Here is a 71,783-nt window from a genome sequence, read left to right on the forward strand (position 1 = left end):
GGTCAAGAACCCCTTTGATCTCAAGAAGATCATTGCTGACATCGACCGAGAAAGGTTGTCCATCGTCAATCTTCACAGCAAATCCGTTGAGACCTTGTTGTATCAGTGCTCGCGTTTTCATCAACTGCACGAACGAAACCAAATTGCGGGTGAGTGCCGGCACATAGAGTGCGTCTTTAAGCGTAAGAGTCCCTCTGTTGGCGAGAGGAAGGGTGGCGTCTCCCCGAGCTGTCGCAACTAGAGTTCCCGGACCACTACCCGTTAAAATGTCAATCTTCGCAAGGCTGGTCTGCTTGAAGTAGCCAAGAGCGTTCAGCATGTGGTTGCTGGCCCCAGAATCGAGAATGGTGGTTTGCCGCTGAGCGCTCTTTGATTCTGATAGATAGCTGAAAGAAGGCCTGATGTTGTCGTCCGGCAGTGTTTCACTTTGTTGAGGCATGGTGTGGTACAACAACCCACTTGCTGCTTTCTCCGCTTTTCTCTTTTCAAGAGCTTCCTGGTACTTCTTTGAGTGGAGAGCCCAACAGTTTTCTTTGGTATGATTCAAGGCTGGATTGTGCTTCTTGTTATAGCATTTGATTGGGTTGTAGGGCTTCTTCTTCTTGCTGGTGGTGTTGGCCACAAGTGCAGTTGTAGCTCCATTTGCCACGCTCGAGTCGGGTGCTTTTCGTTTATTAGAGTTTTTGAATCTACCCACTTCTCTGAGCTGGTTGATCACAAATTTGGGTTTTCCTAGTGCATTCAAGTCGCCGAAGAGACTTTGCATGAGAAATGGCCTCTTTTTAGTTATGCGGCTGATAATGCTGCAGCAGACAACGAAGTCAGGAACAACCATGGAGAGTGAATCGAATTTTGCTGGACATTCTTTGATACCAGCAATGTATGCACCCATATCGTCATTAAACTGAGTATCCTCCCACTGAGCCCAGACTTCGTAGCTGGCCAAAATGGAATCTGAGGTGTATACCGATTTGAACATCTGCCAAAGTTCATAGGGATTCTTCGAGTTATTTTTCTTGACGATTGTGTTGAAGACGCCGTCAGTGAGATTTGAGCACAGTAGGTTTGCGGCTCTTTGAGCTTTTGCCTTAGTTCTGGTGTTCATGTCCGGCAATGGAGGCTCGTCAATGAAACGTTCGAGATTGAACTCCGCCAAGGCCGTGCAAATCTTTTTCTCCCATATTTCGAAGTTTTCGCCCGTGAACTTAGGCACTTTCATAGTCGGTTTTCCTCCGAGGCTAGAATCGCTCAATTCATCATTTGAATTAGCCATTTTACCGTCCTGCTCCTAGTTTGCTCGGAGTTGATTGGTTCTGAGGTAGCGTTTGAGTACCAAGACTGTAAATCTGAAAATTTTCAAGCAACTAAGAGCAGGCAATAGGCCGCTCTCTACTGAGAATAATGAGAAATGAGAAAAGTAAAATGTGCTGATATCGACTTGAGTCAGAGTTACACCCTTTTGCCTTTTTGGCCTTAGGGTCCCTGCGATTATCCACTAGCGAAGCGGCGGAGGTTTTGTTTGGCTTTTTCTGCGACTGTTTTCCTTTCTCTTTGAGAGGAGTCGGTTTGAGCGGTTTTTTTCCTGAGAGTCTAAGCCTTTTGTGTTAGCTGATATTCTTGCTCTTAAAGACTGGGAGCCGGGATTTTCCACAAGCCAGAGTCTGCTGATTGTTGGAGTTGAATCTGCAAAACATCAAATTGATGTGTCAGCTTTGCAACCCTGTGAAGCCAGTTTTGGACTGCGGAGATGGTTCACTTTGCTTACCATTTTCCGCAGCTAATGTAGATCTGGGCCGCTTTCCCAATTTATGGGAATGCGGCCATTCACCTAGGCATGTAATCTCACAATTATCCGGATCCTTTGGTACGACACACCGTCTTCCAGTATATAATCAGCCGCTTCCTTCGGAAAAAACTCCTTTCAGGTCCGGTATTTATGCATTCTTTTTCAGAGGTTTGTAATTGTTTGGTTGGATGGTTCCAAAACCTGACTAGTCCTTCAAAAGAATAACTAAATATGCTGTTGAGAATATGGTTTTGTTGATGAATATGATTCCTTTCGCCGCTTGAAGTTGAGATCCGTAGACGATGGTATTTCTGGTTATATGGTTGAAATTGATTATCCGTTGTCAATCAAACAAGATTATCCTATCACATTGGGGACTCCCTTGTAAGACTCAAAAGTGGTCGTGAAACCCTTTTGCTGAATGGAGAAGGGGATGATGGAGGTGCAAACTCTGCCCTTCTATACTATCAGATAACAAGACCCACCAAGCTAAGCTTGGCAAGTTTTAATCAAGTGATAGGTCTGGTCTAGTTCCAGATGAAGTTGTTCAATGACAGGTATGTGAGAGTTGAGAGGGTTTATGATGATGGAAAGGGTGAAAGTTGACTCAATGTTTCCGGTGGGGGTTGAACACAGGTCTTCAAGAGGGTGGTATAGAAAGTTGAGAGGAGTGTCTGGACTGAGAAGGGTATATGTCTCAGTAGGTAGTTGAACCAAGAACTGGGTAACTCGTGACAGGTGCATGATATGCAACCAGGAGGTATGAGAGTATGAGAATATGAGAGTGAGCTCAGTGGTTATTGCAGATGAGAGGGATGATATGGTAATGTTATAAAGTGTAAGGGTGATGATAAAGGCTGATGGGTGATATCTGTATAACTGCACTGCTAGCATATTTGGCAGGGATGAAGTCATCCCAGTTTAACTGGGATGCTCTCAACCAATTTAAAATGGGCTGATCTTAACCCAGCTAATTATACTGGCAGTGCTGGTGGGTACTGAACTGAGGGAAAAACAACTGGGGGGAGAGAAAAGTAAGGGATTTTAGCTACAAGGGGGACCCTGGATGAGGGATTTTAGCTGGGGGGCTGCGTACAAGTGGTGTCAGAAGATACTAAATACAGGCAGAAAGTGGGGTGAGAAATGAAAGATGATGTCATACTAATGCAAGGAGCGCAAAAACGAAGCGGGGAATGTCAAATACAGAGGTACTTCATGCAAGGGGTGCATGAGTGGTGTCAGACTAATGCAAGGAGTGCAGAAATGGGGTCAGAAGACTGCATGCAGCTGCAAAGGGTGCATAAATGAGGCGGGGACATGTCAAATACAGAAGAAATGGGGTTAGTCCCCTGAATAAGCAATGGAGATAAGAGGGATAGAAAAGAGTATGTGTTTGGCTGGGGCTGAGTATGCATATACTTGGGAAAGGTGACTTGAGGGGTGTGACAGGTTGAAGACTGGGGCTGGCCGTGTCCATGAGGGTCCAAGAGGGTGTAACTTCCAATCCAGCGGGGTTCCAGTGACGCTTCCAGTGGTGACTAAGAGTAAAATTGGCCGTAGAATCCATTTCTGAGGTCTATCTGGTGGTATCTTGAGGCGTATTGTGAGTAACTATGTAGTATAGAAAAAACTTTTGATTTTTCACTTTTCCGTCTACCACAGCGGGAAGAAGAGAGGGGGAGTGAAGGGAAAGACCAGACTCTTCCTCATTCAAGCCATACTTGGATGGCTTGGGGAGAATGGATAAACTCCTGGGCCATCCTAGACAACCAATGAATCATAGGTGTTGAAAAAGTTCAAACAAGGAGAATTCTACTGAAGCCTTGCTTCTATGGAGGCTTGGAGCCGACTTGTTGGCCAACATCTTTTGATTTTCAGAATTTTAATTCTTGGTGTAAATTTTTGAGCCCCACCACCTGAAACTGGAATCCAGCGGTCAAATATTGATTCCACTGCCAAACTGGCCGGATTTGACAGAGTCTATAATGATTCCCCAGTCATACTGGCCAAATAATCTGCCTGGGTGCCAAAGAAGATTCCATGATAATCACATGGCTCATGTACATGCTGTAACGGAGGCATACCTTAACCAAACTTTTGATGACCGGAGCAGACCGGTCATTGAGAGAGTGCGTAACCCTCTCAATGACCGGCTTAAACTATGCCAATCAGCGAGGGGAGCTCTTGATGACCGGTATAAATTATGCCGTTCATCGAGGCGAGCTCGATGCCGGGCATCAAGAGGTTTACAAGCAAAATTCTCTCCATGACCGGCGGCAATGACAGGTCTTCCATGGTCATTGAAGGAGTACATCATACGTGCCTCAATAGCAGAGCTTTTGATGACCAGACCACTCATCAAGAGCTCCCTGCAATGACCGGCATAACAGATCATGAGAGGGATATTTACGTACTCCCTCGATGGCGGGCATGACCAGTAATTGAGAGGGTTATCTATTCATTTGATGACCGGTATACATGGACCGTTCATCAAGAGGTTTATCTCCTCGCCAGTTGACCATTATAGACCAGAAATCAAGGGGATTTTTTACTCCCTCCGGTCTTTGAGAGGAGTACTCTCCATGACCGGTACAATCAGTCTTTGACAGGAGTAACTTTGATGACTGGCACAACACTTTAGAGCCTTCAATGACCAATCAGTGACACATTGTTGCTTCATATTAGTTCCTCCTTCTATGGTGGCTTATACAGACAATTTGTGATGGAAGGAGGAACAAAACAGAATATGGCTAAAATGGCATCTCCATGCCTGGTTTGTTGGTTTCATTGTTCTGTCTATTTTGACAATGGGTTGCGCTCATCATGAATGGCTGGATATGCCTGGCCAGCAGGCGCCGTCCTGGCCGCTTTGGCAGGTGAGTTGGCCATTTTGAGACGATTTCACCATAATTTCAGGAATTCTGTCCAGATTGTCGCTCCAGAGCCTCCATATGCTTCAGAGGAGATGCAAGATGCGCCTAGCGGCGGATTGGAGCCAAAGTCCAAGTTTTTCAAACTTTGACATGGAAGATCATTTAGGGTGTTCAAAGTTGACTTGCATAAAATCATAAGCTTCCAACCTGAAAAAAATATGGAACATCAAAACAGTTCAAGTGGAGATAAAAATCATCTCCCAAAAGTTTTACGATTTTATGATCCTGAAATGTTGTGATTTGAAATTTGAAACTTTGACACAAGTTCAATGGAAGATCATGCAGGTGCCTTCGGGTGCAATGTGGGCTGTCCGGCTCCAGGCAGCATCCGGTGGAAGTCATCCGACCTGGTGCGGCTGCCAAGCAACCGGCGACGGCATCACAGCAAAATATACAACTACCTAAATTAAGACACTTGCCAACCCGCACATAATCAACTGAGCCCGATTGATACATCAACGCAGTTGCAGTTTGTTTCTAAAGAACATTTCTTCCTACCTCCACATCGGCGCTCTAACATCGTACTCACAACCCACATTTTACATCTCCGACAATTCGGATTGGAAGAGGGAGATCATGGCTTTTATGCGTCTCTTTATCCTGCTCATGAGCCTGCTGCCAGCTCCTGCCTATCTCGCCAGCGATACCTATCAGGCCAATCCATACGACCCAACGCTTCAATTTTATATGCCGCCGGACTGCGATTCTAAATCGAACCGCAAAGTCAACCCGAACGATTGCATCCAGTATGTTTCGTGTCTTTCTGACTCTATCACACTTTCATGAATCACAGCTCCTATTGAAATTTTGTGAATGCTAATATTCGAAGGCTGTCTTGACCCATCACTCAGGGCACTCAAACTGATCAAGTACGAGACAGATGGGACCCTATATGCATGGGAATCCCACTTTGAAAGGGCTTTTGGTACCTGCGTTGTAAGAGCTCATGAACTCAGCATTCTCTTCTGAATCGGTTTACCAAACCGGGTAGTCACTGTATTATTGATAATTGTAGACCTCTGGCCGAATCAGTTAGTTTACGATAGCGCGGATCTTTACAATCGAGAGGGAAATGTGCCGATAGCTCTGTGAGTTAAAAAAACTGCAAAGCAAATCTTGAAGGAATTTATGTACAATACACCGTCGGGGACAAGTGATGATTTATAAAATCTCCTGATCATATTCAGCACTCAGAAACAAATCGAAGGTTGCTTTACTGACATCTTGAAAGCTTGCAAAGTTTTTGTGCGTTATGAGCCTTTTCTTTTGGGCTTGGTACTTGTTATAGTCGCTTGGGGGAGGGCGGATAGCAATTGTTTTTCACCCGATTAGATGGATATGAATCTCAAACAATGCTTCTTCTATTTTGTAGCCAGGAACTGTGCCTATTTCACTTTTTGTTAACATGCTATTTCGGGTTAGGCCGCGTGGTAACAATCCTCTTTATGAGGATGATTTTCCACCTGACACACCAGTGTGTGGTACACCCATAGTCCAGGATGATTGTTTGAAGTAAATTCAATATTTATCTTTACGTTCCCTTATGCTTCGACCTCGCCAATAAATCGTTGGTTACATTGTCTGATCAGGGCCTACGATGGATTGCGCGTCGATGGTCTGGGCCATTTTTGGTATGACGGAAGAAAACAGACCAATGTGGTCAAAAAGACTCACGCAAACTGTCTGGTCAGTCAAAATTTATTGAAGCCATGGCACATAGCCCCCATTTTCAGCGCTGCAGTGTCTCATCTTGTAATGCCACCCCTCTTTCCTCTTGGATCAACGCTATCAGGTAGAGATATACACGTCGGATGGTACATTTCTGGAAGGGTGAGCCAGTACCGGAGATGAAGCTTGATTTTGACCATTCATGTTGCTATTGAAATCATTCAACACCATCATCACATTGAACAGTTTTAAGGAACCATATAGACCACAGATCCTGGCAATGATGAGGGCGTGCAAGGGCAAGGTGATTTTTTTTAGCCTTCTGGACTTCAGATACTTTATGAGTAGTCGTGATGGAAGGTATTCAGCTAACTAAATTTGAAATTTTCAAACAGGCTGCTACCATGATTTTAGCATCAGGAACGGAAGGGCTAAATGGGAGAGTATTCTTGAGGTACCGGAATATCCCAAAATAGCTATTGTTTGCTGGATCATTCAATGGAACACTATTATTTTGGAATTCCAGTTTCTTTGCTCAGAGTATCTCAACCTCTTTGCTCATTTTTCACCATTTGTATTATCATTCACTTTAGAATAACTTGCCAAGAATCTGATGGGTAGCTCTAAAGATATTCATATTTATTCTAGACATGTAATCTGTGGCTCTAGAATGTGCCCAATAAATATTTCATGTATCTCTTGGTTGTAGACAAGTGTCACAATCTAATTATAGCTCTCAAAAATTACCAGAAATCATGAGTTTTCTCTTATAATTGCAATTTTAGAATCTCAATCAAGTAAGAAATCAATAAACAAAGCTCCTCTTTCAAAAATACAGCCTCATCTTGATCCTGATTGAAAAACAAGTCTGATCATCTCATATTGTCCATGTAAGATTGTTGGAATTTCACTTGTCCTCAATCTCCCTTTCTTTCACCTTCCACACTATTTTCACTTGTTTTCAGGTCTACTATACACTTTTTTCCCTTATTCATTATGTGTTATGGTCTATTCTATGGAGAGAAAGGGACAGTCTGAGGTCTTGGGTTTTGAGGTTCTGTAGGGTCTGGGGGTTCTGGATCCTAAGATGGTAGATTGCATAATGAGAAAGCAGTCTGGATCTTCAACTCTTGAACCTTGAGAGTGCTGGCTGTGAAATGTATGTGTAAGCTATGTACATGGGAGCCTGCACTGTGTGTGGAGCCTGCACTATGACACATAGCATCATGCTCAGCTTCTGCTCCCACAAGTTGATCACATGTATCTTGTCTACTTTGTGCTAGATACTTAAGAACATAATCATCAGTTCTGACCACACTGAATACTTGAGTTGGCACTTCAGTCCCACCTCAAGAATCTCTGCATTGGAAATTTAGCCCTAGTGAGTGAGTAATTGGTCCTTTTTCCAAGGGTGGGCAGTTACGTTACGGTACGTTACGGAGGGCTAATTGGATACTGTAACTTTTTTTTAGTTATCCAAACTAGCCATTTGGGTAACATAACATTTTTTTTGAGTAATGTAATGTGAGGTAACTTTTTTTTATTTTTGAGTTTTGGCAACAATGGGAAGTTACTTACGTTACGTTATCCAGCGGGATTTTCGTAACGTAACTTCCCACCGTTGTGGTGATCAAATTGGTGGAGGCCGTGAAAAGGCGCAAAATCAAGAAATCACCCCCTCTCAGGATCATCTAGTCAAGTCTAAAAGTTTTGATGGCGGCACGCGTCTCAGGATCAAGAATTGTCCGGCTCTCCTGGCTTTCTCTCCACCTCCCTGGTCCTTCTCTTGGTTCTCTTATGGTTTCTGTTCTTCTCAGTTTTCGACCTCTCCTGTCTCCCTTTTTCTTTGTTTCTTTTGTTGTTTTGTTTGCCTTTTCTTTTTCTTTTATGAGTGTGCTATTTCTTTCTGTTTCTCTTCTGCGCGCGTTGGATGGGAGTGTAGGAGATGGGTTGGTTTTGGTTTTAGTTTTGTTTGTTTGTTGTGTCTGGTATCCTTGTTTGTTTTTGTCGCGGTCTCTGTTTTCTCTCTCTCTAGGTTGTAGCGCGCGCGCGGCGGGCACGAGGGCCTGTCGCAAGGACTGTCACTGACCCTGAATTTAAGTTCAGCCAAACTTAGAGGAGGGGTCGGCATGGTACCTCTTTCTGATCCAAGAAAAGTATCATCAGGATTTTTGGAGCTTATTTTCTGTCTGAGTTTCGAGCACCGGATACTTCTGAGTTTATTGATCTTACCTGAGCTTCTTTTCGCCGACGCCCTTCGCGCATAGTTCCGAGACCTTTTCCCCGCATCCTTTCCAAAGAGATTCTCTTTCCCCTGTCCTTTTCCTCAAAACCTCAACACCGCCGAGGGGTATTCCATTCCCCTCGTCCTCTCAAAATCCCTATCCAACCGCTATCTGTCTGATTCAACAACTCATCACCGGATCAACCACAAGGGCAGCTTTTTCTGCACCATCCCCTCAGCCCGCTGTCTACCGCGCACAGGTAGAAGCGCCATACCGTTACCAGATAACGCGTTATTTATGGTGTTCAAAATTGCATAAGATGTGTTTACATAACAGCATAACATGTGATTTTGGCTGGGAGATGTCAGCGTACATAAAACTTAAAGTGACGTCTCCCAGCCAAAATTGCAGCTTATGCTGTTATGTAAAAAAATCTTATGCAATTTTGAACACCATAATTGTTATCTGGTGAAACGTTCCTGTGCTTGTTTGGATGACGTAACGGAGGGGACTTTCCGCCTTGATGCCGCAAAAAATAACGCCGATAACGCGCTAACCGCGTTATCTGGCGTAAAAGCACCGTAAAATTGGCCAAAAAACCGCATTATCCGCACGTTATCCTCCTCAGATTGCGGGGGATAACATAACGGGTCTAATAAAACAGAAAAAAAGACAAAAAATAACGTAACTTAAACAACCCTGCCGTTAGCGCAACAATAACGGCACCAATTCAGTTACATTATCCGTTACGGATAATGTAACTTCCCATTGTTGGTTTTGGAGTTTTTGGATAACGTAACTTTTTTGGGGTGAAATTTCTTTGTTCAATATTTTTCGAAAAATTGTTCATTTGAATAATGAATTTAGCATAACACCGCCAGCAAACAGCTGACGTAAACCGGATTTTGTTGCGCTGACAAAATCCAAACTCAAATTCAAACTTGCGCCCCGGGTGTGTCGTCACCTGTTGTGGATTTTGTCACCTGCCATTCTCAGTGGTAGGTGCAAGAGAGCACAACTCCCTCGATGGCCGGTGCTAACCGGTCATCAAGGGGACATACACACCTAGCTCCCTTGATGGCCCGTCTGTACCGGCCATCAAGAGGAACACCCTACACCCTCTTGATGGCCGGTCAGTACCAGCCAGCAGGAGTAAAGCACTATTTATACTCTCAATGGCCGCTACTGACCGGCCATCAAGAGGTGATACACATACCCCTCGATGGCCTGTCAGTACACCGGCCATCAAGACAAAAACACTAAACTCTTGAAGGCCCGTACTGGCGGGTCATCAAGAGCAAAACTCTCTTGGTGATGTGTATACACATCACCCTTGATGACCAGTCAGTACCAGCCATTGAGAGGAACATAATACACTCTTGATGGCCTGGACTGATTGGCCATCAAGAGGAAATACACACCCCACTCGATGGCCCGTCAGTACCGGCCATCAAGAGGAATATACTAGACTCTTGATGGCCTGCACTGACTGGCCATCAAGAGTGAAGTGCTTTGCTCTCAATGACCAGTTGGGTCACTGTGCAAGATGTGCATGTCCTCTTGATGGCCAATCAGTCCAGGCCAATCAAGAGTGTATTATGTTCCTCTCAATGGCTGATCAAGGGCACATCACCAAGAGAGATTTTTGCTCTTGATGACTGGCCAGTACGGGCCTTCAAGAGTTTAGTGATTTTGTCTCAATGGCCGGTGTACTGACAGGCCATCGAGGGGTATGTTTATCACCTCTTGATGGCCGGTCAGTAGCGGCCATTGAGAGTATAAATAGTGCTTTACTCTTGCTGGCCGGTCAGTACCGGCCATCAAGAGGGTGTAGGGTGTTCCTCTTGATGGCCGTTACAGACGGGCCATCAAGGGAGCTAGGTGTGTATGTCCCCTCAATGACCAGTTAGCACTGGCCATCAAGGGAGTCGTGCTCTCTTGCACCTGCCACTGAGAATGGCAGGTGACAAAATCCCCAACAGGTGACGACACACCCGGGGCGCAAGTTTGAATTTGAGTTTGGATTTTGTCAGCGCGACAAAATCCGGTTTTAGTCAGCTGTTTGCTGGCGGTGTAATGGTTAGTGCTTGCCTCTTGCATGTTTTGCAACATATCAAATGAGGGCTGTGGGATATTTAAGCCCGAAGGCTATCTGGAAGCAGAAAATAAATCCATAACATGAAAGAAAAAAATACTGAAATCGTCCAAGCTTCTTGAAAAACACTAGAAGTATCCGAAAAGGTGTTGTAGATGTAGATAGAAGATGAGTTCCTTCGGGAGCTATGTAGGTTGACCGGCAACCGGCAGCACGAGGCAAAAACAATACGACTCGGTCCGGCTGCCAAGCAACCAACTACTGGATCACATCAGCCCCTTGAAGAACAACAATTTTGCCAATGACAAAACCCACAAACTCTACCTCTCTGTTTTGACATTTCACTGATCCCGATTCCCGAGTGATAAATTATTTCGCCAGTTTGTCTCTATACACCTAGCCATCTGTGCTCTATGATCACATTTTGCTCAAGACAATTTACAACTCAGAAAACTCAGGTTGGTTGGAAGAGGAAGATGTTTGCTTATCAGCTTATCTTCATCCTTTCCATCAGCCTGCCGCCAGCTCTGGCCGATTTCATAAAATATGACCCGGGGCGGATCTTCGAAATCACCCCGGACTGCGATACGGACCCGAAGCGCAGGGTGAACCCGATGGATTGCGCCCAGTACGTTTTGTATCTTTCTGCGCCAGTCACTTCCATAGCTCTTCTTGGTAAGTTGTGGATGTTAATACTCATAGGCTGGCTTCATCCATTAATCAGGGCACTCAAAAAGATCAACTATGAGATAGGGGGGGCCCTGTATCAATGGGAATCGCACGTCGAAAGGGCTGTCGGGAACTGCGTTGTACGAGCTTTTGGCCTCATCATCCTTTTCAGAATTAGTTTACCAAGCTCGATACATACCTATCTATCAATTAAATCAGGTGGTTTATGACAACGCGCATGGTCCATATGATCGTAGGACAGTACCACCACCTATGTGAGCTGAAAAATACAAACAACAAAGACAATCTCAAGGATATGCAGAGTCGATGAAAAGTACTGATTCCCAAGCTGATCATTATCAGCACTCAAGGACAACTCGAAGGAAGCATTAATAAAATCCTGCAAGTTTGTGGAGGTTTTGTACGTCAAGAGCCTTTTATTTTTGGCTTGGTACTTCTTATAGCTATATGGGCGCTTGGGATAGCCCAGATAGTAGATACCAATGATTTATTACCTGATTCGATGGCATGAACACGAAGCTTAAGTTTTCCTTCTTTTATTTTTACAGCCAGGAACTGTACCTATCTCCACTACTCCTGGTGTTCTATTTCGGCTTCGGCCACGTGGTAGCAATCCGTTTTATGAGGATGACTTTCCACCTAACAATCCAGTATGTGGAACACCTATAGTCAAGGATGATTGTTTGAAGTAAGCTTACCTTTTTCTATCTTGATACGTAATTCGATCGCGCCAACCAAACTTGTCTAATTAGGGCCTACGATGAATTGCGCGTCGATGGAGGAGGTCGTTTTTCGTATGACGGACGAAATCCGACCAATGTGGCCAAAAAGACCCACGGAAAATGTTTAGTCAGTCAAACTGCTTTGATGAGGCCATGTCACAAAGGCTATTTTCAGCCCTGTGGATTCTTTGATCTATGACCTAATGATTTTGTCATCTCCTCCGCCTTTGATTTTGAATCAACGCTATCAGGTAGAAATATACACGTCGGATGGCACATTGATTACTTTGTAAGTCAGTGCTTGAGATGAAGCATGATCCCGAACATTCATACTCCCATTGAGCTCATTCAAGCTTGTGCTGACGTTGAACAGTACGAAGGCGACACTTAAATTGACCTTTCAACAAATGCATGATGACTGTAAGGGCAAGGTGAGAAGCATACGGCCGTCTGAGAAATTTACCTTCCTCGAGGTGGACATATGGAGTGTACCATGAGGTGAACTGACTCGAAATTCTCCAAACAGGCTGCCACCATGATCTCAGCAACAGGAACGGAAGGGCCTAATGGGAGATTATTCTTGAGGAGTCGGATTCCACCAAAATAGCCGCTGTTTTTTTGTGCAGGCGAGAGCAAATTCAGATCGTCCGTCCAACTGGTTTATTTGTTCTTTTCACAAATAAGGCAGTAAGATGTAAACCTGCAATTTTGTCCGGGCACTTTTACTCATTTTTTTTATAATTGTGGTTTTTTTTGTCAAATAATTAAAATCTTCAAGACTTTCCTGGATTGAAAGCAGATTGATAGTATGGTTGTTTATGCAAATAAAACGGTATAGATAGTAGAAATTTTACGTTAGGATGCTGTTAAGATAAGAATGAAATCCCAAAAATGTACCATCAGCATACAACCTGCAAGCAAGTGCATCGAGATTTGATTTAGAGACTCGTTTTGGTTGTCGAGGGATTAATTTTCGACATGACGATGAGCTTGCTGTTGGCTGAACTTGAGCTCAGGTATCGCTTCGTCATTCACCTGCACAATGAAGTCAGGGAAGCTGTGGTTGAGCAGCAGTGTGGCAACCCTAACTTAACACAAGTCCCCCCTGGTGGGAGGCTTGCTGTGGCTGGCCGCGAAGCGGCCCCTCCCGCAGGGAGCTAGCTTGACTAAGCCTCTCGAACGGAGGGTACGGGGGACCCCGCCCGGAGGGCTCTCCGCAGGAGAGGCTTACGCCTAATGTCTGAAGTCTGGCAGGGAAAGGAAGGATATTCAACCCCAAAATCACTAAATAATTATTTAAAAATCAGCAAAACATGTACAAAACAAACTGAATAGACAGTTTCATTGCCAGTGCTTGCACACCCTCACCCAAAAATTTGAGCAAAAAGACCCAAAACTGATTGAAGGAATCCGTTTTGAAGGTCAAAGGAACCCTGAAGGATATTACATTGCTCTGAAAATCCATTTTTGGATTTTCTGATAATATGCACAATTGAATTTCCTTTCTGCAACAAAATGCAACACTAAATGTGTAGGATCTGCGGGCTTGCGGATCCAGGATCCACCAGGCATGATGGTTGTGCATCCTTAGTTTACATTTCTTCATGTTTTTTTTATTTTTAAACCATTAGTACAGTGCAAATGGTTTGGATTGAGGAGATGAGACCGGTGCCAAATGAAAGCTGAGGTCCAGAAGTATCTTTTGGCTCTGGGGCAGGTCCACAGGACCTGAGGGGGAGGCTGGCTGAGGCTTAATATTTTCCCTCCAGCCAATTGTGATTTCTTTCCCAGCCAAAATTCTGACATTACGCGCAAGTCCCTCCCTGCGGGAAGGGCCGCTTCGCGGCCAGCCACAGCGAGCCTCCTACCAGGGGAGACTTGTGTTAAGTTAGCGCAGGGAGATACTTGCGTGTAATGTCAAAATGTTGGCTGGGAAAGAAATGGCCAATGGCTGGAGGGAAAATATTAAGCCTCAGCCAGCCTACCCCTCAGCTCCTGCGGACCTACAGCAGGGGGGGATGTGTTGCACTCTCTAGAGAGTGCCAAGCCGTAACTTTATATTGAATTAGGTCTGATGTGAGTTCAATGTTAACCTTGAATATTTGTTCACTTTATTTCCAACACAGGCGTAATTTTAGTTCAAGTTGTTTTGGAATAATATTTCACACAATTCCAACACATGAATATATCTCTGCTGAAGTTTTGTGCTGGGTTCATCATTATCACAATTGTGGAATTGAGCTTCAATGCACACAATTTTATCCAATAATTCCCCTATCCTTATGCTCAAATATATCCTCAGCCAAGTGACAGGGAATATTTTGCTTTGCAGAATTTTTCATTCAAAACAAACATAACATCAAATTATGAAACATTCTTGTAAAATATAGCAACTTCAGAGGATCAGACAGCTGCAAGATGAATTTTTTGAGCATATTTATGTCATGCCAATTCCCATATCAAATTGGGCAGAAAGTAGTTTGAAATCACTTTGTATTCTTCAAGTATCAAACAGTGTCAGAGCTAGGAAGACCTGCGTAATCTAGGCTTGTACTCCAAGCAATATGAAATGTGAAAATACCGGAGTTGGTTTTCCTTACCATTTTTACCAAGGTATGACTCCACCACTATGAGCCATAAAATAATTTTCAAGTTGGAAGTGTGAATAGCTGTTCATTTGTGAATCTACATCTTGCCTAGTACATGACTACACTTGGTACAATTTCTGAAACTTTACCTACAACTGACTGGAAAACGCATCGCCTAGAGGCCAAAATAAAGCTTCTAAAGGGAAAGGGGGGTATATTTGTGGCTATTGACAGGCGCACCAATATTCCCTTGCTCCTGGAACCAGCTGGAGAAATACGTCAACAGCTGGTCTGAGAACTCCACAGTGAGCAGTCAATTCTTAAATTTTCACGCACATCCCAGTGTGGGTAACACCTTTTGTCTTGTAGATTGACCATATTCACATCTGTTGAAATTACTCAGGTGAAAAGAATTGTGTGTTGTGGGATTTGAACCCACGACCTTCTACATTCATGAGAGCTGCTCTTATACCACTGAGCTAAACACACAGTTGGTCTTACTGGTGATATTTGGATATTATATCATATAGCTAGGCCCCTCAAATGGAGCTTGAAGCATATATTCCAACAACATCTTCTCCGCAAATGTTTTCCACAAATTTTCTCCTATTTGAAGCATTATTTTATCACATGTAGCTTTATTTCCATGTGCATGGTTCAAAAAAGTAGTACTGATTGCTCTTATCACATACAGGTGCTTACGTAGCACTGGCTTTTAATTATGAATTCTGCACTGTGGACCTGCTGTATCAAGACCACTCAAAATCATTGGCCTTAGGATAGCAGGAGCAGCATAATTATGTGAGGACAATTATTGAAAAAATTGTCTCTGGGTGTTTGAAGGTTGGCACAAGTGAACTATGGCCGGGTGAGGAAATTTGGATTGGCACTAGAGATGGCAAATGACACCCGGGTACCTGTTGCGGGTACGGGTACCCCCTCGATTTTCACCGATTTTGAGACACCCGTACCCGCACCTGGCACCCGTGAGGGGGGGTACCCGGGTGCAGGAGGGCAGGTACCCGGGTGTGGAGAGCAGGTACCCGTGGCACCCGCCAATGTATTACTCACTCGCAAACACACTGAGTTTACATTTCATTTGAGCGGGTTTGTTCAACAGATTACAACCTCAGCTGTCTCCTTTCCTTTATTCTTGCCTTTGCTTCTTTGCTCTTGCTTCCAACTCCGCAGAATCCCTGGTTTAATCAAGTTGTTTTTGGAGTAAAACGCCACCGTCATTCCCTTAGTGACGGAAGAAGCATTGAGTCGATGTCTTCGGTTAGCCACATAATCCCTACCAAAACTGAATGATCTTTCAACATCCACTGTCGTTGCTGTTTTGTATAGCAGTAAAATTATTAGCAAGATATTAAATCTCTCAAGAACCACAACCAAACTCACCTGGGCAGCTGAGTACATCCAGTGCCATCTGAAGCAGACCACCGTAAGTATTTCCACTGCGCCCTTCTCTCATCCACCACTCAAGGGGGTTGACTGGGAGTCCTTCCTCGTCGAGATGTAAGCCTCTGGTGAGCCAAACATTGAGCGGGTCCATTGATACCTGACCCGCGCGTGCTTCAGAGGCACCACTCAGTGCAGCAAGCACACCAGTCGGAGCCATCTATACTCCATTTCAGCTTGATTTTGATGCGAATTTGAATATGTTTTGAAAAAACAACCTTTGGGCGAGCATTACGATCTTTAGGTGTAGCTAACCGTGGTGTTGATTTGTAGTGGGTTTCCCACATTTCACAAGCGAGTCGGATTGCTTCTTCAATCCAATCCGTTTGCCACTTCGCCAGCTTGAAATATTCATCCTTGAATGATGGATGAAGGACTATGGAAAACGTAAGGCTAATCAAAATAAAAGTAACAGCTTTGAGCAGGAGAAACTCACTCATAGCGACTCGGTAAATCGGCGAGCAGTCTGTAAGAGTGTAATATTTATTGGTCAATTGAAGGCCTGCCCGGCAGGCATTCCTCAAAGCTGGTGGGTATCCGTCGGTCTTGTTGGAAATTGCCGTCGATAGATGACTGGTGATCTGGTCGATGAACACCACCACTTGAGCGATCCGAGCTCCGCCCCGAGTCGATACTTGGAGGGTAATTTCATAAAATGGCTGAAGGACCTGGATCAGGTCACGCGCCAAGTGAAGATTGGATGAGGTGATGTAGTATTGTCGTGCAGGCCCATATCGTTTATCCTTCTGCCAATCTTTACTGTAGTCGATCTCTGTTAGTATTCCAGGTATGTATCACAAACATTGAAACACACTCACATGGCTTCGGAACAGCGTACAATACTTGTCAACTGCATGTAAGTAGAATTCCAGCGGGTCTTCACATCTCATTTGATGTGGTGGGGCCTGAGGCAGTTCTTCTCCCGACACAACTCCGTGAAGTGCGCCCTTGAATTCGGCGACTTGTTGAGCTTTCGTGCAATCGATCGGAACTGTTCATGCATTATCTTCAAGTTAGCTTTGGTTCCAAAAATAATCAAACCTCGATTGCTTACCTTAGTTAGTGTCTTCTTGCATGATTGAGATGTGTAATCATCATCCTCGCTTTCATCACTCAAATCGTGCACATCGGTACTCTCCAGTTCGACCTCGCCTTCATCGATCAGGTTGGCGGCCAGGGTTGCATCATCATCAGAATGATCACCGTCGTTCTCTTCATCTTCGGAACCGGCGACCTGTCTTCTGAAACTATGTAATATATATTCAAACGAGCAGCAAAGTATAAAATGAAGTCAACTAAATTAACCAATAGTAGCCAGAGACAACTTACGCTTGTATTTGATCATTTGGATCTTCCACCTCATCATCATTGTCATCTGAGGTTTCATCTTCATTAGCAAAGTTGGTGTTAGTTTTTTGGTTCTTTTGGCTTCCAAACGGGCGCATTATCACTTGGGCAATGGGGTTCAAGATGTGGGCAAAACACCGAATCCAATGAGTCTCGCCTTTGAATCAAGCCCACTTGAACTTTTTGATCTCCTCGATCATTGTTTCATTGTTCGAAGCGTTGTCTGTAACTATGCCACATATCTGTGATCCAAAAGTATAAGTAGAAATCAGCTCCAACACCGACAAATGTTTCAGATAAACATCGAGGATACCTTATTCTGCAAACCAAATTTCTCAACAATGACACGGACCGCGTCACAAAGATAGACCCCAGTGTGTCGTTCCTTCAATCGAACAAAATCAAGCGGCATTGCCTCTAGCTCGTAATCGCCGGTATCTCCCTTGACCAAGCGATATATTACTGTTCCGAGAACGTCATAGCCATTGGGCGACTGCCATGCATCAAGACCGAGATACATGGCACCCGCGTGATTCTAATTGCAAGAGGAAAAGAAAAGAAATACAGATGAATACTACACCCAATACCTACCAATACAAGAAAAAACTCACCTCAAGTTTTTTGATGAAAGACTCTTGTACTGCAGTATACAACCGAGAAATGTCGGAGGAGACAGCCCTTTGATTGGGTAGATGTTTCAGCACATCGGGGTGCAATATCGCTCGATGAGCCCTTTCCCCAAGAGCCAAAAATGGGTGAGCCCCTTCAGCACACCAAATTGCGCAGAGCTGGGGGATCTGAAAGATATTTAATTTTAGTTAGCATCATTTATTAGGGGTATAGAAGGACAGATGGTCAATCTCACCTCCCGCGGATCAACATCTCGAGTTCCTGATACACCGAGGGCGGCCAATTTTTGGGTTTCTTTGACCTGTTGTCGTTTCTTGAGGCAATTGGCCACATGCTTTGATAGATTGGTCGGAGACGTATCGTAAGTCGGGCGGTGAATTTTGGCACCACAGCTATGAAGGTGAAGGTGTCATTTACTGAGCTGTAAACGAAATTCAGTAGGAGAGAAAACAGCACTCACAGTTTACAAGGGTAAGCTATCTTGTGCCGTTTGTTTTTGTCTAACTGGACTGACAGTTTGGGCGGATCAAAAGAGGCGTAACATTTGCTTTGTTGATTATTATACACCCTAAGTGCATGCTCTACATAAATTGTAAGATTTAATAAAGGATACAGCCAACGGATATCAAGTTGAATGGGATGACTTACTTAATTCTTGTTCATCAGTCAGGCCCTGGGACTGTGCAACATCAGTTGAGGGGACCTCATCGTTGGAATCATCCATAACAATGGGATTACTCGAAGTTTTGGCCTGCAAGGGATGTTTGGTGCTTTGAATGTCAGAATCTGGTGATTTGGAAGCATCCGACCTGGGGGCTTTGTGACGTTTCTTGCTGGTTGGTGCCATGGTGGGAGTTGAGGAGGATCCGGTGCAGATGAGGAGCTGAGGAGGAGATGGCGGGGTGTGAGTTGAGGTGGAGCAGGCTGAGGATATGATATCTCCGGTGCGGACGGGGTAGTGACCCCAATTCTGGGCAGGTACCCGTGCGGGTACCCGTCAATTCCTTCCCCCATAATCTGAATACCCACACCCGCACCCGGCACCCGTTGGCGGGTACCCGCCAGGACTGGCAAGTACCCGCAAACAGGTGCCGGGTACCCGCAATCAGGTACCCGTTTGCCATCTCTAATTGGCACAGCATATTGGCCCTTATTCACTCAGGAGGGTTTTTTTTTTACTTCTGTAATGTCCACCCTCATGTTCGCGTGAACGTCAGGGTGGACATTGGCCAGCAGCTAACACCTGTACCCAGACTCAATGAACAGGTGGTGCTGTCCATTGCGCTGGGAAATTCCTGGCTTGTTGACCACCACATGCTGGCCTTATAGCTGGGCTTTCCCGAGCTCTTTGGAAAGTATATGCTTTCAAACAATCTTGGAAAGGCCGGTGCGATGTCCAGTATCTGCTGGTTATTGGGATAGGGCTTCCCCGACTTGGGGATCCCTGTCATTTGTCCACTGCAATGTTTGTCCGAGTGTTGTGGTGGACAAGTGCCATGGACACCAATCCGCTGCCTATCCAAGCTCAAAACCGATGACCAGTACCTATTGGTCATTACATGGGCAAAACCCTAGCGCAATGACCAGCACATACTGGTCATCAAGCCAACATTCCCAAGCTCTGTAGGCAGTATAAAGTGGCGCCCCAGCTTGCAAACGCGCCGCCAAATCGCCAGAATTTACTGGCCTTTTAGCTGGGCCTTGCACAGCTCAATGTACAGTAATGACTGGTTAATCAAGCTGGTAAAGAGACTCCTCAATTACCTACATGTACTGGTTGTTGAGCTGGTCCTTTCACAGCCCAGTCACCTGTAATCAAGTGAAGGATTCCGGCACCCAATGGTGGGTATACACAAGTAATTGAGATAAGATGCTCTCCACTCAATGACCATAGAAACTGTCCACGCAGTGGAGGATTTCTCCACTTGATGGGCTTTATACATGGTCATCAAGTGGAGGATTTCTCCACTCAATGGTCACTAGCAAAGATCATAGAATGGAGGATTTCTCCACTTGATGATCATCCAAACCAGTCATCAAGTGGAGGGTTTCTCCACTTGATGGGCATCCAACCAAGTAATTAAGCAGAGGATGTCTCCACTTGATGGCGGGTACAAATTGGTTGGTGGAGAATCCCTTTTTGTGCAATGGCCACTGAGTGGAAATACCCATTAGTTCAGTTTAACTTGCCAGACACAACAAGATTAGATACAGATAAGATCAGTATGAGTTGATTATAAACATACAACCAACCCACAATTCAGTTACACATGAGGCAATGGAACATATCTGCCAGAATTCTAGATAGAAATTACGGTCTGGCACTCTCTAGAGAGTGCAACACATCCCCCCCTGGTGCTACCCCAGAGCCAAATGACACTTCTGGACCTCTGCTTTCATTTGGCGCTGGTCTCATCTCCTCAATCCCAACTGTTTTTCTTGTACTAGTATTTCAAAAATAAAGAAAATTGAAGAAATGTAAACCAAGGATCTACAACGCTCATGGCTTGTGGATCTTGGATTCACAAACCCACAGATATCTGCAGATCTTGCACCTGTAGCCACCCAATTGTAACATTTTCTTGCAGATCTGATATTCACTCTTTCAGATTTGCAGAAAATCCAAGAATGGATCTTCAGAGCAATGAAACATCCTACAGGATTCCTTTACCTTCAAAACAGATTCCTTCCATCAGTTTTTGAGTGTTTTACTAAAAAAGTTGGGTGAGGGTGCGCATCAGTACTGCCCTTAAATCTGTCTATTCAGTTTTCCTTGCACATATTTGGTTTATTTTTAAATAATTTTCTAGTGATTTTGGGACTGAATATCCTTCCTTTCCCTGCCAGCCTGCAGACATCCATAAGCCTCTCCTGCGGAGAGCCCTCCGGGCGGGGTCCCCCGGACCCTCCGTTCGAGAGGCTTAGTTAAGCTAGGTGGCAGCCGGAGTCGGGTACCTGGAACTAGAAGGGTGTTGCCGAGGATGTATGTTTAAGCTCAATGGTGTGATTGTAATACCAAATGGCCGGCTACCTGTGGTGTATACCAAATGGCCGGCTACGTGTCAAATTGGCTAGCCAGCATAGACTTACTTATGTAGCTCATTTCACTTATTCGGAAGGTGATTCTTCGTTTGAGTGCATGCTAGTGAAGACTGCTGTAGGTTTAGGTTGCCCCATTGGATTCGGCAGGGAGAGAGAGCCTTACACACCCTTCACTTTATGTTGAGTGGGCATTTCGGCGGGAACTTGGAAAAACTTCTGCGTCTTGATCAGATTTAATCAACCTGGCAGTATAAACCCTGGGCAAATTGCAAGATAAGAGGAGCAAGATAGCAGTAGCATTATCAATTCGGCAAATCGTTGCCCCAAACTAGAAGGTTTACTCCTGCAAATGGTTTTGAAGTTTTTTTTTTTTTTGATCAAATGCGAATTGAGGTCAACTTGCTAGGGCACTGTTGATTGTACTGCTTGTAAAAACCCCGGGGAAGGAAGAAAAGGTACCACCCGACTACACGATCGTAGCGGGCATCAACTCTCCCCCGGAGAGGTATACACCAGGCCATAACACTGCTAATAGGGATAATCGGGTCCTTGAAGTCTCTTGTGGAACAGCGTTGGCTGATCTGGGCCGCGAACGAAATCTTGTGCGCGGCCGTGTAGTGTTGGGCAAGCCCGGGTGGGCCCGGGGAGGGATACCTCCCGATGAGCGTCGATCCGCTGGTAGAACATCAGCACACTAACAACACCCACCCAGAACCAACCAGAACAACACGATGGCCCAACAACCTCCCAGCAGTGGATTCAAGCTCAAGCTCAAACTCACCGGACCACCACCACAACAACAACAACAGCCGCACCAGCACACCCACCCAGCCCGCCAGCATCCGACTGCCCATCCTACTCGGAGATACCCGGAGGAGGACGAACAGGAGGACCAGCTGGCCTCATCAGATATGGTTGGCGCCGACGAAGACGACGACGAGGAGCAGGACGAGGCCGAGGAAGAGGAGAACGGGGCGTATGCGGACCAGGACGGACTACCACACCAACAACAAGCTGCTCAAGCTCCTCAGCCGGTCATCATCAAGCGGCCAGCAAAGTCCAAAAACCCCCCGTCGAACAGCAACACCCACATCACTGTACCCGCCCATAGCACCAATCCACCCGCCAAGAAACGCAAGACAAACTCCCAACCGACAGCCATCCGTGGCCACCATCTCACCACCGATCAGGACCACGGCGAGTCCGAGCTGAGCTCCTACACCTCCGACCAGGCTCACCAAGTGGCGCCCAGATCGAGAACGATCAAAATCACCAACCCGTCCATCAACCCGAAATCCAAGGCGAAAACCAATCTTGTGCCTCTCACCGATGCCGAACTACTCTCAGCCGCCGCCGGCCCGCAATACCCAGCCCAACAAGTTCCATCCCCCGGAGAAGCCGCCCCCCCTGCTGCTGCCACTGCCGGCCCTGGCAAGTCTTCGAAAGTGGGTGCACTCATGCCTGGCGCGAAGAAGAAGAAAGCGGCGGAGGGCTCCAAGAAGCGTGCTATCTCTGCCAATCCCTCTGCTGCCCTGGCCACGGCCCCAGCATCCAGCATAAACCCACCCCAGCCTGCGCTCATCTTGCGATCTAATCAACCTGTGGCCCCTGCAGCGAAGGCGCCAGGCAAAGCTAAAACCAAGAAAGGGTTAGTAAGCCAGCCAAACATCCTCCCTGATCGGCACACTCTTTTTTGACATTCTTTCAATTTTCATCTCACAGCTCTAAGCTTAGCCAAGCGAAAACCCACGATCCATTCGAGCCCACCCCACTCCCATCAGGAGTAGCCACGCCGATCAACCGGCCGCCGCCGGGCCCGAGGCCAGAACACGACTACACCCTCGGGCCCCCACCCCCGCCCCCGGTGCCTGCCCTCAAACTCTTCCCCGTCGGCCCCGCTCCACGAGCTCAGGGCCAGTTCTTGCCCGCCCAAGTGCTCGAAAAACGCACCCCGAGGGTCCGCTCTTGGAGGAAAATCAGAAGAGAGGTCGTCGGCGTCTCCGGTATCCCCTTCTGGATCTGGACTTATGCTGGCGGTCTGTTCTTGTCTCTGTTCTTGTATCCCCCCTGCTTGATCTGATTTCTTTGTGTGCTTCTTCCAGATGAGCACTCCGATTATGCCATTGCAAAGCAACATCAACTCACTCAAGTTGTGGCTACACCGAGCTTACATCTATCCAACCAAGAACCCCAATACTTTCCACCCACCCAACCATCCAGACCAGGTAAGCCCCAAAGGATACCAAATCTATTGCGATTTTTCTGGACTAACACTGCCGATGTGTGGGGGTTAGCATCAGTGGCATCCTCGCACGCCAAGCCCTCGCCGATCAGGAGCTCGAGCGGGCCATCGAGGGCCAAGTACATCGCCAACGAGCCCTCCTCTGGCAGCCTGGGGGGGCCGGTCTTACCGGCGAGTTTCAGACGGCCGCCGATGTCGATCGGGAGTCCGTTGAACGGCAAGGCTGGCGTCGACCATGTCAGTACGTAACTGCCCCTAATGCCTCCCTCTCCTTGTTCTGCGCTTCCTCACTCATTCCTGGATTCGACCTTCTTCTTCCGATCACTCTCTAGGTCGCCCGTGGTAGTACTGCTGGCAAACCTTCTTCGGCCAACTCAGGAGAGCGACAATCTTCTGCTAAGACGTCAAATCCAAGCCAACAATCACTGGCCAGCAACCCACATGGCCCATTGATCCAACTCCCTCAACTAGCTGTACCCAAGTGAAACCCACCCTAATCTCCTGTTTTGACCCCTGTTTCTTCCTCTTATACTTCCTTCAATCCACTCTTTTTATTTCTTTGATTATCCTCCTCCGAGCTCATCCTCTCTCCCGTGTATGTACTGCAAAAAACAGTTTCTTACTATATCTCCACACCCTTTCTATCAAATGCAAGTATAATAGAATTGAATAGCAATATTTTGTTTTGCCTCGAGCACACAGCTCAGAGGCTCAGCTTGTAAGATCATGTGGTGGATGTTGAGGACCATTCCAGCAGCATCATGCGGGGTTACAGCAGCCTGCCAATCAACCGGCAACATGATTAAACTACAGCACCTCTATGCACCAGTGCTGAAATTCAATTACAACCAAGCAATACACTCCGAAATCTGGCTAATGTGGAGGACTTCCTGTTGACTTCAAATAAATCTGGAATTCCAGATTTTCCAGGGGAATCTGGAATCTGGAACTCGGAATTGCTTTGGGGAGCTTTGGGGACCAAGATTTCACTGCAAAATCTGAAATCTGTCGGCTCAGATCTGGAAGCCCAGATTTTCTCAGATTTCGCAGGGAAATCTAGGCAGATCTAGGATTTGGATTATTGAGCCCAGATTTCCCTGTGAAATCTGGAAAAATCTGGAAACCCCTTCCAGACCTAGATCTGTGCCAAATTTCACAGGGAAATCTAGGCTTTGGGACTCTGGGAACCTCCCAGATTGTGTGATTGCAACGGGAAAGTCCTCCACTTTCTCAAGTTATTAACATGAAATGGTTCTATTCACACAACACAATAAAGGACTACATACATAAATGTTTAGAGCATTCAAATTTGCTGGGTTAACTTGCCAATTTCTGGCAACTTGACCTCAAACCTTGGGTTTGAGTTCAGGCAAGGTCAGCTAAATTTAGCTTGCCTTAGACTGAAATCAAACTTAGGTTAACATACAGCCAATGGTGAAACAGATACAATACAATACAGTATTTTCAGATACTGGTGTATTGTATCTGTTAAAAATACAAAATTGTAAATAGAAATGCATTTATGGTGTTCAAAGTTGGTTTGCATAATTTTATGCATGCATGAATCATAAAATCATAAAAATGTTTTGGTGAGGAAATTTGGTATTACATAATCAGACAGTTATATCCCCTGCAAAAAAGATTATGATTTTATGATTTATGAATGCACAAGGCCCCAATTATAAACAAAATTTCAATTTTTATTTTGAAACAATTCAAAAAGAAATTTGAAACAAAAATGAAATCAAAATGAAAGATTTTTGATTTCAAAAATATCTTGGGAAAGCTTCAAACAACAGGGTGCACATATAAGGGCCTGTGCCATAGCCCGTGGATTCCAAGGATCTTGTCCGGGATTTGGGTCTTTCTGTGAAATCCTCAGAACCCAAAATCCCATGTACCATAGCACCTTTTTGACACCCTCAGGAACCGGGGATAACAGCCCATTTTCCTCGTTTTGGGAAAAATAGGTCCAACCTATTTTTTTGCCTTGGATTTGTGCACCATTCAGCCCCCTGGCACGCACATCATTCTACGTGTCACCCACAAATCACGTCTTTGTATCATCTCGACTCATCCCAAGCCTACCAGTATGATGCAACTCAATACAAGTCTCTTTGCAGTGTCTACAGCCCCAGCTGATCAGCCGAGAAAAGAAACAGACAATTCACCAAGAAGACAACCTGTTGCAACTCCCAACCCACTGCCAAATAAACAACCAATTGAAATCAAGACCCCAAGGCCTAAGCCAAAGAAGGTTGTTCCGCCGGCCAAAAAAAAGACATCAATGTCAGGATCTGATGAAGAGGTAGCAGATTGATCTTGCGCGGATGAGGCTGGAAAGGCCAAAAAGACTCCCAAGCCAAAGCCAAATAGTATTTCTGCAGCAAAGGCATTGGCCAAGAAAAAGAAGGTCAAGTCCGATTCTGACCAAGAAATATCTGATCTCAATGACTTGGAATCCAAGTCATTTAGATCAGATATTTGTCATCCAAGTTGGATGACAACGGGAAATCCAACAAAAGAAATGCCGCAAAACCAAAGCCAAAGAAGAAGAAGGCCAAGTCAGATTTGGACAAAGGAATATCCAATCAAGATAGCTCGGAGGATGATGGAAAAGGTGGAAAGAACGGCAACCATAACTGGACTAACAAACAGAAATCAGTACTCCTCTCTTTGATCCTCAACCAGATTGCTCTGTGGTGTAAGAATACAAGCCTAGGGGAGCAGTACTCTGCTCACAAAGTGAGGAGAGTGCCCCGAACCGCAACAGCTGCAGAAATTGGTAAGCCTAGCAAACCTCTTTCCGCAGCCCCAGCTAACTGCAAGGCTGAGATAAATGAGTGCATCAATTTGATGAAAGCAGGACCAGCCGCCGGGGATATTACGATATGAAAAAACCCAGAATATCTATCAAATTGTATCAATCCAGTTCAGGGTGTAAATGGGTTGGGCTGTCCCAAAACCGACCCAAGACCCGTTGGGTTTTGGGTTGGGTTCAGGCACATTCTTAAAGAAAATGACATGACCCAAACCCGACCCAACCCAACTTGTAAATTTGTTGGGTTGGGTTTGGGCAGCCTATTTCCTAAATTGGGTCAGCCTGCGACCCGACTATGAAACCTCCAACAGTCAAGTTGGGGGCTTTTGGCGCCTAAGAGGTTGGGTCAACCCAAGACCCAAACCAACCCAACCCAAAATAGTATGACATCGGGTTGGGTTCGGGCAGCATATTTTAAAATCTGCCCCGACCCGACCCAACCCGCGCTAAATGTTGGGTTGTGTTTGGGCGCTGTTTTTTGACCCGAACCCAACCCGTTTACACCCTGAGATCCAGTGTTGTTGTCAGTGATTGTGATCCAATCGTGGAATGTTGAGGCAATCTGGTATATTGGCACTGCAGCAGTACTTTTTTTCATGTGCCAGCCAACCCCCGCCCGGCAAACTCTGCTGACCCAATAAAGCCATTAAATGGGGGGGTCTGAGGCACCAGCGGCCTGGCAACGATACAGGCATGCTGCCTGTTCAAAATCTTGATTCCTTGATATTTGGCTTTCTGAAATCTCAAACACCCCCCCCCCGTGTGTTTTTGAAGAGTTTTGAGATTATTTTGAAATGAAAAGAAGTCAAAACAAAATTGGTTTTGATTTCAAAACAATTTCAAAATAATCTCAAAATAATCTCAAAATTGTGTTTATAATTGGGGCCTAAAACTATTCAAACCAACTGTATCTGCCTGAAGATACAATACCATAGTATTGTATCAACAAAGTATTAAAACTTGATTTTCTTTTTTTTTGGCCACTGTTGACTGTATACAAAAAAAACTATCAAAAAAAGTAAAAATACAGTATGTTGTATCACCAGGAAAAATAAACTGTCACTAGACTACAGGTGACATCAGCCTAAGTCCACTGAGCTACCCACCAGTTGTACAGTTGGCTGCATGGACATCCCCCTGTAGGAAACCAAGGGGCCATTGTAGCCTAGTTGTGGTAGCACCAGAGCTGGAAAAAAGTGACAGCCATTGTTGCTTGATGTCACCTGATGTCTAGTGACAATTGATTTTTTCTGGTGTATTGGGCTGTATTTGCAACAAGATACCAAAGTTTGAATACATTTGTATAGTATTGGTCTTTGAATATGATACATTGATACCAATAAATAGCATTGGGTCAGTGCAAAACAGATACAGATACATGTATTGTCTTTTTCAAAAACCTTGGACACTTTTTTTGTTTTTTGTTTTGGTAGATCCTTGCAGATCCCATATTTTTCTTATATACCTATTGACAGGTGTCAGATGCGGCCCAAGGCTAAATCTCACCCCAGAGCCATCATCCTCCAGAAGAAATTCAAGGAGTTGACTTCAGTAAAAAGAGAGTTCATATTTGGAACCAGCACCAAAAGAATACCCCTCCTGCCCCTCCTCATGGTGCTGTACTACAGCTGCCCTCAGCCTGAACGGAGGGGCCAACGGAGCCCGGGATTGTTACACCAGCTGCAAGGACAAGAGAGATGTGGGATGATTGAGCCAAATTTAATCTTGAATCTGAAAATAAACCCATACCATGAAAAAAAAGTGTCCAAGGTTTTTGAAAAAGACAATATGTATTTTTTTCACCGTTGGTACAGCCCAAGGCTAAATTTAAACCCAGAGCCAGCCAGAGCCATCATCCTTGAGAAGATGGTCTTGGAGTAGATTTTGGGAGAAACCAAGGTCATCTTTGGAACCGGAGCTGCTCATTGACACTCCCAACCATGGCGCATCTAGCTTAACTAAGTCTCTCAAACATAGGGTCCGGGGGACCCCGCCTGGAGGGCTCTCCATAGGAGAGGCTTATGAATAATTTCTGCAGGCTGGCAGACAAAGGAAGGATTTTCAATCCTAAAAACACAAAAAAAATTCACCAAAATATGTGCAAGAAAAACTGAATAGACAGTTTTCTTGGCAGTACTGATGGGCACCCTCCCCCAAGATTTTGAGGCATAGACTCCAAAACTGATTGAAGGAATCTGTTTTGGAGGTCAAAGGAATCCTGGAGGATATTTGGTATTCCATTGCACTGAAGATCCAATTTTGGATTTTCTGATAATATGCACAATTGAATATCCTATCTGAAACAATTGGGTGGCTACAGGTGTAGGATCTGCAGATATCTGCAGGCTTGTGAATCCAATATCCACAAGGCATGATGGTTGTAATTCCTTGCAGGTTTAAATTTCTTTGTTTTTATTTCTAATTTTAAAAAATTAGTATAGCAAAAATGATAAGGATTGGGGAGATGAGACCAGCACCATTTGAAAGCTGAGATTGAGAAGTTTAATTGGGCTTTGGGGCAGGTCCACAGGAGCTGAGGGGGAGGCTGGGTGATGCTAAGTAGAGATGGACGCTTCGCATCCGATTTTAGCCATTTCCTGGGATCCGCATCCAACAGCGGGTACCCGCGCGCCTGGGCAGATACCCGCCCCTCAAAACGTGCTTGCCGGTTGACTGCTGCATATGTCAGTCAACCGGGAGGCACTTCTCCTGGCCGACTGCTCCATATGGCTGTTAACCGGAAGGGACTTCTCTTGGTCGACTGCTGCATAATGCTGTTGTCCAGGAGGGACGCCTCCCAGTCGACTGCTCGATATGGTTGTTGACCGGGAGGGACTCCTCCCGGTCAACTGCTTGATATGGGGAGGGACTCCTCCCGGTCAACTGCTCAATATGACTGTTGACCGGGAGGGATTCCTCCCGGTTGACTGGTGTGTATAGTTGTCCCTCCCGGTCAACTGGTATGTCTAGTTCTCAACCGGGAGGGATTTCTCCCAGTTGACTGCTTGATATGCTTGTTGACTGGGAAGGACTCATCCCGGTCGACTATTGTATGTTGATGTCAACCGGGAGGGACTCCCCCCAATGGACAGCAACATAGAACGGCTTTATGGCTGCCAACCGCCGCAGCTCCCATACCCTAGGGAGAGCGGATACCCGCCAGAATACACGGGGACCCGCTGGATTCTGCCAGAATTTCAGACATCCGCATCCGCTGGCGGGTACCCGCCAGCGGATAGCGGATACCCACAACAGGCTCCGCGCGCCCATCTCTAATGCTATTTTTCCTCCAGCCATTGGTGATTTCTTTCTCAGCAAAAATTTTGACTTTGTGCACAAGTCCCTCCCTGCGGGAGGGCCGCTTCGCGGCCAGCCACAGCAAACCTCCCACCAGGGGGGACTTGTGTCAAGTTAGATGGCGCATGGTGATAGACCGCTACCCTCTGCCCGAACGGAGGGGCCAACCAAGCACCAGACCGTTTACACAGCCTGCAAGGGACAAAAGCGCTGTGTGATTCTCCAGCCAGATGTTAATCTAGAAATCAAAAATAAACCCCCAAAACCAAAACAAAAAAAATTGCAAAGGTCCAACCTTCTTGGAAAAGACAATAGTTTGACCAGAGCTCACCAAGGACGCGGAGGCATCATCCTCTAGCTTCACTAAGTCCCTCTTTGGAGGGGGGGGGGGGGGGGGCCAGGACGGTGTCCCCCTTCTGATTGTTAGCATCTCCTGACGGAGACGGCACATAGTGCGCAAGGCCATGTCAACACCATAATTAGCTTTTTCGCATATATTTAGATAAAGATCTTCTTTATAATGAAATGTTGCTTTATTGTAGTTGATGGGATGAAGTGAAGTGCCAGATAGATCACAAACAACATTTAAAAGAACTTCATATGGTTAACAGATACGATTAAGATGCATCCGAGTTATCTATATACCACGCAGAAACCAACTCATCAAGAATCAGGGAGGTCGAAGAGGTCTGCTGTCCTTGTTGTGTTTCTCTCGGCTCTGTCCTGATCATGATTTCGACTTTTCTCATTCTCGTCAATTCTTGCATTTGATGGTTATCAGCATGGGATTTTCCATTGGGAGCGTCATCGAAGACCTGTATTGCGGAGCTTGATATTGACTGGTAGCACCTACCGCCTCGCTCTTCGGAACACTTTCATACCTGTTTTTTTTTTTTTTTTTTTTTTTTTTTTTGGGGGGGGGGGGAGGAGAGGGAAGAAAATGTGAGGGAATGTTTAAGCAGAACAGACCCCTTCTGTTTGAACGGGGTGATCAGGAGCAAGTTTTTCACTTACCATCCTTTGGCGAAATCCAGATCAAAATCCTTGAAGATCTCGACGATCACCTTGACAGCCTGGAACATCGCGAGATTCATACCAAGACAAATCCTTGGACCGCCCTGTGTATGCTCCAAATTTATTAGTTGCAATGTGATGAAGGTTCAAGTCATTCAATCAGTTTGTTGTTCGTCTTAGAAATGATAATTCTAGGTATCGGTTAAGACGAAAGTCTTACATTGAACGCGTTAAATTTGTACTGTCCAAATTGTTTAATACTGCCTTTCTCATCAATCCAACGAGCTGGTTTGTATTCTCCACAATCCGATCCCCACAACGATGCATCACGGCCCATTTGCCAGCCACTGTAAACAAGAAGTCGCCAAAGAATCCAACCAGAAAAAAAAAGTTAGAATTGTAAGAACGATCCGCCCAGCAAAATGGATGGAACAACCTCCATCGAACCAAATCACCAGCTTCGACAGTTGGTCCACCAGGGATTTGATCATGAGAGGCAACGCATTTTACATTCTGAGGCAGGCAAGCAGGATTTACGGAAACAAGTATACAGTCAACCAGAGTTAACAACTATTCAGGTGGAATCAGGTTGCCTTTTAGGTGGAGTATAACTGACCTTCGGGACACTCGGATGCAATCTCAATGTTTCAAGTATCATCGCATTAGTCCAGATAAATCGTTTGTAATTTTCATAGGTTACGCGTTCTTGATCTTCATTCGCATCGCCCAAAATCTCAATCGCCTCCTCGCGAATTTTGGAAATTAAATCTTTGTTCATCAACAGGTGAAAGAAGGCCCAGGAAAGTGCTTCCGCAGTAGTGTCACTAGTTTGATCCAAGTCAGCTTACTTGCAGTCACCTTGCAAAGCTGATTCGACAATTGACTTGACTTACCGACCGGCAATGATGAGGTTCAGCGTCGTATCCCTTAACTCGGTGCGTCCCAACCCACCTCCACGCTTGTCACGAGTATGCATGAAAATGCCCAACAAATCAGTCTGTTCTCCTTCTTTCTTTTCGCAATCGGATGACTGAGCCAGACTAGCCATTCGCTCATCAATTAAGGAGTATGCGTAGTCATCCAGAACACAACACGAGGCTTTCATGCGTTTTCCGATCGAACCAACGAGCTTCTCGATCAGCTGCCATCCTCTGACAGCCGAGAATCTGAAGTCAATCTGATCCTGTGCAAAGTCGAACGCATCCGCGAAAGGAATAGACACTGGGGAGAGTTTCGATGGCAATGATGCTTTTCCTTTGTCATAATAATCGGTACCAAGAAGGCCCAAATCTTTTCCAAAGCTTAGCAAAAGGAAATCGAAAAAACAAAAAAAAAGTTGAGCCATGTGTTTCTGATGCCTACAAAACAATGGGATGTGAGCTCGACTGACGTCATCTGGACAAAGGAGTCCATCGTGAACCGGAAGAAGAGGTCACAAAAGTCGATGCTGTGATTCGCTTTCACAGTCGACTTCAATATATCAAGCAGCCCATCCATGCTTTTATTGGCGGAAGGGGCGATAATGGTCTTTTGAATTCAATGGCAGCAAAAAAAAAAAACAAGCAATTCAGATCGAGATAAACTTTATGCTGAAAGGTATCTGGATAGTGTTTGTTCATCTCACCTTGAATGTTTTGATACTGAAGATTGTCGAGGTGGCCTGTCGAGCTCTCTTCCACGCTGCACCATCTGCTACGAAGATGCCATCTCCGAAAACATCATGCATGATAGTCCGGAACAAAGGGCCCTGGGAAGTAAATTTCAACGAGCATCAAAATCTTTCCAAAAAGGATTCTCCTTCAAGCAGGGATGAAATGATTCAGTACCTTTATATAGTTTTCAAAGTTGGCTATATTTGAGAAAGTCCAATCCAGTGAAGTTAGGAACCGGCGGTCAATCGGCCACATGGGGGTGTGCATGCGTGCTTACTTTTTTGCACATACTCGATCCATTCTGGTTTGCTAATATCGACGATCCTGTGGCCAGGGACTGTCATGCTAAACCCAGGGCCGTGTTTCAAAGCTGTGATTGTATTATACTCCAAGGTTTGAGTCCTATTAGCAATAATTGTAGGTAGCTGGACCGAACAGGTGAGTTAGCCGGATGCTAGAATTGTGCACGTGTGCCAGATCCCAACCTACATGTCCGAGTCTTTGCGACCGAAGCAATCATTCAAGTATTAGCTGGGTGGACAAGAAACAGCACATGAAGTAGCTGAAGTAGCTGCAGGCAGTCAGACGCACAGCGGCCACCCGGGTGCCTCGTGAAATCTACTGTCTTTTCTCTTTGTGGTTCCAATTGCTAGGAAAAAGACGGCGAAGATGGGGGACATGCACGAATTTTGCCCGTCAGACGATGGTTGCATCCAGCTCAAATCACGATGGCTTGTGGAGCTACGTACCTCGATTGCGACTAGTTGCGAACCATTTGGATATGTGGCGACTGGATTAGCTTATGGCACGGTCAGCAGGTCGAAGGAGTCAGAATTTTCGGCTCACAATTTGATGAGGAGATAGGCCAGGCCATGGGCAACCAAGGTGAGGAATAGAAAGGTGATCATGGTATCTGCCAGCTCACGGATGCTGGGTGGAGGTGGGTGGAGATAGGAAGCTGGGACTGGGACTGGAGCGAGCAAGGGAGGGGTGAATTAATTTCCAATAAGACGGTCAACAGCCATCGAACCACAAGTCCTTTATTTGAAATACCTCAAGATGCACACCATCACATCAACCCAGCCCAGAAAGCAAAACACCGCATCTGTACCTCATTCTTTGTTTGTTTGGAAATTGGATGTCTCCCCAGATTCAGCCGATCAGTATGTACATAAATCCGGAATCAGATCGTCGGCATTTGACACTTTGATGTCGTCTCTAAGGCCGAGGGGGTGGGCTGTGTATAGTCTTAATTCCTCAGCAACGCGCCGAAACGGCACCCTCCCGTGGATTTCCTAGACGTGGGCTATGTATTCAGTGAGCGGAAATCCAGCTGAGATCCTTGAAAGTTTTTTCTCACTAAACAAACAAACAACAAGAGCGTTTCCGTAGGTTTCCATATATTTATACATTCCCTGATGCTGCCGGATGCCTCATGGCTCCGAGTCCTTCCGAGTCCCAGGCGGGTGTCTGATATCATATTTAACCGTTAAACGTGCAGCCTGCGCCTGCGGGGCCTTGACCTTCTAGTAACAGAGAAATCGGTGCCCCGCAAATGTTCATAGATGACGTAGAGTATTAGGTGGTGGAGGACTGTGGAGGGCCTTGGAGACCCGTTGATTCTGAAAGATAAACTGAATTGCCATGTTCCAGGTAAATCAGCTGCAGCTAGAGTATTATGGCTGCTGGAGCTGGATGACACCCCCAGAATCTCAAAGCTGGATACAAGAAGCAAAAAGTGTTTCATCGCTGACATTGGCTGTTCTCTTTTTATTTTTTCCAGCCGTCAGGCTCAAGCTCCTACAGCCATTGCACAGTAAAATGCATCAAGGATATATGCATAGCTATGTACATGTGTGAACTTCAACTAGTTCCTCCTTGCCAGAGGCTTCGCCGGAGGAAAGGAGTAGGCAAGGCGGAACTTTTTTTAAGTTTGTATAGATTTTCAATATTTTCGCGGGACTAAGGCCTGCTCTGACCACTTCCCAAACCATCGGATTCTCAACAGGGTGGTTGGACAAGAAACCTGACCAAAACAAAAACTGGTGGTACTTTGTTCATTAGCCAGTGAGGAAAAGTGTCCCAAAAAAACATATAATAGGTGAGAAACATGCATTGTAAGTCCAAGTGTATTGAATACATTATCAACAGCACCATTAATTGAGAAAAATCAACAATCATCGGTTCATTCAAAGCGGAAGATGGAGAAAGGAAAGCTAAAACGTGTCACCAATAAGTAGAAAGACCCAGCAATCGAAAGCACAGATAAAACATCCTTGAGGAGCGCAACATTTGATTAAAAAAGAGTTTGTAGTCGGACTTTTTTCTCTTCGGTGAAAGGACAAGAAAGTGTAAACAACGAAAATAAATCGACCCTAACAAGAATGCCAAGAGCGGAATGTTTCGAACTAGCTGAGTTTGAGATTAAGCTATTAGTATTCTTCATCATAATAATTGTTTCCCTTTGCAGCTTCCTCTTCCTTTTCCTCTTCATCAAAATCTTCATCTGATTTATGGTTTTTCGATTTAGACTTCTTTCTGCCTTTCTTTTCGTCTGAGTCTTCGCTCTCGCTCGATCCGCTATTTTTTGAATGAGGATCATCTTCACCGCTATCGTATTCACCTCTCTTGACTTTCAACTTCTTCTTGACTTGCCTCTGGACGGGCGGATTTGGATTGATGTTAACATGTAGTCGATGCTTTTCCTCCCTCGGTAAACCAATCCTGAGCCCTCGCTTGGCTTGCGGGCATGTGCTTGCTATGATTTCAGCTAAGCTCTTCCCTTTCAGAGCCTGTGGTCGCGCCTTTTTCTTGTTCTCAGCTTTTGCTGACTGCATCGTTGCCTTTGTTCCACCGGCCGAGTCCTGCGGATGGTCACCTGTCGATGGTCCGGCTGTTTGGGATTTACTCAAGCTTGCAATTTTATTTGCGACTGCGATCCGTTCACTAGTTACCGGAGTACCGATCGAGACGATCTGGCTTGTACTTGCCCCAGCTCTTCTGCGAGGACTTTGACGTGCCTTGGATTGAGGAAGCAACTTGTTTCTTGTTTGGTCGGGTTCTTCGAGAGTTTCAGGCTCCAGTTGAGGGTTCTGAACATCCGCTAGAGGACAGGCGAAGTTTACTTTGTTGGGAGTTGAGTCTCCCGCAGGATGCTCCTCATGGGCTAGCGGCGAACCTTTATTGTTGGGGACGGCAGGCGTATCGACAACCAATTCTTTTCGATTCTTAGTAGCTTTGGGCTTTGGGGTCGCCTTTTTTTTGGGGGCACGCTTTTTGGGAACGACAGTAGGTTTTGAGTGTTTAGAGGCCTTCGGAGCCGTTTCCTCAGCGGAGAATCCGGACGGGCTACTCAATGGGGAAGAAATGATCTCAAGAAACGGCTGTGAGGTTGCGTCTTTCGACACGGTAGCCTGAGGTGGAGCAAAAGTTTCTTGTCGAGATTGATGAACTGAGCTGGCAGCTTTGTCTCTAATTGTTAATGGAGCCTTGCTGGGAGTATCCGGTTCTGGTTCTGGACTGGATGCAAGGACCCAACCATTTCTATAGACACGACGTCTCTGAGTTTTATCAGAACCGCCAATGATGATCGGATCCCGCGGTATTGAGTTTGCGTCGGCGGCATCATCTGACGACTGCGAGAGGTTTATAAGGATCTGTAACGATTTTGCAGAAGCTTTCCCAACGGCGGATTGTTTTCTAACTCGCTTTCCGTCCGCACTCACTTTGGCCTTGGCCTTTTCGGACCCTCGTGGTGGCTCGGTTTCCAATTGATCTTGCTCTTTCATCTTTCGTTTTTTGTTCGTTGGTGGGGCCTGTGCTTCAGGTGGCTTCTGTCGACTGGATCCCTCGTGATTCGAAGGGATTGTGATTTCAGGTGATTTAGGAAGTATCGGCCGTTCGGATGTGGTTGAAGGTTGTCGATTTCGAGAGGTTTCAACAGGTGTCTGATGAGGTACGTTCCGCGTTGTGGCTTCAGGCAGCTGGAGCACTTCAGGAGGTTTGGATTTGACGCGACTTGGATGAAAAGGGTCTTGTAAGGACTGTTCGATTGTTGAGCTAGATGTTGGATTCGTGGATGAGTCTGTAGATTCTCTCAACTTCAGTCGCTCACGAGCTTGCTCGATTGAGGCAGCCCCCAGACGAGGTGGGCGAGGCTTGGGTCGAGTGGTGGTGGGCTTGGTACTGGGAGAGGCGCTGGACGGAGCTACCAGGATGGGCGGTTGGGGGGTTTGCGCGGTCGATGTTGATGAATTACTAAGTTGCTTGGGTTTTAGGTGAGTAGATAGGTCAGTAGTCGGAGACGTTCCAGCGTGAAACTTGTCCATGGACCAGCCTGGTCCTCTGGATTCGACTGGCAGACCGGCATCCATGGAGGAAGATTGGACGGGTAAGATGATGGCAGTTGATGGAGGCTGTTTTGAGGAGGCGGGCGAATCTTGATGGATCACATAATGGTTTGTGGGAGGAAGTTTGAGTTGTAAGGAATGTTGGACCTAAATGAACAAAATGAAAACAGGAAAGGACTAACCTCTGACGGTAAAATCCTGAATGATTTCCTCGTCGCTCTGACTGTTCGGGATGAAATGTGGAGACCTGGATGGCCCCTTGGGTCGATTGTCGCTATCGAGCGAATCGCATTCGATTTGACTAGTCATGTGATTACTTGTGCTTAGGGCGATGGCCGTCTCTAGGTTCAGTCGTTCTCTTCTTTCAAATGGGGTTTCTTTTGATCTAAGTGTTCACAGTTTTGATATTAGTCTCTTTGCCTGGTGTAATGACAAAACATATGTGGTGAGCCGGCAACAAAACTACTTTACCTGATTGCCATCATGATTCAGACCGATTGCTGAAGAGTGGAGGGTTTTCCGAAGCTCTTTTTCAGCTAGCTAGTCGCCCTTGGGACAAAGAGGGCAGGCTGGAAGTACACAGAAGTACACCCGGGGAGTACTGCGACGAGGACATCCTGAGGAATCCTCGAGGATTCCCCGAGTGCCCCTGCGCGAGGTTGGACCAGCGGCTGCGAACTTAACACAAGTCCCTCCCTGTGCTCGCGGGGCGCGAGCACCCTCCCGCTTGCGGGAGGGACTTGTGCCTAATGTCCGATATTTGGCCTGAGGCTGCCCAGCCAAACATCTAAAAATTCCTTATATCCCCCATATCACCGTATACCCATTGGATTTCTTCACAGCCTCTGGCATCATTAGAATCAGATTTTCTTTCTACATATTCTGGCGTGTTTAACACAACACCTACCCCCATCCCTTGAAAAAAAAATTGTTGTAAAAGCATGGCTTGCGAGGCCTTGCAAGGCTGAAACCGTGAGAAAGTGTCTGTACTTGACCTGCAAATGGCCCGGCGGGTCTGTCACATTGCTCAGAAAATGCCCTTACAAGAATGGCTGCTGAGCGGCCAGTTCTTGATGAATTTACTTGAAAAAACATGTACAAGACAGCTGAGATCAAGGGCTAGACATGGCCAACTGGGATTTGGATTATGAGGTGATACCAAGTTGTAGGAGAGTTGTAAACACAAAATCACACATTTTCATTGAAAAAATCCGTCAGCCTCAGGCCAAATATGGGACATTAGTCCTAAGCCTCTCCTTCGGAGATGCTTTGCGCCTCCTCCGAGAGGCTTAGTTAAGCTCGCAGCGGCTGTTCCTGGCTGTTCACCGAGCTTAACAAAGCCTCTCCGAGGAGGCGCGAAGCGTCTCCAAAAGAGAGGCTTAACTCTAAAGTCACACCATTGGCCCTGCAGACTCGAGAATTTCTGGCAAAAAAACACATATTTTCTTTTCAAAATGTTTTAAAAAATGCAGTTTTTAGTTTAAAAAAAAATCTGAGTTGGCATCCTCCCTGCCATTTGTTTTGATCCTGTACTCCTCCCTTTGGAGGTCGCTACGCTCCCCTGACTCCTGAGGAGGGTACGCTTGTGTTAAGTTTGGCTGTTCATGTTGTGTTACCGGGAGCGCAGCGGGAGGTGGGTGGAGTCCATGGTGTTATGGCCTGGTGTATACCTCTCCGGGGGAGAGTTGATGCCTGCTACAATTGTGTAGTCGGGTGGTACCTTTTCTTCCTTCCCCGGGGTTTTTACAGGTTATGAGCCCAGTGTTACCTCTGTCGCGTGTTCAATTCCCATTGCCTGTATCTCGCACATGTCACATCTCCCCAGCTTGTAACCCTCACATATCATGACATAACTGTGTTAGCTACTCCTAGTCTTACATATAAGCATATTATTGATTATTGGTTTAGGAGTGTGGTTGCCTTAAAATAGTTCCACGGTTCATGGGTGCCAAAAGTCCCATTTTAAGATAAATCATAGTATAGTCTTTAAAAAATAGCATTAGTATAGTAGCCAGTATGCGTGAAAGTTGACAGTTAACAAGTCTGTTGGGGAGTAACACTTAGATTTGTATGTAGTTTCACACCAGTCCATTTGGTGTCCAATCCAATATCACCTCTGTTATCAGTGATATTGGCTTGCGTGGGAGTGTTATGGCCTGGTGTATACCTCTCCGGGGGAGAGTTGATGCCCGCTACAATCGTGTAGTTGGGTGGTACCTTTTCTTCCTTCCCCGGGGTTTTTACACATGGAACCGTCCAGCCCTCCCTGTACGCGCTAAGCCCAACGCACGCTATGGACGCCAACAGGCTGTACATTCAAGCTTGTGCTCAGGAGGCGCCGGAGATAGCGGGTACGGGGAGCTAGGGGAGGTCGTCACCCGGAAACCTCAAGGCCCTTTCCCCCTCAGAGCTTGCTCCTTCCTCCCAAACCTCCCATCCCCCAGTCGCCCTCTCACCAAGATCCTAGTATTGCTCAGCGCTTCCCAACTCGCTCCCACCATCCCAGATGTAAGACCTTTTTTTTGCAACCACCCTCCCACCCTGCTCAAGTCTAGAAGGAGACCAGACACTCATGTCCACATGTGGGGTCTAGCACCTTTACCCTCACACCCTCTGGGGTCTTTCTGCTCTGGGAGGATCCAGTCAGCTGCCTTCTCCTCCCTCAGGAACTTCTCCCTGACAAGTCCTCCCTCCCGGAGGACTTTGTACGGGAGAAGCGCTGCGAGAGTGCAACACAAGTGATTGGGGATCAATCCTCCCCCGACTCACACACAAGAGTCTTGGGAAGTCACTCCCTGACTTCTGGGGCTCTCTATGTAAGCAGTAGAGACGTGACAACTAGATAAAGCTAGGCAGGAGCCCCCAAGGGACCTGCCGTAACTGCGCAGCTGCCGCATGGCCCCCTGCCTAGCAGCAAAGGTGCATGGAGGGCACGGGCAAACCCACCCGGGCCTCCACAACAGAGAACCCTTCTCCTGCTAGACCTCCCCACGGCGTTCAGGTTAGAAATGGATGTGCTTTCCACCAAATGGATCACAAGGGCACCTTGTGATAATCATCCCAAGGGCGGAGCTGGGGTTGTACAACAACACACAATGACCACCTTGACGCCTCCCAGGATCCCCTCTCCCCCTTCTCTTATTCCTTTCCCCATCCCCCTCCCCCACCCCCTTTTTTTCTTTCTAATTTTTCTCCAATTGACGTACGGACTCAGAATCTCTGTTGATATCCCTCTTGCTTGATATCGGTGGCAACGTCAGGCTCACAGACGGATGACCAAGCCCCAAGTGGTCAGCTCCCCGAGGAATCATTGTGATCCCAACGGGCGGGTTGAGCCCACTCACGGCCCACCACACATTGAATGGTGGACTTGACATGGCTCACTTTTGAGGGTGCTCAAGCTCAGGTAGCGTTGTACGGAGCAGATTGAATCCGTCGGATATAGACTATCTAGCAGAATGTGGTACCTCCACGCGCTGCATTGCACATCCATTGGCGAAATTAGAAAGAAAAATAAACATTAAGAAAGCAGAAAACATGAGAAATGGAAAGAGCTAAAGAACAACAACAAGAGAAGAGCAAAATACCAAATCATGCTGAGAGATTGACAGCAGAGAAAAATAAAATAAAAACAGCTAGCAAATGTACAATAGTTGTTCAGTTGGACATTAATTGTTCACTGAACAAAGGTGGTAGCTGGAGTGGTGTGTTCACGGTTTGCGTGGCTGATCAACTGGGCAGGCTTGTATGTTACCTGTATTCATATGCATCCTGCACCATGAAAAAATTGAAGGGAGTAGGTGGTAGGTGACTGCAAGGGTTGGGAGACCCTTCACTGTTTGGAGGCTGGAGAGGCACAGTGGGATGGGCTCTGACAGCTCTGTTTATGAATCTTAGGGCAAAAAACCTGTCAAAATAAGGGTTTTGGGCCCTAGCACTATAACTGTGCTGATGTAAACACTGGTAATTTAAATTACCAAGCTTGTTACGTGGTAAATATGGCCACTACAAGGGTTTAAACTCTCTGTAACAGAGGAAGGATTTATTATGTAATTAATAATATGTAATTATTAATTACAGGGAATTAATTTGGCGTAAAAGTAGGTGGTAAGCGCTTAAAATGATTGGCTGCTTGACAGAGGCGGAGGTCTTACGGCAACTACTTATAAGGATAAATCTTTAAATATGCTAATAAGTGATTTTTGATGATTTAAAGGGTTAAATCCAGTGGATTTTACGTGCAGGTGATGGTTTATAAGGAAAAGGGGCTACAATAGTAGCAGAGGAGAATATTCACGGCAAACTTACAGTTTATGGGTGGTGAATGGTCTGGGGGATCTTTTCCTGAGGGCCAAATAGGCCTCTATTTATAGAGGGGACTTCAGTGGGCGTAAACACTAAGTCCTTTTCTCCCTATGGGAGTATCCTGAGGTGTAGCCGTGAACAGGGCTTGGCTGTGGGTAAATTATTTGTATTGTAATAGACTAATTTCCCTGACTCTGTCACATGACATGTTTATAACCAATTGCCATGCAAAAGAGCTTCAGTAGAAGTCTACATAATACTTTAACGGGGTATTTTTACACGAGTAATATTACTCATTAATGTACAACAGTTTATTTTTATGTACTTTGTTTGTTTTACTAATTTTTTGTATGTAATACTATTTTTGAGCGCTTTCTGGGGCCAATTCTTATTTATACAATTAGTACATGAAGGAATAGGAATAAGGGGTTACTTTGAGTGGGTGACCCCCCTTAATTTATGATGAGGAATCTGATTCTGCAATAATAATTTAATAATAATTATTATTTACTAAGTTATTGCAGTCTTTTGGATACTTGATGTATCTCTAAGGCTGACAGGCTCGGAGGCTAACGGTTCTAGAACCAATGGTTGGTGTAAGACTCAGAAGTGGTAATGAAACCCTTTTGCTGAATTTTGAAGGGTATGATGGAGTTGCAAGCTCTTCCCTTCTGTTACCAGTCAACAAGACCCACCAAGCTCTGCTTGGCAAGTTTTATTAAGTGATATGTCTGGTCTGTTCCAGATGAAATCTGTTTGACTGGCAACGTGTACACTGTGAAATAAACTCAAGAAACTGGTGTCAGTTGACATGCCAGATCCAGGCTGATACATTGCTGCATACCTGAGTTTTTACAGCTTTAGTCCATGTGTTTATTATGGATTAGCTCAGGCTAAGCAGTATGTTGATACTCTGCTTAGCCACACTAACTTTTTGTGCAGTTATGTACTTGTGAGATGCTCAGCTGGCACAGCAGTAGCACCTTATAAGTACATACCAGCGCCCTTGTCAAGTGGCTGGCATCCCTCCAGCCAACAGACAAGTCCACAAAAACCCAACCACGTGGACTAGGAGGAATCCCTCCCAGTCAACAACATGTGTAACACACCGGTCAACCAACAGTTTTCCGGGAGGGATGCCTCCCAGACGGCGGCCCCATACAACAGTCACCTAGGAGGGATCCCTCCCGGATGACCGCTTCATGCACCAGTTGTCTGGGAGGAATGCCTCCTGGACAACAGGTACATACAACAGTCGCCCGGGAGGGATCCCTCCCGGACAATGGCCTACATGACAGTCGTCCGGGAGGCAATACCTCCCGGATGAATCCTTCAGACACCAGCTGCCCGGGAGGGATCCCTCCCAGAAAACTGCTTCATATATCAGTCGCCCGGGAGGGATACCTCCTGGACATCTGCTTCATACAACAGTCTCCCGGGAGGGATACCTCCTGGACAAATGCTTCATACAACAGTCTCCCAGGAGGGATACCTCCTGGACAACTGCTTCATACACCAGTTTTCCAGGAGGAATCCCTCCCGGACAATGGCCCTACATAAATTAACAGTCGCCTGAATCGAGTGGAATTAGACCCATTCAATGACCAGTGTGTTCAGGTCATTGAATGGGTCTAATCCCACTCAATGCCCAATACACACCGTTCATTTAGTGGGTCTAACTTATCCCACTCGATGACTGGTGTGTGTTGGTCATCAAGTGGAATTAGACCCATTTGACAACCTGAACACACCAGTCATTGAATGGTTCTAATTCCAATCGATTCTGGCGACTGTTAATTTATGTAGGGCCATTTTCCAGGAGGGATTCCTCCTGGAAAGATGAATGGCACACACCAGTCATTGAGTGGGTCTAACTGATCCCAATCAATGACCAGCACACACTGGTAATCGAGTGGGTCTAATCCCACTCAATGACCAACACACACTGGTCATTGAGTGGGTCTTATCCCACTCAATGACCGGCAAAAACCTGTCATCAAGTGGGTCTGATCCCACTCAATGACCAGCAAACACCTGTCATCAAGTGGGTCTGATCCCACTCAATGACCGGCACACACCGGTCATCAAGTGGGTCTAATCCCACTCAATGACCAGCACATGCCAGTCATCAGGAGGGTCTTACCCCCCTTGATGACCGGCAAACGCAAGTCATCAAGCGGGTACACATACCCGCTTGATGAACGGCACATGCCAGTCATTGAGCGGCACATACTTGCTCAATGACTGGCACACGCAAGTCATCAAGAGGTTCTTATCCCTCTTGATGACCGGCAAACATGTGTGCCAATCATTGAGTGTACCATCTCAAAGACTGGTTGGTGTGTGCCAGTCATTGAGTGGGATAAGACCCACTCAATGACTGGTGTGTTTTGGTCATTGAGCGGGTATGTGTACCTGCTCAATGACTGGTGTGTGCCGGTCATTGAGCAGGTATGTGTATCCGCTTGATGACTGGCATGTGCCCGCCATTGACACTACCAACATGGATGAATTTTCTTTCTTTTTGCTTTTGCCTGATAAAATTCATGAATTTCTGTAAGTGAAAAAAACAATTCAAAATTGTTGAGACCCCTCAGCCACCCTGGATTAATCCTAAAGCTTACAATGTCTTTTTTTCAGGAAGAACAGAATGGTGTGTGTAGCATTGATGTTATCAGACACCAGGAAAAAAAAGTAGTCACTTGATGGCAAGTGACATGATGCAGCTTTGTTTTCAGCTCCAATGATGCTCCTTTCCACCAGCACATCTGGGGCTCACATGATAGGTGTCAGGATCAAAGCACGCAATGTAAAAAAACCAGATGATGCTCAGCTTTGGCCCTGGCCCAGCTGATGCGCAGCTTTTACCCTGGCTCAGCTGATGCTCAGTTTTTCCCCTTGCCCAGCTGATGCTCAGCTTTGGAACTGGCCACCTGATGATTATCTTTGGCCCTGGCACAGCTGATGCTCAGCCTTGTCCATGGCTCAGCTGATGCTCAGCTTTGGCCCTAGCCTAGCTGATTTTCAGCTCTGGTCCTGTCCAAGCTGATTCCCATCTTTTTCCCTGGCCTGGCTCAGCTGATACTCAGCAAGCTGAGCATCAGCTGGCCAGCTAGCCCAGGACTGGGCCAAAGCTGAGCATCAGCTGGGACAGGACTAGGAGAAGGCTGAGCAAGGACTGGTACAAAGCTGAGCATCAGCTGCGCCAGGACTAGTACAAAGCTGAGAATCACCTGAGCAAGGAATGGTCAAATGGCTTTATTCCAATTTTGAGAGTGAGCTGCGTGAAAAAGCTGAGTATGAGCTGGGCAGAAAAGCTGAGTATGAGCTGGGTGCCAAAGCTGAGTATCAGCTGGACAGAACTGAGGACCAGTTGGGCTCATCAAAAACTGAACAGGACCTCCTTGGTAAATTTTGGAAGTTGAGGAGATGGTTGGGAGATTGGGGTAGATAGTGGATAGATATTGGATAGATGGTGTGTAGCTGGCTAGAGCTGGTGTAATGTCACTTGTCATCAACTGAATATTTTATTTTCCTGGTGAGAAGTCTCCAAATCTACTTTTTCAAAAAAGGATAAACATTTACCCCTCACCTCTCTCATAATACCATCCTTCATGCATTGTTAATTTGGTGTGACCTTATATTTCCTGAAGATATTGCATATCATCCTTGATATGCTACATGCATACAAGGCTTTTTGAAATTAGTTTACCATGGTTTAGCATATTTTTGTCAGGGTCTTTTTTTTATCTACTTTTGTTATCAACCACATATTAATGAGGAATATTTCCACAAAAGCATTTAGGGCTCCAATTAGAGCAAGATTTCTAAAATGGTACACATAAAATCAAGTTTTATGATTTTATGATTTCATGTAAAGAAAATTTTATGATTTCAACTTTGAAAACCTTAATTGGAGAGTTTTTCTGCATATAAATCCTGAAATATTATATTTGGGGTCACATCCATTATGCAGCAGCTACAATCTGATCAGTTGCCAAATCTCACTACTTTGTTAGTTTCTTGGTGTTTCTGCAACTATATCTGAACGCAGTGTGGGAGTTCTTCCATGATATTGGTACCCCAATGATCAAAAGCCCCCAAGGATGCATTTTGTACCTTGACTGACCACAAAACACCCAAATGTAGCAGTCACAATGTGATCAGTTGCCAAATATCACTAATTTGGTAGTTTCTTGGTGTTTCTGCCACTATATCTCAGCTCAGTGTGGGATTTCTTCCATAATATTGGTATAAAAATGATCAAAAGCCCCCAAGGGTTCATTGTGTACCTTGATTGACCACAAAACCAACAAATGTAGCAGCTACAATGTGATAAGTTGACAAATATCACTAATTTGGTAGTTTCTTGGTGTTTCTGCCACTATATCTCAGCACAGGGTGGGAGTTCTTCTATGTCATTGGTACAAAAATAATGAAATGCCCTCAACAATTCATTGTGTACCTTGAATGACCACAAAACCCCCAAATGTAGCAGCTACAATGTGATTGGTTGCCAAATATCACTGATTTGGTAGTTTCTTGGTGTTTCTGCCACTATATCGCAGCGCAGGGTGGGAGTTCTTCCATGATATTGGTACCAAAATAATCAAATGCCCTCACAGATTCATTGTGTACCTTGAATGACCACAAAACCCCCAAATGTAGCAGCTACAACGTGATCAGTTGCCAAATCCAAGTTTATTAAAGCCTCTGAATCACAAAACAAAACTTCAAGGGTTTGCCCTACAAATCTCCAAAAATCACAAAACAAAATGAAGGGTTTCCCCTTTACAACTTCCAGAAAAAAACATCACGGGTTTTCCCTCTACATATGTCAAAATCAACAAAACAACACAATTTTACAACAACCTGCTCCCAGCCACCTAACATCAGCAAGCTGATGCACCATGGCCCACCGTCCATCCCTGTCTAGCAGGGTTAAAAAACGGTGAGAGGATGACCCCCAGCACGCCGCATTGAAGGCATTATGCAAAGGGGGGCCAATGAGTTTAGCCCCTCAAACTGCGCAAGTACAACAGTGGAGGAGGCAAGGACAAACCGCACGCTGGAAGTACAGTGGCAGAGGACGCCCTGGGGGAAATCCAAACACAAGAGCACCCCCCCCCCCTTTTATATGCCATCAACCAGAAAGCTCGCCTCAAGCCTTGCTCTTGACTCCGCTTGCACATATCCTTAACAACAACGCCACTGCTATGCTGCCAATTAATTATTGACCCGCAAGGCATTAGCTACTGCTTGAATCTTCTGGCCTTGCTGGTCAACACATCTGATGTGCGCTACATACTGGAAGCTGAAATCAACCCTAGAATTTGACCTTGGGAGCATTGTGGCGCCACCACCATGTCCCTATGACGCCAACACCACTCTTGCCCAATGTTGCTACTGGAACTGCCCCCAGCCTCAAACAAGCCGCCAAAGGACCAACCATCACTGCTGCAGACCAACCCCATGCATCACCCCCACCATCAGCAGCAGCAGCACTAGGGTGGGCAGTTACGTTATCAAGTTATCCATTAATTTCATCTGTAAGTTAGATTTTGGTGGCCTATATCTTTGTTTATTGGCAATTCAAATAAAACAAATCTTGATGTGGTTATAATAAGGGTGTTCAAAGTTGAAATCATATTTTTTTCAAATCATAAAATCATGAAATCATAACACTTTTGAGTGATCATTTTTTATGTACCATTTTAGAATTCTTGCTCTTTTTTGAGTGATTGGGTGTTACACAGTTTTTTCAGATTACAATTTTATGAATTTATGGTGTTATGATTTTATGCAGTAATCTTTGAACACCCCTAATGAATCATTTTTTCAACTTTGGAGACATAGGCTTTACCTCTGTAAAAAAGTATCCCTGAAAAGAAACCTGAAATCAGTTATCCAACCAAATAGTTATAGATAACTGAATTTTTGACCTAGATTTAATGATTAAAAAGCAGCCAGTGAGCCAATAGGGGGGTTCACAATAGGATAAAAATAAAACTTTAGAGCTAATTTTAAGGCCTTTATGAACAATTTTCTAAAAAATGAAGAACTTGCACTGATTCTCAGGGGACACCCAGTCCTGTACATCTTGCCAGATTTTTAGAAATTTGTTGATAAAGGCCTTAAAATTGACTCTAAAATTTTATTTTTGTCCTATTGTGAACCCCCCTAATATGTAAATACAATGAATATATGTTGGAAGGACTATCAAGCAACACAAAGATACAATAAAAACTCTATTGCACCTCTCTACAGCTTTTTACATTCAGTTGCCGCCAGATTTTCATCTGGATAACTGCCCACCCTCTGGTTACTCCAAGATTACCACCACATAATCTACCTTGACCTCTTCACCACCAACCAGGCCTGTCTCCTTTTCAGACACAAAGGTTAACCTGCCGGGAATGGAACTCAATCCGCGGCAAAGTCAAAAACTTATCATCCTTGTCATCCACTATTGATACAACTTCCATCCCGTTCCAAGAGTTCAAATTTGAGCCCAGCGTTGATGATCACCTTCGGAGTAAAATTGCACCCTGAATTCTTACAAACCAAAATGATTTTACTGGTCTTGAAGAGCTCACTGAAGCAATCTAAGATAAAAAGGCAGACATGCAACTTGTTGATATACTCGGCAGTATCCCTGAACTTGAAGCCGCCAACATCCGACCCGGCATCCGAGTCTCTTTTGGCACTGTAAGACAAGAAGAAGCACATGAAGGAAAAGAAGAACTTAAACGTCTTGCTGTTCTCCATCAGTCAAGCCGACTTCAACCCATCTCAGATCAAACAAGTCCTTCAAATCATTGCCGCCCGTGGACCCAATCCAGGCCAACAACAGGAGCGGAACAAGGCCTTGCTGGTTCTGCTCAGCATCACCAAAAAGAATGCCGACATCCAGGAGATTATCACCTTTGAAGACGGCTTCAATTGATTTTTTCACATTGTCAATGTCGAGGGCTAGATTGGCGCAGGTGGAATTGTTGTCCAGGATTGCCTGTTGTGTGTCGGCCAGCTTCTGCGCTACAACGTCTCCAATCAAGTCAGTAGGATCATTCAATGTTGGGCTTGCAGTTTGACTGATCACTTCATTGGTTCATCAGCATTCTAAGATTACTTTTGAGAAACACATCATGTATTCCTCATCTTGCGTCCATGCTCCTTTTCCCTCCGGCACAAGATCCACATCCAGTGGCTTTTGGCTTCTTTGCAACTCAGCCATGGACTGAGAAAAAGCTTAACAACTGTCAGGGCTTGTCTCTTATGTGACGTGGCTCTGATGGATTTTAAGTTCACGCTGTAGCAGCTTGGGCAGCGGCCAGCGGAGATGGGGCCGCACTATAGCTCAAAGAGCCAGTGGGAATAAACCACACCTCAACGCTAGGTAGCAGAGGGGCTAGCTCCCTTACAAAAGTAAGGGGACACGGCGATGACTCGAGCCGGCGCCGTAGCTTTAGAACAAAGAAGGATTATTTTCTAAGTTACAGGTGTGATAACAATCACCTGTAACTAGAAAATACACAAGTTGAAGGTAAAGAAGACTGTAGAGAGAAACAAGGTTAGTTTGATTATTATAAACCCCACTCACTATTGATTGTAGTAAGGTTGGCGGGTTTTTTATGTGTAATAATCTTGGGGGGAAATCTCTCCAGGGGAAAGATCCCCCCTTTTATATTACAGGATCAGCTCCCTCCTTCAAGTCAAGGTCCTGAGGGATCCTTAACTCCAAGGAGGAGTGAACACGGAATTCAGAAGGGGATTTACATAAATATGTATGTAATCACCCTATTTGTAAATATATTAAGCTTAATCAGGATAAATACACAGAGAGATAAGATTATCTCTCTCTGTATAAACAGATATGTAATCAATGTGAAATAAGATTAATTACATACTCAAAAGAGTGTGAAATAGGTACTAAATACATAATAATAGTACATTGACATAAAAGGTACATGATTCATGTAATGACAAGGAATTGAACTCTTGACTTTATGTGCATGAGTCAAGCATTAAAGAAGTTTTTAACCATTAGGCTATAAGACATGTACTCTGCATTGTTGACACATGGAGTTAGTGTCTCAGTGTCTGACAACAACACTCTCCTTGTCATTGCCTTTGCCCGGAACTTAATCTTGGAGGCTGGTGCCGGCAAGACCACCAATCAGCGAGCAATCCTGTTTGGCGGCCTCACTTGTTGTCTCGCAGAGATGGGCTTAGCCAGTGCTGCGCCCCCAACACTTAGGGCCTGTACCATAGGGCATGAAAATTGAAACTTTCCAAATTTATTTGCCTCAAAATTTCTTGGGACAAAAACTGAGCCTGGCCAAAATGTAGGCTTGAGCCCAAATGTGAAGAATTTCAACATCTGAACCCTCCACTAGTTTTCAGTTTTTGTGCACAGGGCAAAAAAAGTTGAAATTTTTCAAAATTGAGGCCCATGGTACAGGCCCTTAAGTCCAAAGCCTTATATATCCTCGCCCGTGTTGTCCCAGGGAGCGAGATCAACCAGGTGTTCATCAGCAAGCTTGTGCTCAATCCCTTAGCTGCATTGTCCCCGCCGCCCGGCCAAGATCCGAGTTATTGGAGGACTTCCCGTGCAATCTGGGACTCTCGCAGATGTCAATATAGACCCAAAAATTCTAGATTTTTGCAGGGAAATCTAGATTTCTTGGGGTCCAGATCACTTCTGGGAGACCCGCAGATTCCGACGGGAAGTCCTCCATTCGGACCGCAAGAAGCCCAAATTCTATTGACTCCCACACCAGTCTGCAATCTTTGCACTCTTCTTACTCGCCTTTGAAGGCCTCCCCGGAGCTCAACAACCCACATCGGCCGATGATCAGTTCCAAACCTTGTCTGTCCGAGCTGCCGCTCTGAGTTTTATTGACAACTTTGTGAACGAGAATCTGGATGCTCAACTCGGTATTGTGGCCACCATGAACATGCCTATCCCTCAGCTGTCTGGCCAGAACGCCGGGCCGTCTCACTCGCCCGGATCATTACTCTTCGCGGCTTTGCAAGGCCTGCCCCCGACTGAAGCTGGGGACATGGCCGCATATACCTCCTTCTTTGCCTGCTGAATTTTTGCACATTTTCTCAGAGCGTTCGAGCCCGCCAAGAAGCTAGCACTTGAGATCCGGATCGGCAGCTATCCAGCCGACCCCAACGGCCCGCCAGACAACAACAATAACCACGCCGGCCTGGTACATATCTTAATCAGAAATTTAGTGATGGCTCAGCGGATGCAAGGCCAAAGCAACAATGCAGGCAATACAATACAGCAATCCTTAGCATGGGCTCAAATCATGATTGGTTGAAGCCCGCACCTCTTGATCAGCGGTCAATCTGCCCATGTACCCTTTCTCATTTTTTTTTGTAAACCTTTGATATCCAAACTCTCAACCTTCCTATAGAAAATGTAGGCGCAGAGAGTCTTTGCGAAGACCAGCGAGTGGAGTTAGCACACGCCACGAGAGACTGAGACGACGAGCAAGCACACCTTTGCGAAGACCAGCGAGTGGAGTTAGCACACAACACGAGAGACTGAGACGACGAGCGAGCACACCTGATGTGTGAGAGAGGTTGGAAACAGAAATGAGCCACTGAATGAAGAAAAGAGAAATAGAAAGCGGTACACAATAATCTATCTAGACTAACATTCAGTTAGGTTTCATTTAGGTTTACAACTATGAATCTCACTACATGACCGGTTGCCGAGTATGCTACTACTGAGGAACTCAATACTTCCCCTTCCTGTCCATTATGAGTGTCATCTTTTTGACATGTCATATACTTCCTGAAAACCAAAAGGTTTCTGATTTTAACCTTGTCAGACCTCAAGCTTCCTTGGAATAGTTGTGTAGCTTGTGTGATTCTTCTGTGAAGTTTCAGTAGAGTCCAAGGCCAATTTTATATTTCCATGTTGCTGTAATCACTGACAAGAGCGGGTGGAAGAGGCTAACAACATATAGTCTCACTTGATGTTTTCATTTCTTTTCTCAGCTTCTGTGTACTGTGTCATATCCCATGACACAATGGAAAACTCTACGGATCTACAAAAAAAAAAATGTGAAAAACCCTCCATCTGATTCTTGTACCTCTTATTCAACCTGAGAAACAGAACTGGATTGTCATGAAAATCAATTTCACAGACATCATACCTTTGCAAGAACAGGCTGATTTGTGGAATTGGCTTAAAGCTTTGATTCCTGTGGTGTTGCATAGCTAGCTGGAAAGTTGTGGTATACACCATGCTTCATGCATTGGACATGTCTGCTGGTCCACCTTGGGCAAGCAAAATAAGTGGGATTGTTTTGGGGTTTTTTTACAAATCCTGGTGTTAGCAAATTATATTTTTTGGTATTTACGATAAACAATTGAAGATTGAAAATAGGAGGGTTCATGTACTGCTCCTTTTGAAAGTGTTTGTGATACCTTGTTAGAACCATTTGTTGCTTATCCTGAGAAACTGTCCATCCCCCCCCCCCCAACAATATGATCAAAAGGGGGCCTAGACATTTCTGGACCCAGAACAGAAGAGGATAAGATAAGATAACATAGAAGATAGGTGGATATTGAATCGGAATGCTCAAAGGGACAGGTAATAGGACAGGAAAAGATAAGCAGTATGTAATTACAAGATCTACTGTAGACAGTGAGCAGAATAGACTACTTGAATTCTAAAAGAAAATTCATGGGCAAGTGGCTAATTTCTGTGACCATGAATACCTCATTCGCAAATATTTCTGTCAAATGGGTACAAATTTCACCACTTCCAGGCACCAGGCAAGAAGGTTTTTGGTCTGGTGTTTCCTTTGAGGTAAGCTGATTTTTGAAACAGGTGTATAGGGTAGTGGTTGTGCCCTAAGTATCACTAATTTGGTAATTTCTTTGTGTTTCTGCCACTATATATCAACACAGGCTGGGAGTTCTTCCATGATATTGGTATCAAAATGGTCAAATGCCCCCAAAGATTCATTGTGTACCTTGACTGACCACAAAACCCCCAAATGTAGCAGCCAAAATGTGATCAGTTGCCAAATATCACTGATTTGTCAGTTTCTTGGTGTTTCTGCCACTATATCTCACCAACGGTGAAACTGATACGATGCGCGCATCGGCATCGGGCCTTATTGCATCGCCGATACCGCCCAATACTTCGCATCGCAACACATCGGCTGAGAAGGCCGATGCAATATGCATCGTTTAGCGTGCATTGCGTTAGCAATGCTATACAGGGTTTTTGTTGGAAGTGCATCGGGAGAACCAATGCAATAACAATATACACCGATACATATCCGTATGTATCGGTAAATACTGCGCCGCAGTCCTATTTTATCATCATGTACCGATACATCCTGATAAATCACCCTCTCTTGCAACTATCACTATCTGGGAAGTGGCATTGGGGATCTTGGCAGGCTTCAAACACAATCAATCGGAGCTGACTCACGCATCGGAGCCAACTGCAACTTGGAGTAAACATGACACGTTCGCAGTCCTTGGTCCCTCATTTGCCTCAGGGAACCCCTCCTCGGCCACTGTCTTGTCAATCTAGTCGAGTCATAACTCCAAGCCGCACTGATCCAAATTATGTTTGGCCGAGCAATGATTCTCGCAGATCACTCCCGGCCAAGCGACCCCGTGAAGAAACCTCAACCCAAGACCAAGAAAAGGATCGTGGCTCTGATTCCAATGCTTCAGTTGTTGTAACTAGACCAACCCGGCATTCAAACTCTCAAACCTCTGGATCTCGGCCTTCGGCGTCTGGATCTCGCACCTCAACCTCTGCAGCCACCGCTCAAAAATTTCCAACGGAAAACCAACAAAAGAACTTTGGAATCAGTTGGATCATCCCGACCAAACTCAGACGCAAATCATCCGGTCATGGACATGACCCAGGACTCAGATGGAGAAAATGCGAAGGTCATCAAGAAACGCAAGATCCGCTCAAGGAAAGACAACGAGGAGGAGATTGATGATATCAACCTTTACTTTCATCCTCCTGTCTTTGGAGATGGTGAACAAGTAAGCCTGATCTATCTTATCATTTTCTTCTTGATGTTGATTCTTTTACTTTGACTCCGAGCTGATTCAATGTCCCTGCAGAAGACTGGAACACCAATGTACTACGAGTGCCGATGGTGCGGATGTACTTACAAGAAGGGCGACGGCACCCGCGGCAACCTCGTTCTGCACCGTGATGGGAATGCACACCGTCAACCTTACGCCGCACGCCGCGACGCAATCAAGGCTGGCGCCAAGCTTCCTTTAACTGCTCAAGAGATTGTCAAGAAGAGACAAGCGCAAGAAAAAGGTCAAATGGAGGGATTCGTTCAACTTGCCAAGTTCGATCAAAAAACCCTCAACCAGATCCTTGTCTTGTGGCTTATTTGCCACTCGCTTCCTTGGACTGGAATCGACGATGCCATGCTACATGTTGCTTTCAACTACGCTCGCCAAAGTATCAAGCTCAATTCTCGTGTGTGGGCTGCTCAAGAAGCCCACAAGCTTTACTGCAATTTGCAGTCTAAGGTTGTATCAACACTGAGGGTAAGATTTTTACAGTTGAACCTCTTTGATGATTGGAAATGACACTAATATTTAAATTTTTCAGGATCTTACTTCGAAGATTACACTCATCCACAATGTCTGGACAACTAGAGGCAACCGACAAGAGTTTATGGGAATCTCCGCTACATATGTGACCAAAGATTGGCAGTTCAAGATCACGCACCTTGGCCTAAAGTATATCGCGTGGACTCACAAGGGGAAGTACTCAGCAATCCCTTTTGCCAACATCATCACCAAAGCATCCGTTCACACCAAGACTAGGCCCAGACGACCGACTCCCGTTCAAATAATACTACGATGGTGGCCGAGGTTGATCGGTTGATTGAAAAGGATTTGGGCGTGGAAATCAACTTGTCCAAGAACCATATCAAATTTTTCTGCCATAAAATTTCTCTCATTCTCAATGGTGGACTCGCGGTGATCTTGATTGGTAGTGATGGTTTGACTAAGAAGAAATCAGCCACTCTTGGATTTGTCCCTGGGCTAGAGACTGTAACTGAAGAGTGCAACAATAAATCAATCGATGATACAGATCGCTTTGAGGAAATAGTCGAGTTTGCAGAAGTGGAGGATGATGATATTGATACTGAGGAAACTGAGCTATCAGAAAAGGCGACTGGTACAACAATCACTTCAATATTGAAGAAAATAGACTTTGTGATTCAAAAGATCACCTCATCGGCAGCAAAACGATTGGAGTTTGACACGTGGGCAAAAAAGCTAGACTACTTGGGGCCAAAGCTGATTGCGGGCTATGGCATACGCTCGAATATCAAATTCCAGAGCAGGGATTGAGGCTACCAAGCTCGCGAGGTCATCAACAAGTTGATGGAAAACAAACGCAACCAAAACAAACAAGATCGACAAGACCGATTGGGCGTGACAGTGAATAATTTCTACAACAATGTTGAGATCCTTCGTTCTGACTGGGAAATTGTCAAACATCTCAACAATATTCTGAGCGAGTTTTACTTCATCACCAAGAAGATGGAGGGTGACATCTCATTGGCTAGTAGATGCTTGCGGAATACAGATGTCTCAAGTCGTATCTGATCAAGAAGAAGGACTCCAACTCTGAGGTTGAATACAAGAAGATGTTCTCAAAGATGATTGAAAAAACTGACAAGTATCTAGACGAGGCCCTCGGTTGCAATACAATTCTGCTTGCAACCATATTAAACCCCAGCTACCAACTCTCAATCTTCCAAATGTGGTTCCCTTCGCACTACACATATGCTCAAGAGCTAATTCAAATGGGTCAGCCTAAATGCACTCCATAAATTTACTTCATGCACTCCAAAAGTGAGTTCATGGAGCATGCACTCCAAGAAAGTTGGAGTGTGGGCCCCAGCAAGCCAAAGAAATTGGAGTAAGCCACCATGCACTCCATTTGCCACCAAATTTAATGAGTGTCCCAATAGTTCACTCCATACAATTGGAGTGCATGGACCCAGCACTCCCTTTCTGATGTTTTACTCCCTGAAAAAGGAGTGCCCCCTGCACACTCCAGCATCCAGTGGAGTACACTAGATGCCAGCTATCAAGTGTGTAGGTACACACCCCAATCAATGACCAACCATCTATTGGAGCACACCCCTCCGCTTGACCAGTCATCTCATCATGTGAGGTACACACCCCACTCTATGGTTAGTCGTGGAGTGGGATATGCACTCCTAGAGTGAGCATACTGCTCAATGGCTGGCCATCGACAGACACATTCCACTCGATGGCCGGTCATCGGGCAGAGCACACGCTTGATGACCAGTCATTGAGTGGGATGTGTACCCCAATGACCGGTCATCAAGCGGAGTACACACCTTGTTTGCTGACCGGCCATTGAGTGTGATGTTCACACTCGATGGCCGGTCATCGAGCGAGATGTGTATTCCGCCCAATCGCCGGTCATTGAGCCGAGAACACACCTCACTCTCACCTAACCTCACTTGATGATCGCCAATCAAGTGCACATCACACTCGCCGGTCAACCAGCAGGGTGTGCTCCGCTCGATGACCGGTCAACCAGCGGGATGTGTACCCCACTCGATGGCCGGTCATTGAGCGGAGCACACACCCCGCTGGTTGACCGGTCATCGACTGGGATGGTTTGACCGGTCATTGAGTGGGATGTGCACTCGATGGCCGGCCATCGAGAGGAGTACACGCCTCGCTCAATGACCGGCCATCGAGTGGGGTACACATCCCGCTGGTTGACCGGTCATCGGATTCGAGTGGGATGTGCACTCGATGGCCGGTCATCAAGCGAGGCGTGCACTCCGCTCAATGGCCGGTCGTCGAGTGGGTTAAACATCCCGCTGGTTGACCGTTCATCGAGTGGGGTGTGCACTCGATGGCCGGTCATCAAGCGAGGCGTGCACTCCGCTCGATGGCCGGTCATCGAGTGGGTTAAACATCCCGCTGGTTGACCGTTCATTGAGTGGGATGTGCACTTGATGGCCGGTCATCAAGCGAGGCGTGCACTCCGCTCGATGGCCGGTCATCGAGTGGTTAAACATCCCGCTGGTTGACCGTTCATCGAGTGGGATGTGCACTCGATGGCCGGTCATCAAGCGGAGCACACACCCCACTGGTTGACCGGTCATCAAGTGGGATGTGCACTTATGGCTGGTCATCGAGGGATGTGTACCCCACCCGATGACCGGTCAACCAGCAGGATGTGTCCTCCGCTTGCTGACCTTTCATCTTGATGACTGGTCATCAAGTGGGGTCTGTACTCCTCTTGATGGCCGGTCTGGGGCCGGGTGGGCACTCCACAAAAGAGTGGAATGGAGTGTACTCCAATGCACTCCAGTTGAAATTGTGCCGACTGGAGTGCATAGCCAAAACCTTTCGCTCAAAAAGTGAGTGCTTGGGTGTATACTCCATTTTTTTTGGAGTGTATCTAGCTGCACTCCCTTATTTTGGTAAGTTTTGGCTTACCCTGGCCTGTACTCCAACATAAATGGAGTGCCCATATGGAGACTCCATGAATTTGGAGTGCAAAATCACAGCACTCCAATATTTTTGGAGTACCCATTTCCCAAAGCCAAAAATGTGGAGTGCATGAAGTAAATTTTTGGAGTGCATTTAGGCTGACCCAATTCAAATCCACTTTAACATGCGAAACGCCGACTACAAAGCCACTGCTCCATCAAAAGAGAAGCCACCCACCCCTCAAGCTTGTTCCTCGAGGAACAAGGAAATTGAAGAGGTAGATTTCTTCCCCGACACTCTTGAAGCAACAAACAAAGACGAGCTATCAATCTACCTCGGGGGTGAATACAAGTGGTCAAGTGCTCAAGCCTCCCAGTCCTTAGTTTGGTGGAAGGTAGGCAGCTTTGTTGCTACGTTTGCTTGTATTCAGAATCTAACAAATCTCTCCTTGTCTGTCAGGAACACTCCCACGAGTTTCCTGTTTTATCCCTACTCGCCAGGGACTATTTAGCCTGCTGCGCAACCTTGGCCAATGTCAAGCGAACTTTCTCCGCCGCGGCCGATACCTGTGGACGGGACCGCGGGCGCTTGGCAGCCCGGACCATTGAGAGATGTGTCAGCTCTCATCAATGGCTGGTCCAGGGAGTCCAGCCCAACGGCGAATTTGCGGCGGCTCAGGGCGTCATTAACCAGGTAATGGCTGCAACTACACTCAATGCAAGAAACCAGAGCCCTGAAGAGGCATAGTTATTATTTATTGTCGGCTCCATCCCCTACTCTATGCCCCCCTATAAAAAGAAAGATACTGCGCTTCCTCTCGAATATTTAATTGGATCATGTTATATACACAAGATATAAACCACATATACACGTTTATAGAATAACTACATATACACGCTATTAAATGCACATATGCACAAGATAGATACAACACAAGAAATATATACACAGTTAGGCCCCCAAAAGGCTGTGATACACGCAATACAAAATGTATTGCATTGTATCGTTGCATCGGCCAAAACTGGCGATGCATCCAATATATATTGATATCACATCAGTTTTAAGATGCAATGCAGGTTTGCCACCACTAGTGCATCGGGCTACACGATGCAATGCCTATGCGATGCATTGGTTTATTGATGCGATACAGGGTAATGAAATTTTGTGCATTGGACTTGCAATGCGATGCCGATAAAACATGCAATATCACATCGTATTGCATCAGTTTCACCGTTGATCTCACCCCAGAGTGGGAATTCTTTCAAGACATAATTAGTACCAAAATGAAACAAAGATCCCAAAGTTACATTACATAAATCTATTGCCCATGAAAATACCCAAATGCAGCAGCTACAGTCTGCCCTGGCTCAAAACTGCTTTGAGATATAGTGGCAGAAACACCAAGAAACTACCAAATTAGTGATATTTGACCACTGATCAGATTGCAGCTGCTACACTTGCAGGTTTTGTGGTCGGTCAAGGTACACAATGAATCTTTGGGGGATCTTCCACTTTTTGGTACCAATATCATGGAAGAACTCCCACACCGTGTTGCGATATAGTGGCAGAAACACCAAGAATTTATCAAATTAATGATACTTGGCAACCAATGAGATTGTAGCTGCTACATTTGAGGGGTTTGTGTTCAGTCAAGGTACAAAATGAGCCCTTGGGTCCTTTTGATTATTTAGATACCAATATCATGTAAGAAATCCCAGCTTGTGTTGAGATATAGTGGCAGAAACACCAAGAAACTACCAAATTAGTGATATTTGGCAACTGATCACATTGTAGCTGCTACATTTGGGGGCTTTGTGGTCATTCAAGATACACAATGAACCCTTGGGGGTATTTGATCATTTTGATCCCAAGATCATGGAAGAACTCTCATGTGTGTTGAGATATAGTGGCAGAAACACCAAGAAAATACCAAATTAGTGATATTGGGCAACTGATCGGATTGTAGCTGCTACATTTGGGGGTTTTGTGGTCAGTCAAGGTACAAAATGAATCTTTAGGGGCATTTGATCATTTTGGTACCAATATCATGGAAGAAATCCCATGCTGCATTCAGATATAAGGGGGTATCAAATATGAGAAATCCATCATTACAAACCAGTCAATTAGAAATTGCCAAATCCACAATTCCTAATTGAGGGGTTTTGAAACCCACCAACCCAACCAAGGTGGATTTTGAAATAGCTAAATCACATTTTTTTCACTCAAATCAGTCGATTCAAATTATCATAGTTTTTCAACTCACCCCACTTGAGCAACCTGAGCCCCAATTCAGTTCGCCAAGCGTTCATTCCAACTGATGCCCAAATCAAATTCACTTTTTCAAATGTTCAAGCCAACTGACACCCCAATCAAATACACTTCCTGGAACCTTTGGCCCAACTGACACCCCAATAAAATTAACTTCCTGGAACCTTTGACCAAACTGACACCCGATCCAAATCACTTCCTGGAGCCTTCTACCCAACTGAACCCCCAATCAATTTTACTTCCTGGAGCCTTCTAACAAACTGATACCTGGATCAAATTCACTTCCTGGAACCTTCAAGAGCTCAAAAGCAATCATGCCAAAAGTATCTCAAAGAAAAAAGATAGTTGAAGGGGCCAATTTTGCTGCCCTTGCCTTGATGCTTGATTCTGATTCTGATTATGACTCAGACCTTGAAGATTTTTACGCTTTTTTGATGCATCAGCTTTAGAGACAATACCTAGAAGACCACAATTCCACCACTCGCTTAAATCCTCGCTATGACATGTTTGAACTTCAAGACCTATCAGCCTCAAGCTTTTTACAACTGCTTTGTATGACATTTCCATGTTTCCTCAACCTCCTCCAGCTTATCAAACAAAACCCCATCTTCTACAACAACTCTCAGAACCCCCAACGTGAACCACCTATTCAAATTGCCGTTGCTCTGTGCTGTCTTGGATCAAATGGCAACGGGTCAGCTGTCTTAATGCTGAAAAATCTTTTCCAAGTTGGCTTTGGAACAATTGACCTGTATACTAGAAGAGTCATCAATGCTATTTACAAATTACAAACTTCTCTAATATCATGGCCAACCAAATCTGAACAAATCAAATCATCACAGGTCATGCAAGAGGAAGGATTTCCTGGCTGTGTCGGATTTGTTGATGGAACGTTAATTCCCTTGAGTCAGAAGCCCCCAGTAGATGGGAATCACTACTTCAATCAAAAGAAGAGGTCATATTTTTGATACTATCTTCTATAAAGCAATCTTCTAACATGTTGACTGATTTTTTATTTGGCCTGCCCCTCACATACTCAATCTCAGTGACTCTCATATGTGATTTCAACAAGAAGTTCATATTGTACCTGGCGGGATTCCCTGGCTCCTGTCATGATGCTTATGTTTTTTCACACATGAAGGTTGCCCAGGAACCAGAACAATATTTTGATCAAAACCAATTCCTACTCGCAGACTCAGCCTACACCAATGATCAATATGTTGTCCCTGCATACAAAGGGCCCAGAGAATTATCTGACCAGCAAAACGTCAATTTCAACTACCGCCTTGCCCAATCTCGAGTCAGAATTGAACATGCCATTGGGATTCTCAAAGGTTGATTTGCTAGCCTATGTGAGATTTGAAGTCAATTACGCAGGCAGGAAGAGATGAAGGAAGCCATCAAATGGATTGTTACATGCATCATTCTACATAATCTGCTAGCAGACCTCAAAGATCAATGGAACGAGCTCTATGAAGATGACATTCCTGAACCACCCCCTGAAATAGCACCCCACACTGACAAAGCTTTGTATGATCTGAGACGTATCTTGCGTCCCATCACACTGGCCCACTTTGAATAAGGCAAGTGGATCATTTGGGGGGGGGGGGGGGGGCTGGAGGGGATGATTTTTGTTTGACTAAAAATTGATTTCTATTCACCTAGATCGGGTCTTCCAAACCGTTTGAAGTGGTCTGGAACCATGTTCATGCCACAGCGTTACTTTGGTTTCCTTTCAATTAATACAGTGTCACCAATATCATATTCATGTTTCACCTTTGATTTTTTTTCCTCTGTTCCCAGACAAACTCTTCCACTTGAGTGGGTGGATTCATGTTTGCCGTTTCATCCTCTTCCCTTTGACCAAGCCAAGCTTCAACTCTTCATCAAAAGCCTTCCCAAGCGCATAAAGCCCCTCAACTCTCAATCTCATAGTCACTGCCACGGAACCCCAGTCAACAAATAACGGTGGGTGATATCAAGGCCAGGGTTTTTTTTTAATCTTCAAGGTCAGGCTGACTGTTGAGGCCTCTCTCTGTTCTATCAGTTGGCAGACAACCTTGGAAGGCCTCTGACCTCGTCCTTGCACCTCAACTCGCCCTTGACCCTGCCCTTGTGCCACAATCCCCCACCAAAAAACCCAGGTGAGCATTTTGGCGGTTCAACTGTCCTGGGCCTTGATTGATGGATCAAGGCCATGTTTTTTTGATCTCTGAGGCCTGGCTGACTTTCCAGACCTTGCGGTGTTCTGTCAGCTCGCGGGACCTCAACTTTCCCCGGACCTGCCGTGGTGACGTGATCCCCCCCCCAACGGACCCAGGTGCGCCTGGGCTTCTGTACAACAGTCCTGGACCTCGATCAATCGATTGAGGTCATGTTTTTTTTTATCTCTGAGGCCTGGCTGACTGTCCAGGCCTTGCAGTGTTCAGTCAGCTTGCGGAGGACCTCAGACAGTCTCCAACCTCAACCTCCCACCCCTACTCAAACCCAGGTGAGCCTGGGGTTCTCTTCAACTGTCCTGGGCCTCAATCAATCGATTGAGGCCATTTTTTTATTTTTGATATTTGAGGCCTGGCTGACTGTCCAGGCCTCCCTGTGTTCTGTCAGGTCCCAGTCAACCTCAGAAGGCCTCTGAGCCCCCCTTTCCACCAGGTGAATTGGTCATGATAATAAATAAAAGGCCTCAATTGAATGATTAAGACCATTTTCTTTTTCTGTTTAGGATTTGTGTTCACCTAGACTGTTATCACACGCATTCACCGATCATCATGAGCTCACAGGCAAGTCCTTTCACCATCCAAATTATGAAAGCCACCCCAAGCCTCGAGATGTAAACCACCACCTCCCCTAATTACCATTGACATGAATATCCTCAGGAGGCTCCTCTGGTGTACATCAGAACCAATTCGTTTGAGATGCCCTATGTACTGCCAGAGGCAAAGCCTCCTATAAGGATATTCATGGCCAATGGTATATGGGAAGGTGGAATGCTCATCTGCAGATCCCATTGTCAGGAGGCCTCCTCTGGAGTGTGTAAGAACCATCCGTTTGAGATGCCCTGCATCACCCCAAGAGTCAGGGCTTCCCTCATGGATGGGATCTGCAGATGGGCTATGGTTCAGGTGAATGGGGGACAAAGACTAGCACATTGAATCAAATCAATTCAAGTATTTGTATTTGTATTCAATTTGATTTGAATAATGCTGGGTCCTATTTTGGCTTGAATATTAGAGTGAATTCGAATATTTGCTCATATGGCCACCCGGGGCCTTTTTGGCCCTGAAGGAGCATACATAGGCCCTCTGCTGATCCCGGGGGCCCCCAGAGACCGCCGGGGCTGCAGATATGACCAGTGGACCCCTGACACTGACTATACCAGTGACTACGACCAGCGACCACGGACCGCTGACCATGGTGACAGCCAACAATCCCCCACCACAAACCAAAACAATTTCGCAATCTGATCCACCGCCGTCATCCAAAAACCTTCTGAAGAGACATAAATTGCTTGGTGTCAACCAATCGGAGACGGCAATATCATTTTTTGGACCTCCTGATTCTGAAGGAAAACGGACATGCTTGATCGAGGAGTGCGGCAATACGCTAGTGGCAAACAAAACGACTAAGGCCAATTTTGTCAACCACATAGCTCGTAAGCATCCTGGAGAATGGAAGCTTGCACTCAAAGCTGCCAAAAATGCCGAAGAAGGCATTGAAACTCCGCAAAGCTCTGGTACCCCCGCCCCGGCCGCTCCCCAAATGTCTAAAGCCAAAGGACCTCTCCAACAGCTGATGCTCAAGTCTCGACAGGCTAATTTTGAAACCAATCTTATCAACTGGATCATTTCAGACCAACTCCCTTACGCGAAAGTCAAAAGTCCCAATTTCATCAAGATGATCCAAGGACTAGACCCGGGGATCTCAATCATGAGTGAACATACAGTATCTCGCCGAATAAAGGCCCTGTATGCGGATAGTAAGCCCGTTGTGTTTACCTTCTTGAAAAATGAATCCGACCAATTCTCTTTCACAACCAATATCTGGTCCTCAGCTGGCGGAACCCCTTATATTTCACTTACTTGTCATTTTATATCGAAAGCTTGGAAATCAACTTCAGCAACAATCGGCTTCAAACCCTTCCAAGAAAAGCACACGGGCATCAATATCCACGACAAGATCCTTGAGATCTTTGAAGATTTTTTTTGTCATCACAAACTTGGCTCGACTTCCAAAAAGCAAAAATTGATCCACATTGATGATTCTTCTGATGAGGAATCCAGCTCATCCAATACCCCCAATGATGATGAAAATAGTCAATCTAAAGAATCTATTGAGAATAACGAAATGGATCTCTCGTATCTGGGCAAGCGAATACTATCAATCACCCTGGACAACGCTTCAAACAACAACAAATTTATTGAGACCGCCCTCACCACCAAAATGCTGATCTCCCCAGAAGCTCATATCAGATGTTTTGAACATATCCTCAACCTTGCGGCGAACAAAGTTCTCAATGTCATTGAGAATTCCTTAACAAAACTTCGAGCGTTTGTTTTACATGTCCGACATTCCGATCAGGTCTTCAGTGCATTTCAGCAAATCTGTAAGGATAATGATGTTAAACCATCTAGACCGGTCATCAACATCGCCACACGCTGGAATTCCACCTTTGACATGCTTGATTCCGCTCTTGTTCAACAACCAGCGATTGACGACCTTATCTCTTCATACATGAAATCTAACCGAGCTAGTCAAAAGGCAAAAAAGAAGAAATCTGGATCAAAGAAGAAAGGGAAAAATAGCTCGGGCACATCTCATATTATCAATGCGGTGCAGGGGGCAAATGATAGGAAAACTCGTGAGATTGTCAGCAATCCTTGCAGATTTTAGTTGTATTTGTTGTCACTCAGCTCGGTTTTGCATTGCTTACATAAGACATTTTTCATATAACAGGAAGTGATAACCAATGACGAATGGAATCTATTTGAATGGTTTCACACATTCTTGGAGAAGTTCCAACAGGCGTCAATCGACACCCAAGGCAAATTCTACACAACTCTCACAATCGTTATCCCGTGGTACAAGGCGCTCATGGATCACTGCAATGAAACCATCAACAAGTTCACCAAATCTCGTCGACCATCGAGATCAGTGATGATTGAAGCAGCTAATGCTGCTCTTGAGAAACTCCAAGGCTACTACTCGGTCCACACCCACCACTCTGTCCTTGCAGTTGTTTTGGATCCCCGATTCAAGCTTGCTCTTTTTGAAGAACAATCGATCAACCCCAATGACGAGAGACCCGATATAAATGTTGATACTGAGACCCAGATTCAGTTCCAAGATGAAGCGATGTTGATTTTACAATCGGCTTTCAAAGATTACTCAACAAAGTATTCAGTCAAGAAGAAATCCATTTCTGAATCCAAGTCAGTTTCCAAGAAGGTCAACAATAAAATCCAGTTCCACCCGTTACAAAAATATAAGAAGATATCCAAGCCAAGTTCAAAGGACAAAATCGAGACCTACCTGAAAATGCCCAAGACAGATTTTGAGAAAGACATCATTGAATGGTGAAAGGAGAATCAGTATGTACTTCCAACACTTTCAATGATGGCAAAGGACTACCTTGCAATTCCGGCCAGTTCAGCGGCAAGTGAACGGGTCTTCTCTCAGTCAGGTAATCTAGTTGCGGTAAAAAGATTTAATCTCACAGGTGACTCATTTGAATCTAACATGTGCATGAGGTCTTGGCTCCTGGGAAATTTAGTTGATATTGCTTATAATTCAATTAAAACTGAGCAGTAGTTTTACCTTTTTTTCTCTATTTGCTTTTAAAAATTAATGGTACAGTATAGATAAACATGAAATAGCTATTACTTGAGTGAAAAAAAGAAATATATTGCTTTCTTGTGTTGACAAAATAACCAAAAATTCCATTTTTGGTGTTTTTGGTACAATTTGAGTCGATTTGAGTCAAATATCTCCGAATACTCCAGTATTCAACAAATCAGTATTCAACAGTCCCAAAAAATACGTCGAATACCACCGTGCTAGTCTTTGATGGGGGAATTCCTACGTTTCTGACTTGTGAATTCTCTTTTTCATCAGTTAAAAAAGCGGCTTTCTCCAAACCGGATTTCACATGCAGCTTTGCAAACCCCAAGGCGCTTAATCCGGCTCAGCAAAGCATCAACCAAGAAGTACTTCAATCCACCCCCAAACACTCTTGAAACCCCTGTTTGCAAAACCTGTCCTGGCGACTCCCACAATCCTCTTGAGTCACTGCCAGCATAATTGGCTGGGTTGAGGTTATCCCAGTTAAACTGGTATGAACTCAACCAATTTAAACTTAGTTGATCTCAACTGATGAGATATAAATCCAAGGTACCCCCCTTGATTTTATATTTCATTGGATGAGATCAACCCATTTTAAATTGGCTGAGTGCATCCCAGTTAAACTGGGATGACATCATCCCAGCCAAACATGCTGGCAGTGAGTGTGTCAGAAACATCCAGAATTGATGCCCTAGATTACCTGATGTATCAGGGCTGCCTTTTTGCATTGGGCCACCGACTTCAAACCAACATGCTCCATGTGCTCCACCTGCCTTACAATTCCTCTCCAAAAAGCAGCTACGACATCAAGAATTAAAAGCAGCCAAACAACTTCAAGACAGGCAGAAGGCCAACCTCAAATTCTCTGGCAAAGAACAAATTACCACACATGTTTGCAGGAAGGACCACAATGCGGGAATTCAGATGTTTTGCAAGAGCTTCATTGCCTACGCCAACAGCAGCTGCAAACACATTGTTTCTGTAGTCAAATTCAACCCGTTTGCCACCATGGACAGCTCATTGAAAGCCCGATTTCAAAATCTCAGCCGCCATCTAATCCAGCAACAACACCTCAAATGGTCCAGCATACGAAGGCGATCTTTTTAGTTTAGGTTGGCAGAAAGCGTACAAAGCAAAGACTACGATTGGAATAACGGGTATTGCGGAGAAGGCAGCTTGTGATTGTGATGGGTGGGAAGAACTTCAAACTGGTCTGCCTGAAGTCAATCAATTTATTGGCGAACGATTCAAGGCCCTTTCTAAACCTCTGTTTGATGAAGTCAAAGAACATTTTCAGCCATTGAATGCTCCAGGCTTGTCTCCAGATTTTGTCACGGATCCTGAAGCTTTTACTTGTCACTTATCCTATACCCTCAACAATTTCGCAAACAACTGCCACACCAATCAAGACTCATCCCCCTACAAGTTTGTCACATGGCTCCCAATTGACAAATCCACTGATGACTTAATTGAAGGCAAGTTAGATGGGCACAGTGGCAAATTTGTCTTCCCTAAAAATGGATTTGGTCTCGATTTTTCAGGTTTTCAAGGTGTTGTTGAGTGTGCATGGAAAGCTACACACTATGCTCATCTTACTCTCCCTTCCACTAGTCCCATTTCGTCTCCACATACTTGACTTGGTTACTCCGTCCAGCTGCCCGCCAAAACCCAAAGAGCTTTGCAACTGATCAAAGATGAGTACTACAAAAAAAGTAAAGACAAAAAAGACTGGGTTCCTTGTGATAAAGCTAAACTACTTCATGATTCACTTGCATATCCTAAAAAAGGGAAGAGAAAAAATGTTGAAGATTCACTTGTCAAGCCAAAAAAATAATAATCTTCTACTAATTCAAAATCCAAGTCACATAAAACAACAATTGTGAGTTAGTTCAAGAGCTTAGCGATTCTCTCAATCTCATCTATAGACTTTCCAGCATCTAAAAACTTGGCAAACAACTCCATCTTCTTTGACTTATTCTCTTGAGAACCTTGGCAATTGAGTTTTTCCAATTCAAACTTTTGATCTTTGTCCCTCTCCTCCTTCTCCAAGGTCAACTTCTTCTCCTCCAACTTGATTCTGTGATCCCACTTTTTTACCTCAGGTTCCTTTGTATGATTGAATTTCTTTTTATCCAAATCGATTCCTTTACTATCATTTTGAATCAATAGATGATACTCCATCTTCTCAAAGTTTAGATTCTCTCAAGCAACCTCAGACTTGCCTAAAAACACATTCAAAAAAATTGCATCAATTACAATTCCAAACAAAAATTCAATAGGATGACAGACCAGCTTCCCTCTTCAATGCGTAATCTTCATAGGCAACAAAAGTACTAGGAACACTGCTTTGGTGAGACTGGCTTTTAGGGTTGATGTTTTTGGAGTTTGAAGCTTGGTGTTTCCCTTTATTTGTACTAGGCCTCGGAGTTTCAGAAGATGTGTCGTCATTTGTCAAATTGTCCAAGGCAAGCTCAGCAGCTGTCAAACCAGTGGATGAAGATTTGTGCTTCTTCTTTCTTGAAGCTGGTTTCTTAGGTTGACTGGAGTCTTCATCATTTGTATTGTGTACTGCAACCTCGGCAGCTGAGAACAATGTGGACTTCTTCTTCTTTGCTGCAGTTTTCTTTGTTGGGCCTGCAGCTTCACTTTGATCGGAATTGTCCTTTTGAGAAGGTTTGGTGAAAGCTGTCAAAGTTGATTTATAAAGTTCCTTGCGCTTCCTCTTTGATCCCATTTCTTTCGATGGAGAGTCGTTCAAATCATTGTTGTCTTGCAGGCCAATATCTTGTGAAGTGTTGTTGAGATTGATTTGAGAGGCCAGATTGATCTTTTTAGAATTTCTTCTGGTGTTGATAAAATTGTTGCCTGATGGAAGGCTATCACATTGTTGAACAAACAATTTATTGGAAAGCTGGACAGGAGCATGTATCAGTAAACATTATTTCAATGAATTTGATTTCAATTAAAAACGTACATCTAATCTTGCCACAGCTTTTGGATCTCCTCGATTTTCATTTGAATGATCTGAATTTTTGCTCTAAGAATTTCAATTTGTATTCAGTTTAGTTATGAAACAAAACAATTTGTATGAATGATTTAGGTGTGCTTACACTCACTCGATTCTCCTCAACATACTCAATTGAGCTATCATCATCAGAGGTTGGTTTGGGTCCATTTTTTTGATGCTTCTTTGGACTTCTCAACAAAGGATCAATTGCGGAGGAGTTTGATTGCTTCTCTTCATCGGAGCTGTCAGAGCCGTCTTTGTTTTTTTCATCTGAATGATCCTCAGAAGAATGACTTGAATCCTCTGCATCTTTCCAACACCAAGGATTCACATCTGGACAATTACCAAATAAGTCGTTCATTTCAGCATAAAGGGCACACATGCTGTCAAGCTTCTCAGCAATTGTACTGATTCCAGCTTGTCGATCGTTGGGGGTTAGACCAAATCCAGTAGAAAGTGATTGTGTATGAGCCTTCTTGTATTTCGTGTGGTAAGACATGAATCAATCTTTCATTTGTTGAGGTGTGAGATTGATTTTTGAGGGAGACTGATTGCAAAGGTTGATAGCCATTAACTTGTAACCATTGATATTCCCTTTAACTGGTTGTCCAACTTTAGGGGCCTTGTTGTCTCCAAAACAAGCGATGTAGTTTTTCCTGTCTCTGAGCCAGTTGATTATGATAAGGTAATCTTCTTGCTTCAGATGACCTTGGGTAGTAGCAATTTTGTCCCCTCTCCTGAATGGTTCTTTGGGAATTGGTTCTTAAGGAAGGACCTTGATTCCTTCCGTGTTGGTTTCTTTGCTGCCAAAAATTTGTTTTGGGCCATTCTGTTGGTATGATGAAGAAGGATGAGAAAGAGATCAATGGGATCAAAGGTATAAGTATACTTTGAATCAACGTGGAGTTAAAACTTACCTTGAAAAAACAGATTCAAATGAAGTCGGGGTGGTTGAGGTTGGTGTGTGGATGATATTTCGGCTGGGATGATTTGATTTGTACTTCAAAATCAGATGTATTTGGTTGAGAACAGGTATTTTTTTGTCTTATATTTGACAGGCCCTGGCCAAAAAAGATTTTTTTTTAGCTTTTGCAATCAAGGATTGCGTGAGACCCGTTGATTAGGTAATGGTGGGTTTGGTCATATTTGATACCCCCTATAGTTGCAGAAACACCAAGAAACTAACAAAGGTGTGCGATTTGGCAACTGATCAGATTGTAGCTGCTGCATAATGGATGTGACCCCAAATATAATATTTCAGGATTTATATGCAGAAAAACTCTCCAATGAAATCTTTTGCGGAAATATTCCTCATTAATCTGTGGTTGATAACAAAAGTAGATAAAAGAAGACCCTGACAGAAGTATGCTAAACCAGGGTAAACTAATTTCAAAAGGCCTTGTATGCATGTAGCATATCAAGGATGATATGCAATATCTTCAGGAAATTTAAGGTCACACCAAATTAACAATTTGTAAAGGATGCTATTATGAGAGAGGTGAGGGGTCAATGTTTCCCTTTCTTAAAAAAAGTAGATTTGGTGACTTCTGATAACATCAATGGTTGAAGTAAAAAAAACAATTCAAACTTTTTGAGACCCCTCATACACCCTGGATTAATCCTAAAACTTGCAATGTTTTTTTTTTCAGGAAGAACATAATGGTGTATGTATAAGACACAATGCCAGCGCTTAGCTGGGATAGAGTAAGGATGTGAGAAAATGGAAAACAGATTTTATAATTGGAGGGAAAGAATCCCAACGCCAAAATGCAAGATTCTCTCACGCGAGAATCTCGTTATTAGGCATAAGCCCCGCTTGCACCTTCGGCTTGGCGGTGCCGCGGGCTTTGTTACGCTCGTTGTATACTCGCTTTGCCGCATACAGGGTGAGGCTGGGCGGCCCCTATGGACTCCACCCACCTCCCGCTGCGCTCCCAGCAAAAAACATTATGACATTCTCTACCATACCGCGAAGCTCTCAAGACAGACAAACCAACTATCAAAGATTATTCCAGGATGTTGCAACAGGTCAGTGATTAATAGAATCTTACTATACATGTGCACCAGGAGGTGGCATGAAGGTTTCTATCTCTTTTTTCCAAAAACAGGAGAGACAACGCGGTACGAACAAAAAAGTTAATCACAATAGATGTGAAGAAACAGTGTGTGGTTACAGTTTCCGCATCATGTGATTACAATTTGTGCAGGGTTGGTTTCACACAAAAAGCAGAAAATTGTACATCTTTGCCAGCTTCAGTTTCTGTGTTTAACTGAAATCATCATAGGGTTTTCCATGGGCAGAGTTAATGAAGCTTTGTACGCCGGAACCTGATATCGACTCGGGATACCTTCTATCATCTCGCTTTTGGGTACATTATCCAACCTGTTATTTAGTGAGATCGTGGGTTTTTGTGATTAGTGAAGCGCTTGATACATAGGGTTTTTTTGATGACCAGATCAAGACCCACCATCCGTCTGAAAATTCTAGCTCGAAGTTTTGGAAAACTTCAACAATCACCTTAACAGCTTCAAACATTGCCAAGTTCATCCCTAAACAAAGCCTTGGCCCACCCTGATTGGATGATAAATTAAAGCGGTGTGTAAATCCATAAAATAATTTTATTGATCCACGAATGAATAAACGCAGAGTTGAAGAGTAAAAATCATCAATCTCTGCGGATAAATATTGGAGTCCAAGAGTATTTGAATGAAATAAATGTCTTACGTTGAATGCATGGAATTTGAACTGTCCAGACTGCTTTATACGACCCGCTTGATCAATCCATCGATCTGGCTTGAATTCTCCACAATCAGGCCATATAGCAGCATCTCGACCCATTTGCCAATCGCTAAATTGAGAAGACCAAAAAGAAAAACATTGTCAGTCCAGCAGATCAAATTAAAGGGATGTACGTTGACAACCTCCATCGAACCGCATCGCCGGCCTGGATTGTCGGTCCTCCAGGAATTTGGTCATCGCCTAAAGCGATCTTTCCATTCTAAGGTAAACAATGATCGATACGATGGTATACGCATCAAAATTTAGAAATAAATACTGTGATGAGAGGGACAGGAAGAATGCCTGACCTTGGGAACGCTAGGATGCAATCTGAGAGTTTCGAGTATCACTGAATAGGGCACAACAAATTGCCTGTGATTCGCGTATGTGACGTGTCTGGAATCATTTACTTCTCCGCCCAGAAGCGTGTTTGCTTCCTCCCGAATTTTGGAAACCAACTCCTTGTTCATCAACAGATGAAAGAAGGACCATGACAGTGTTTGTGCGGTGGTGTCACTTTTTCCGAAATTTGTTTGTCAGTTAAGTTGTACTGTGAACTCAATGTCGTAGGCATTAGATCACGCACCGCCCAGCAAAGAGGAGAGTCATTGCAGTGTCCCTCAACTCAACACGTCCCAAGCCACCTCCACGATCGTCCCGGGCGTTAATAAAGAGAGTTAATAAATCTTCGGGTAGTTCTTGATCTTCTAAACCATTTTGTTGGGATAATAAGGCTATTCGTTCATCAATGAGGGAGTAGGCGAAATCATCGATGACTCGGAGCGAGTTTGTCATGTTTTTCCCCATGGGGCTAATGCTTTCAATCAGCCCCCATCCTACTCTCACTGCCATCCTAAAATCTGATTGATCCTGTGCAAAATTAAACGCGTCCACAAATGGAAGGGTCGACTGGCCAAGCTTAGATGGTGTTGTTGATTTTGATTGACCGCTGTGCTTGGTTCCGATGATCTCCAGATCTTTGCCAAATCTATGTACTCAAAGCGGATTCGATTGAGAGATCCAAATTTCATTTCCGTTAGAGAGCTTGAAAAGCAAAACAAAGGACAAATTACTGACGTCATTTGCACCAATGAATCCAAAGTAAAGCGGAAGAAAAGGTCACAAATATCAATACTGAGCTGTTCTTCGGCAGCAGATTTCAGCTCTTCCGCCAGCCGACCCATGGTCTTAGTGGCGGAAGGCTCAATGATAGTCTTCCAAATAAAATCAAGTGGATATCGATTAGCTAAGCCTATTCATCTTTGCTTCTTTTCAAGTATACATAGATTAGATATGTTTACCTTGAAAGTCTTGACAGTGAAAATTGTCGATGTAGCCTGGCGAGCTCTTTTCCATAATTCACCGTCCGCGACGAAAATACCTTGTCCAAACATGTCCCACATGGGTTGCAGCAGATGACCCTGTGAAATTTAAATCGAGATGGCTCAAGTCCCATTCGGATGGTAGATCAAAATCTATGTTAAAGTACCTTTACATAGTTATCA

At 45.0% G+C, this 71,783-nt stretch overlaps 6 protein-coding genes across 6 annotated transcripts in view; 3 read left to right on the plus strand and 3 right to left on the minus strand.

Annotated features, from left to right (window-relative positions):
• Positions 1-5,295: 5,295 nt before the first annotated feature.
• On the plus strand, positions 5,296-5,688 carry PtA15_11A689 (uncharacterized protein; the record flags this gene model as incomplete). The annotated part of the gene is made up of 2 exons (XM_053161623.1): positions 5,296-5,465; positions 5,571-5,688. The coding sequence occupies 2 exons, from the start codon at positions 5,296-5,298 to the stop codon at positions 5,686-5,688; spliced, it is 288 nt and encodes a 95-aa protein (XP_053025552.1).
• Positions 5,689-21,918: 16,230 nt separating this feature from the next.
• PtA15_11A690 (uncharacterized protein) lies at positions 21,919-23,914 on the plus strand (the record flags this gene model as incomplete). The annotated part of the gene is made up of 5 exons (XM_053161625.1): positions 21,919-22,835; positions 22,910-23,223; positions 23,290-23,412; positions 23,482-23,666; positions 23,762-23,914. The coding sequence occupies 5 exons, from the start codon at positions 21,919-21,921 to the stop codon at positions 23,912-23,914; spliced, it is 1,692 nt and encodes a 563-aa protein (XP_053025553.1).
• Positions 23,915-30,557: 6,643 nt separating this feature from the next.
• Positions 30,558-32,513, minus strand: PtA15_11A691 (uncharacterized protein; the record flags this gene model as incomplete). Its single annotated transcript, XM_053161626.1, has 8 exons — positions 30,558-30,665; positions 30,782-30,908; positions 30,998-31,074; positions 31,178-31,385; positions 31,455-31,862; positions 31,952-32,088; positions 32,186-32,308; positions 32,505-32,513. 8 exons carry the CDS (start codon positions 32,511-32,513, stop codon positions 30,558-30,560), a joined length of 1,197 nt encoding a protein of 398 aa, XP_053025554.1.
• Positions 32,514-34,645: 2,132 nt separating this feature from the next.
• Positions 34,646-37,047, minus strand: PtA15_11A692 (uncharacterized protein; the record flags this gene model as incomplete). Its single annotated transcript, XM_053161627.1, has 3 exons — positions 34,646-36,651; positions 36,745-36,947; positions 37,034-37,047. The coding sequence occupies 3 exons, from the start codon at positions 37,045-37,047 to the stop codon at positions 34,646-34,648; spliced, it is 2,223 nt and encodes a 740-aa protein (XP_053025555.1).
• A 10,388-nt stretch (positions 37,048-47,435) lies between these two features.
• PtA15_11A693 (uncharacterized protein) lies at positions 47,436-47,813 on the plus strand (the record flags this gene model as incomplete). Its single annotated transcript, XM_053161628.1, has 2 exons — positions 47,436-47,575; positions 47,639-47,813. The coding sequence occupies 2 exons, from the start codon at positions 47,436-47,438 to the stop codon at positions 47,811-47,813; spliced, it is 315 nt and encodes a 104-aa protein (XP_053025556.1).
• Positions 47,814-69,752: 21,939 nt separating this feature from the next.
• The window catches only part of PtA15_11A694 (uncharacterized protein), a gene marked incomplete at both ends in the record, with an annotated part of 2,808 nt that continues 777 nt past the window's right edge, over positions 69,753-71,783 (minus strand). Inside the window, 9 exons of the mRNA XM_053161629.1 lie at positions 69,753-69,882; positions 69,968-70,071; positions 70,225-70,348; positions 70,422-70,498; positions 70,587-70,794; positions 70,865-71,266; positions 71,356-71,492; positions 71,580-71,699; positions 71,768-71,783. The exon at positions 71,768-71,783 is cut by the window's right edge and continues 7 nt beyond it. Of these exons, the coding sequence (XP_053025557.1) occupies positions 69,753-69,882; positions 69,968-70,071; positions 70,225-70,348; positions 70,422-70,498; positions 70,587-70,794; positions 70,865-71,266; positions 71,356-71,492; positions 71,580-71,699; positions 71,768-71,783 (1,318 nt within the window). The remainder of the gene's footprint in view (positions 69,883-69,967; positions 70,072-70,224; positions 70,349-70,421; positions 70,499-70,586; positions 70,795-70,864; positions 71,267-71,355; positions 71,493-71,579; positions 71,700-71,767) is intronic.

This window comes from Puccinia triticina, chromosome 11A (assembly GCF_026914185.1).
Source record: "Puccinia triticina chromosome 11A, complete sequence".
NCBI lineage: Eukaryota > Fungi > Basidiomycota > Pucciniomycetes > Pucciniales > Pucciniaceae > Puccinia > Puccinia triticina.